The 72,089-nt window shown below is 42.0% G+C and overlaps 1 protein-coding gene, 1 long non-coding RNA gene and 1 pseudogene across 2 annotated transcripts; 1 reads left to right on the top strand and 2 right to left on the bottom strand.

The window, feature by feature from the left end:
* The first annotated feature begins 23,141 nt into the window (after window positions 1-23,141).
* LOC113024557 (putative nuclease HARBI1) lies at window positions 23,142-27,234 on the top strand (annotated as a pseudogene).
* A 7,718-nt stretch (window positions 27,235-34,952) lies between these two features.
* Window positions 34,953-36,480, bottom strand: LOC113023382 (uncharacterized). Its single transcript, XR_003272563.1, has 4 exons — window positions 36,384-36,480; window positions 35,853-36,011; window positions 35,299-35,391; window positions 34,953-35,030 (listed from the first exon to the last, which is right to left on the bottom strand). It is a non-coding gene; the product is annotated as an uncharacterized LOC113023382 (long non-coding RNA).
* Window positions 36,481-66,373: 29,893 nt separating this feature from the next.
* On the bottom strand, window positions 66,374-67,544 carry LOC113024841 (putative nuclease HARBI1; the record flags this gene model as incomplete). Its single annotated transcript, XM_026172206.1, has 4 exons — window positions 67,112-67,544; window positions 66,923-67,035; window positions 66,726-66,837; window positions 66,374-66,645 (listed from the first exon to the last, which is right to left on the bottom strand). Coding segments are annotated over exons 1-4 (930 nt in total), but the record flags the coding sequence as incomplete, so codon positions are not given.
* Window positions 67,545-72,089: the final 4,545 nt, after the last annotated feature.

The following is a 72,089-nucleotide window of genomic DNA, read 5'->3' as shown; positions in this document are numbered from 1 at the left end:
AAAACAGACTGGCTTTATTTGAGCTTTGTCCAAGCCCTTCAGTTTTCTATTATCTCTGTTTTATCTCTCTAGCGCCAAATGACAATAACAATTTTCTCAAGGCACTTTATATTGTAACGTAAAAGCCCTACAATACTGCAAAGAATACAGAGAAAACCTCAACAATCATATGATGACCTGTGAGCAAATTCCCTTTTCAGAGGAAGAAACCTCTGGCAGAACTACGCTCAGGGGGATGATCTGATATCCTCGTGTTGGTGTTGTTCCCAGACCATCATGAAAATGTTGTTCCAGGTTCAACATTGCAAGTGACCAATCACATTGTTGTGACGTTATTCCTTTGCGCGCCAAGCCATTCGTGCATTTATGAAATTCCAATGTTGCAAGGACAATATCAATTCTGCTTACTGTTTATTAAAGGGTTATGGTTAGGGTTAGGGTTAGGGTCAGAGTCCGTTGATCGGCGGACAGAGGCGGTTTCATGCAGCTTAAGTACAGTTTTTTGTTTCACGCCGGTTTTTCCCGAAGTCGCAAAAGTATGACGTCACAACATTCTGATTGGTCACTTGCAATGTTGATCCTGGAACAACATTTAGTATGATGATCTGGGAACAACACCAACACGAGGATATCAGATCAACCACGCTCAGGGAGGGGCGGCTGGGGTGAGTGGAGGAAGACAGGACAAAGACATGCTGTGAAAGAGAGCCAGAGATAATTAAATGCAGAGTGATGTATAAACACTGTGAGTGAAAAAGGTGACGGAAGAAGAAAAACAGTGCATTACGGCAAAACCATCAAGTGTTTAGATTTTTCTTTTTTTCAAATAAATAAATTAAGTGTTAAAAAAGCATACTGCAAAAATGATTTTGTTTTTAACTTATTTTAATTTTTTAACACGTGCACTTCAGTGGACATTAGGAGTTCATTGACTGCAAATGTGAAACAAACCAAATTCAAGAGCTGATTATGAAAATTAAAATCTTTGTAAGCCGGATATGGTAAATATACTGGTTCTTATGTATAGTGCCTTTCTACTCTGAGCACTCAAAGCACTTTACACAACTTGCCTCATTCACACATGGACTTTTTTCTATGTTCTATGTAAGTGCTTCTATCTACCATTCACACACATTCATACTCGGAAGGATGCATGGGAGAGGAACTTGGGGTTAGTATATTGCCCAGGAATATTTGGCATGCAGACTGGAAAAGACAGGAATCAAACCACCAACCTTTCAATTATTCGGTAACCTGCTGTACCACCTGAGCTACAGATATCAAAGCATGTTTAACATAATTACATAAACGCATCATAAAAAAGTAGATCAACTTAGAAGTCACTGACATTTCGCTAGCTGTAGGCCACTGCTCTAGGAACAACTGATTACACTGGGCTTCCTATTTCACAAAAATCCAATCATTTATGATACCTGAGGAAGCACTGTGTTTTCTTGGAGACACAAGAAACATTTGGCATTTCGCATATCTCACATATGTTTTACTGTTGCGCCCAGGCCTTCTACACATGGAGGTCCCTGGATTGTTAACCATTTCAGTCAAGTGGACTGAACCATATTTTCTTAATCTCTTGTCTGGTTGAAGCTTCCTTTTCTTTATTTCTGGAGAGAACTCTTCATCACCTGAATCAGTCAGACCTGTTTCACATGTTTGCCCCTTGTTCATCAGTTCCTCGGACAAGACGAGCTTGAACTCCAGGTACTTGGAGGGGATCTTCTCAGCTCGTTTCAAGACCTTGTAGTCTTGTCAGTACTGAAGCAGGGAATTGATAAAGGCCAAATCAATGCGATTGTAGTATGGTGCGAACAGTCCACTTCTTGGTCCGGCAAGATATTCTGAGAAGAAGCTAAGTATGTGATCACATAGGTCAACCCCTCCTATGTTGATATTATATTCTGCAACCATTGCAGGTCTTGGGACTTGGATTTGCCTCTATTCTTCTTTTGACCATCTGGCATAGATATCTTGGGGCTAAATTCCATGAGCAGTGTCATGACAAGAGGCTTGTTGTCAATCCATTTGGCAACTGCTATTTCATCAGGTCTCTATACAATCATTTCTGATGGCCCTTTTGTTCTCAGGATGACGTCAGCGTTGAGGTGGCACTCTTTTGGGATTTAAATCTTTTAAATTGTTCCAATACCAAGTACGGATGGGTACTGGTATCCGGTGCCATAATGGCACCGGTTCTGACATAAACGGTAGTAACCAGACCAAAAAGCAGTGCACATTTCGGTGCTTTTTTTTTTCCTGAGATGTCATACACTTTGGATTCTAGCCAATCATTTTACCTTTGCAAGGGTACGTACGTTCTTTTAGAGCAGAGCTACAGATGCCCAAGGCGAAGCAGTCAAAAGTCTGGCTGTACTTCACAGCAAAAGATGCAAACTCAGCAGCCTGCAACAAGTGCTTTAAGGTGATACTGGGATACTGTGCAAAGGAGGTAACACCTTGAATCTGACGACGAACCTGGTGACACATAGCGTTTTTTTAAAAGCCGAGAAATGCACCAAGTTAGCACTTCCCCCAAGAACCCGAAGAGTAGAGTCCTGGCCCCTAGCCCTGCCAGTGTAGCAGAAATGATGACGGGTGATGATGACAGCAGCAACCGTTCTTTTCTGCGTGAGTAGCTTAATGTTATTCGTGTGTAATTTACGTTGAGTAGACTAACCACATTATTACATTAATGCATGTAAGGTAAACTAGCAAACACCATCGTAGTTACATGCGGCTGTCATCTTGTTTGATGGCAGATGCTCCCTTCACCCCTGGCCAAAAAGGCTAAAATGACCAAAGAAAAAGTGGAAAACAGCTAAACAATGAGAGGTTTTTGGACAAAGTTTGTGTTTTTTCCATTGTTTAAGCACTGCGTCCAGCCAAGAGTGATACCATATATCCCCTATAGCTGCAGAAAAGGCTAACATTGTTATCTTTTTACAAAAAAACAGCTAAACATGAGAGGTTTTTGGACAAAGTTTGTGTTCTCCATTCTTTAAGCACCGGTTTGAGCACCGGTTCGAGCACCGTTTAGGCACCGGTACTGTTTCAAAAGTACTGGTTTGGTTTGGTTGGGTATCTAATAAAACCTAAACGATACCCGTCCCTAGTACCAAGCAGACCTCTTCTTGAAGAGCATCCAGAAGAATGACGGTAAAATACATATCAAAGTAAACCAGTGATTCTCTGGGAAGTGTCGCTCAGACTGCATTTCCACTTATTCCCATCTGTTGGACTTCAGTGAAGCTGTTCTTTCCACCTGGACTTCCACGAATGAACACCTTTAATCCTGTTTGATTTGGCTTCCCAGGCAGAAACTGGCAAACTGGACAACAGCCAGTAAATAAAACAATGTGTTCATCAAAACAAATCATTGTTGGCCTATGTAGGTTGGGGCAACCTTTTGAGGACTCTCTTTAGAATTGGTCAGACTTTCACAAGGGATGCTTTTTCTTTTCATTTTTTGGGATATCCAGATATCCAAACACAATTCACCAGAATTAACATATTAAATATTTTTCCAGATATCTAAGATAGCGTAAAAGTTCTAAGTGAACTATCTTTAGAAGATAATTCAATTTACTCTAATACATTTCTGCATGTTACCTATACATTTTTTATTCAAAATCAAAAATTCCAGATCCCTACATGTTGGTTTTGGTCCAGATAGGATGATGGCATGGTTCAGCTGACCCTGGGCCTTTTTCCATTACTCCTGGCCCTGCTTCTTATTATGCATTTTATGGAAGAAAGAAAGGAAAAGCCACACCCTCACACATGTGACATCATTTTAAGGGGACATCAGGACTTAGCAGTGGTATGTATAGTATGAGAGAGACAAGCAAAAAAATTAATTTGCACTATAGTGCACAAAAAGAATTACATAGGAAGCTATATTTATTGCAGTGTAACTAAGGGAAGATTCAGGGTCACCTGATCCAGCCCTAACTATATATGTTGAATTTGTATTGTTGATTGTCATTTATGCTTAGAAATATCTACTCATATATGCTTAGAGTTTTATAATCAATGTCATGTTGGTACAGGTTTGATCCTTAATAGTCTGCAAAGACTTTGTGTGCATTCCAGGGTGTTCTGGCATGCACACACAACTTAAGGTCAGGAGAGAGGTTATATCTGCTCTTACTGATTTATGGTATAGGAGGACACCTACACTGTAAACCCGAATCAGTTGACTGAACTTAAAACATTTGTGGAAACTGATTACCTCAAAAGTTTTAAGTACACAAAGTCATCTTTTCTAAGTATGGGGTACTCAAAATTTGTATTTATTGTTAACTTAAAAATTTTAAATTATATTTTTATTTTATTAATTGAGCTTTACTTAAAAACTATATACTTTAATTTTAATATTTTTGTGTTTTTTGTAGTTTACTATTTTGATCCAACACAATGCAATTATATTACAAACTAAATGCAAATTATATGATTATTAATTAAAAGATATTTATTATTAAATGTTTGAGTGTAGACTAGTAAAAAAAATTAGAGAAATTCATTTACTTTACATTTTGTTTATTTAACATTTTTTATGGAAATGTAAAAACATCACTTAGTGTTTTTATAAAACCACTAACATGGACATTGGCACCATAAAGTGAGCATTATAAATTCAATGTAGAACATGTATCTTTTTATAAAATCACAAAGGACAACATCAGTCCTAATTGCATCTTTCTCAAAATACATAAATTCAAAATAAAAAGTCAAATACTAATCACTTTTGTTTGAAAAAGAAATGAAAAACAATTTTATAAAATGGGTACAAATAAAGATGATTATCTTCCAAATAACCAGAGCAAAGTTAGGTAAACTGATGGAGTTAAATCCACCCAAAGTCTGTAGTAAACTTAAAGTGCTTTAAATAAAGTGCTTAAAACGAAGTGCTCAGTAACAGAGTGCATGTCCTAACAAACATTGCCTTATATTCCTTCCAGAACTACTCTCTCAGCAACAAATCATTTTTAAGAGCATGTAGGCAGGGTTTCAGAGGTTTGCCGTCAACAAGCCCCATGAAGATTTTTTGGACAAAGGTAAATGTGTGAACGAGCTTCCTGGGGTAGTCTAAATGCAGAGCATAGATCAAGCCAAACAATAAGGCAAATGCATCTGCAAATCTGGGAATATCACGCATCACCAAGTCGCCTTCCACCACAATGGCCATGCTTGAGGAAGTAAAATGGACTGGACTGGTCTGGGAAGCGCCGTCGGTAACCACTGTGAGAAGGGCAACTGGAGTGTCAATGAGGGTCGACTCATCCAATGTGTCCGCCTGGAATAGACACAGTATCAATAAGTAAGGTTGGTTTGAGAGAATGTGACAAGCAAGACCTGTAATCTAGCAAAAAATTCAGCAGTGTAGTGGGTTACTTTGTAACGAGTTAGGGTACTCTACTTTTTTGAAAAATGTACATTAACGCGTTAGCTTCTTGCATTACATAATTAGTATGTTTGTTATTTTTCTAAAAAAAAAAAAAAAAGAAGTCATTTTTTTATTTTATGACTTTATCTCAAAAAGAAACTAAATCTTGACTTCAGCCTTGTTTTTGGGGCCACCTGCAGCGTAGCCGAAGTGCTGTGATACGCCTGTGCCCTGCTCCTGACCCTGTGTGTGTGTGTGAGGGTTTTCTAAAGAGAGGGTATTTTGCTTGTACAATTTGGTAGCTCCTAGGGTATTAAATTGTATTTAAAAAAATCCATGGTGTTTTATCTCACTGGCAGAATTTAAGTGATGCAAAAATACACTTACATTACATGTCTTAAAGAATTCTGGGTCCTCCTCCCGCAGGTATACAGGAAGGGCACGAAGCACTGCAGTGCGTTTCACGTTGATATCAGGCACCTCCTAAAAAGGGAAAATAAAAGTTCATTGAACACAAAGTTTTCAGGTGTCATCCTTTTGGGGAGAATACATGTTTATGAAACTGCATGACATGTGACTCTACATAATTTTGGAGACATTTCTTCTAAGACACAACCTTTCTGTCTCTTATGACAAAGAGTCTGTATCTTACTCATTTGACAAAAATCCTACACAGTATTTTAAAGTAACATACCAGATCAGAGCTGTAATCTGTATAAAACACAGATGTTCAAAGCAAGGAAAAATTGAGTTTTTATCAGTGAAACTTTTAATTTGTGTTAATTTTATCATTATCAATATTCACCTGAAGATCATAATGATTCAGGATGGTTCGCAGAGCCTCTGATATCTTGCCAGTCCGTGCAGCCTTCTGTCTGTATAGAGCCATAAGTCGTGGTGTGTGTCTGTCAAGTTCAGCGTAGAACTGGTTCCGCAGGTTAATGTTTGTGACTCGGTGGAACTCCGCACAAATCTAAAATAAAACAGGACAAAAACATCCAACATCAAGCCAAATTACTGACCAAATTTACATCTTATCATTAAAGAGGAATTGCCCAACTTCTGTCTAACCTTGCTTTATAGATGTCCTATGAATTTTTTTTTCTTTAAATTGGACCCGAACCACAAGCACAAGTGTATCACAAAGCTGAAATATATTTTTGTTTGTTATCTATTATTTATTTATGTGTTATTTATTTATTATCTGAATCTGAAGAGATCTGCTGAACTTGCATTGTTTCATGTTAAACTGAAGAAGAAAAAAAAAATCAAAGCACAGATACCTGAGAGTCAAATCGCAGAGCAGGCCATTTCTCTAAGAAGTTCTTTACCATTGGGTTGTCTTGAACAATTTCATGGCGACGAAGTGCAAAGGTAGTCTGCATCAGTTTTTCAATCATTACTTTGTTGGGCTCAGTCTTCTCAACCTCATTTTTTATCTGGACTCTCATATCCTCCAAACTGACCTGATCTTCTCCTCTTGGAAAGTTTGGGAGGTAGTTCACCTCAGCTCTTCTGGCTCTTTTTATGTTTGAGTGGGGATGCTCTCCTTCAGGGTTGTTAACACTCCTCCTGCCAGCGTTGACAGACACCTCCACACATCCAGATCTGGCTAGCATGGTGCGATAATTTCCCATCTTGAATTTTAAACTGGTCTTCCAACCATAACTTCCATTCCTACTTCCAGGCTCTTTAAGACATGGATGAGTGGTAACAAGAGCTTCTGCTGCCAAACCGACATCTCCATCACTCGGATAGGCTTTGAAGGTGTGCATCACTGAAGCCATGGTCTCCAAGATGTTGTGCTTTTGGGCTCGAGTCAACTTCAGATGTTTTCCAGACATCTCAAAGGCTCTATTTCCGTCCTCAAGGAGATGTTCAACTTCGTAAGAAAAGGTAGGTACTGGGAAAGTGTCAGGCCAACACTTCAGACGCTGAGCTAAAGGCACATGAGGAAGGATATCTGTATCAGAACTTGCACAAGAACTGACATCACTTTCAGATCTCACTACTTTTAGTGTGCCCTTCTCCAGCAACTCTTGAATATCCAGTAGGCAGGTAAGTTGCCCATCAAAGTCGGGGTCTTCGTATTGTAAGGTAAACTCAAAGTCCAGCCTTGGGTTGAGCTTCTCACGGAGTATGGTGATTAGTTCTTCCACCGACTCAGGCCACTTAGTTAGAGAAACCTTCACAACAACATCTGTGGTGAGGTGAACTCTCAGCAGGAACTTTTGGGATACTGCCATCATCCTATGAATAAAACAAGGAATGGAGATGATTTTTAAAAAATGAATCGTCTCATATATAAAAACACTGTACATCATACCATTAACCTTATTATGGTCAGTGATAATTATATACTCAGCCATCATTACAGCTTTCAAAAATTTCAAAAGTACACTGTACATTTCATGACAAAATAAACACTTAGCATGGTAAAAAAAACCTTACAATTACTGCTGTTTACTTTGAGTGCAGTCTTGAATTCTATGGCCGATCATCCAACAGTCCAAAACATAGGTAAGAATTTCAGATGTTACAAAGTCACAGGCCATCATTCCATTTAGTCATGGTAAACAGTAACCCTCTTTTAGTTTTAAGTTTTTACCATATAATCAACATTGTCTCACCATATATAAATTCTGTTAAGTTGGAAAAAAAAAAAAGAAAAAAAAACCAAAAGCACAGAATACATATGAATTTACACTGCAGTTATTTTAAAAAATCAAGCCAAACTGCGGGATAAATCTTTGCAAAGACACATTGTTATGCAATAGTACATAATACATCAGTGAGATACTTGTAATATTACACAGAACTTCTACTTACAAACTACTTCTTTTACAGGCTGCTGCTTAAGATAGAGGTTGCCACTGCTAGCTAAGTCACTTTTGAATGATGCTAATGAGAAGAAGAAAAAAACCCGGCCGAACAATGAGGCTGCTGTTGTAAAAACGCCAACTTTCTTGCGTTGGCAATGGGTCGTTAAAATATCACTAAGACACTTTCTTTATGTGCAATTCTTATTAAAACTGTTTTAATCGGTTAAAACTGTAAAACTGACGATATCATCGGTTTGAAAAAGAGCGCGAACAACAGCGAACAACAATTCACTACCTGGGTCTGTGCTGTTTAACACAACGGCGCATTCAAAAACAAGTTAATGGCTGCAACATATTAATATACTTGCTTTTTTACGGAAAAAAAAAACATAACGAAGGTTCCGTTTTACTTACAAGTTTCTCCAAATGTGCTCTCCGGTCACTCGAGAAGGGCAGCCATATTGAACAGAATTTTCTGTCAACGTCGTTCAGGTTAGAGAGAAAACGTCATGATGTCATGACGCACAAATGCGGAGCTCGAAAAAAAAAACATTTACTCAAAAATCATAATTAAAAAAGCAGTATTTACTCTTAACTTCTAAGCCATGTACAATTATAACTGTTTGAATCGTTAAGAGAACAGAAAAGTTTTAAGTTGTTTCAACTTTGTGACGCATTTTAATTGTTGTATCCACAAACTTTATAAGTCAGGTGGACTGTTGGGGTTTACAGTGTACTCTATATCTGGTTAAGTATAAGAGCCTTTTGTTTAGATGGACTGTTAGACTCCTGGCACCAGCTTTGGGGAGTCTTCACAGGGTCACATCTTGTTCAATGCTTTTTGCTGTGTAGTTGAATTGTCTTGAACGTTCCAGCGAATAGGTTTAAGCTACAAATCTATCAATATACTTTATCAAAAGGGAAAGATTTAAGCCTATTCTTAAAAATGGAGAAGGTGTCAACCTGGGAGCTGGTTCCACAGAAGACTGGCCTGAAAGCTGAAGGATCTGCCTCCCATTCTACTTTTAAGTACTCTAGGAACCACAAGTAAGCCCAAATCTGAAAACGAAGTGCTCTAATGGGGTGATACAGTAAGATAAGATAGGGCCAAATTATTCAAGACCTTGTATGTGAGGAGCATATGAAAGCCCATTTACGCCACAAAAAAAAAGGAAAACTCAAAGTTTTGACTTATTTTCTCGAAATTTCCACTTACTAACTCGAAATTCCGACTTATAAACTCAAAATTTTGAAAAAAGTAACTCGAAATTTCAAGTTAGCACTGCCAATCAGTAATCTACGTGAATGATGTCATTTCCTTGTTACCTGGAAGCTAAAGCCCTCAGCTACAAATGCTACAGCTAAGCTACCAGTATTACATCCAGTCATGAATGCACAGATTGCTGAGTATTTTCAGCGTGGCTTCAAAAATGGTGAATTCCTCATGTTATTAAGCTGAATCACATGCCGTTACTATCAGCCAACGTACTTGCGAAAGAGCCAATTTTTTGCGATCCGGTTTTGAGTGCCCGTTACTCTGCGCCATATGCTTCCGGGTAACAAGAAAGTGACCTCATTTATGTAGATTACTGATTGGCAGAGCTAACTCGAAATTTCGAGTTATTAACTCTAAATTTTGAGAAAAGTAATTCAAAATTTCGAGTTGCCTTTCTCTAAATTTCGAGTTATGTTTCTCCAAATTTAGAGTTAATGAGTTGAAATTTCAAGAAAATAACTCGAAAATTCGAGTTATAGATACATGTTTTGTTTTTTGGTTTTTTAGTGGCGGAAGCGGGCTTTCATAGGGGGCAAGACTTTAAATTCAATTCTGGAGGAGAAATTCAGGAGAAATATGCCCTCTTTTTCTAGTCCCTGTCAGTTCTCTTGCTGCAGCATTTTAGATTAACTGAAGGCTTTTGGAGGAGTTTTTAGGACATCCTAATAATAATAAATTACAGTAGTCCAGCCTAGAAGTAAATGCATGAATTAGTTTTTCAGAGTTACTTTGACAGAATGTTTATAACATTAGTGATATTGTGGAAATGGAAGAAAGCAGTTGAAGAAATGTTTAGCTTATTTGAGAGTTTAGAAATGTGTTAGATAGGATGTAGAATTATTGTAGAGACACTGAGTGTGTCATAAACTTAGGAGTAGATTTTTAGGAGACCCTCCACCACTTGAACTGTGAAAGTAAGACAAAAAGTTAATGTTGAGTGGAAATTCCCCAAGGGATACCTGGGTGGGGGTCTCAACATTTGTATTGAATAACTTTGCTCTGGAAGGGAGATGGACTTTCATGACCCCCAGGAAGTCACTTATGCAGAGGTACATACTAGGGGTGCAACAATACTCGTATCGATATTGAACCGTTCGATACAGTGCTTTCGGTTTGGTACGCATATGTATTGAACAATACAAAATTATTTATTCATTTTTTAAGTTCCTTTCTTTGCAAGCTCCTTTGACTACGATGACCTGGATGACTAAGAACCTTCACAGACATTTATTTATTTTATTAACTTTTCTTCTGACGATGCTTTCTGTGTTGAGCACTCAGTGGATCTGCATTCGACTACTCCGCCTAGGCTGCACTGTCGAGTGCAGATCCACTGAGCGCAGTGCAAGCTAGCAAGACAGAAGCTAAGCTCGTTGCAACATGGCAACTGCCTCAATGCTACCCGAAATTGAACCTCCCCCACCCTCATTCAGATCTGGCGTTTGGAACTATCTTGTTTTCATGTGAAGCATGACCCTGTTGGTAAGCGCGTCATGGACAAAAGTAAAACAGTATGTCGGATGTGCCACGCAATGCTCAATTGGTGGGAACTAGTGCGTTAGCGCAGTTAGCTTGTTAACGTATTGACGTTAAGTACAGTTTTTTGTTTTACGCCGGTTTTTCCCGAAGTCGCAAAAGTATGACGTCACAACATTCTGATTGGTCACTTGCAATGTTGATGTTAACTCACCCAAAACTCTGGCTGATTGGGACCCACACCCAGTTTCACACCTTGGCTTGTGTGATTAGAGGATCATCAGGGGGTCCTTTTTTCCCCCTGTGGGGGGTTACTCCCACTAGGTTTATATCTGGGACTCTCCACCATTTGACCTTAGAACTGAAGAAGCTTCTCGGATGAGGTGAAACATCTTCAAGTAACTCAAAGAAGTCCAGACGCTTTTCTTTGCAAGCTCCTTTGACTACGATGACCTGGATGACTGAGAACCTTCACAGACATAAACATCTGACACAATTTATTTATTTTTTTTACCTTTTTCTGCTGAAATTAAATGTGGTTTTAATTCTGTTCTACGGGGGATAGAAATGGGTTACTCTCCCAGACCTGTTCACAGAGTTTTTATAAAATCAAAACTTGTTACAGGATTTTTCCCTGTTGCCGTTTGCCCGGCCTTGCCAATAGAGGGTGTGGCCATGTTGTTGGGCAATGATATTGCAGGAGGGTTAGTGCTCCCTCGTCTGGAGGTTTTAGACAACCCCCTGAATCAGAAAACCTCTGATGTTTCCATGCACCCTGGGCTGTATCCGGCCTGTGCGATTACTCGAGCACAAGCTTGTAAAGCTATTGATGTTGCCCTCTCTGATTCTGTGTTGATGTCCTCATTTTCCGAGGAGAATGATGTACCCATTAAAAGAAACAATGTTCTGTCACTCCCAGACTCAGTGAAACCTGAGGAGCCTGATCCATTTCCTAAGGTCTCTTCGCTGCCCTTGACTAGAGACCAGCTGTCAGCAGCTCAATTAGCTGATGAAACACTGCAGAGCTGTTTCAAACGTACGGTACTGAGCAAGTCAAGAAAGAGCAACAAGCCTATTCTGTAGAACATGATGTTCTATTGCGTCAGTGGTCTCTCCATGGAGTAAAGTCAAGCAGATTGTTGTGCCCTCTGTGTACCGGCAGGAAATCCTGGCTCTTGCCCATGAAAGCCAGTGGTCAGGACACTTGGGCATCACAAAAACATACCAGATACTATTAAAGCATTTCTTTTGGCCTGGTGTAAAGCGTGATGTTTCTAAATTTTGCCACAGTTGCCATGTATGTCAGATTGCAGGTAAACCTAATCAGGTCATACCCCCAGCTCCGTTGTGTCCCATTCCTGTAGTGGATCAGCCATTTGACCATGTCATAGTAGATTGTGTGGGTCCACTACCTAGAACAAAATCAGGAAAGCAATACCTTCTCACGATCATGTGTGCAGCTATCCGTTTCCCCGAGGCTGTCCCATTACATAAGGTTACAGCAAAATCAGTTGTTAAGGCGTTGACAACATTCTTTTCAGTGTTTGGCCTGCCAAAGGTCATACAGACTGACCAGGGCTCAAACTTTCAGTCTAGGTTATTCAAACAAGTGGCTAGCACTCTAGGTGTCAAACATATCGTGTCCTCTGCTTATCATCCTGAATCGCAAGGTGCATTAGAGCGGTGGCATCAGACCAATGCTACGCAAATACTGCCTAAAGCCTGAAAAGAGCTGGGATGAGGGAGTTCCATTTGTGTTATTTGCTGCCTGTGACGCTGTTCAAGAGCAACACGTTCTCACTCCCAAAGCGTAACATTTTACGCTAGGTGACAAATCGTCAACATATTACGTTTTCGGCTACCCACCACGTTCCTAAATGACGACCTCAGAAAAAGGAGGAAATATGAGAACCGTCTGGACTCCATCTACACATGTTCGCTCTTTTTCTTCAAAAAGAAACACGCTATTTAACATCATTATAGTCCTGGTTAAGATCAGGAATACGGTTATGGTTAGGGCTAGGGATAAGGTTAGGTTTAGGGCTGGAATACAGGGCTGGAACGTCTATTACCGTGGGAGCGTCATTGCACTGGATTCCAGCCATAACCCGCCGCGTACCATAAGAACGCCGAAGGTCTCCTTTCGCGTTCCTCAGGAACACCGCGGGACGTGACAAAACGTCGACATGTTACGCCTCAGGAGTGAGAACGGGCTGTCAAGAGTCACTTGGTTTTAGTCCTTCTGAGCTGGTATTTGGCCATAGGCCACGCAGACCCCTCAAAGCTCTGAAAGAGGCATTTTTGAGCCCACACGGAGTGTCCAAAGTAAATGTAAGCAGGTATGTAAAGCACTTCCGTGAGCGTTTGAACAAAGCCAACGCTCTGGCTAAACAGCACCTTGCCGTTTCACAGGGAAAGATGAAACGCCATTATGATAAGGCTTCTGTTAAAAGAACCTTTCAGGTAGGTGACCAGGTTCTTGTGCTCTTGCCTGTTCCGGACTCAGCATTGTCTGCTAGGTATAGCGGCCCCTTTAAAGTCTGTGAAAAGAGAGGGGAGACCGATTATGTAATTTGCATCTCGACCGCAGACGCAAAACATGCGTCTGCCACATAAACATGTTGAAATTATACCATCCTCGGTCAACACCAGAGCCTGCTGGGTTCTGTGCTCCTATTGTAGCCTCAAGCCACCTAGAGGAAGGAAGGGTGGACGAGGTTGATGGGTTAAAGCTAAGTTATCCCACCTGTTCTAGACCACGTCTGTCTAACTCAGAAATGCTGAAAGCGTTGCCGAGTTTGCTCGAGCATCTGTCTTTAGAGCAGCAAGAAGACATAACTGTCTTGATTAATGAATGCACCTGTTTATTCGTGGGTGTGCACTACAGTGTTAGAGCATGATATTGATGTCCAGGGAGCTAAATTTATTAAGCAGCATCCTTATCGAGCCAGCCCCCATAAACACTTGCTCATGAGACAGGAGGCTGACTATTTGCTGCAACATGGCTTAGCAAAGCCCAGTCAAAGCCCCTGGAGCTCACCCTGTATAGTGGAGTCTAAGCCAGATGGCTCGCCCCGGTTCATTACAGACTTCCGGAAGGTGAACTCTGTGACTGTGGCTGACTCACATCCTCTCCCAAGAATTGAGGATTGTGTGGACAGTAATTGGACTGCTCAGTATGTCACTAAATTAGATCTTCTTAATGGTTACTGGCAGGTCCCTTTAACTGAACGTGCCTCTAACATCTCTGCCTTTGTTACACCTGATGATTTTCTACAATACGCAGTCATGGCTTTCAGCATGTGTAACGCTCCTGCCACCTTCCAGAGGCTGGTAAATAAAGTCCTCCGTGGCCTGTCCAACTGCAGTGCCTAGCTAGATGATCTAGTAATTTATACTGAAACATGGCAAGATCATGTGGAAACTCTACGCCAGGTATTTTACCATTTAGCTCAAGCTACTCTAACTCTCAACATAGCTAGGTGAGTTTGCCAAAGCTACAGTGACGTACTTAGGCAGGGAGGTGGGACGTGGACAGGTCCGGCCCATTGATGCCAAAGTGGCAGTGATTAGAGAGTTTCCCAAACCTACCACCAGGCGTGAGTTGCGTAGGTTTCTAGGGATGGTGGGCTACTACAGAAACTTTTGTAAAAATTTCTCCTTCGTAGTCAAGCCATTCACTGACCTACTCAGTCAATGATTATTCAATAAACTGGTTAAAATCTGCAGTTCTTCTGATTAATTGCTCCTTCCATAATTCTTCTTCTGCCCCACTACAATCTGGAAATATTAAATATTTAGGCATTAATTAACTAACTAAACTGAGGTATTAACTAAACTAAACCACAATCCACTTTTAAAGAAAGTAGAAGACGATCTGGCTAGATGGAAATCTGTACCCATATCATTGATGGGAAGGGTCACATAAAAATAATGCTCTTGCCAAGAATCAATTATTTGGTCCCAATGATCCTGAGTAAACCATCATCGGACTGGTTTAGCTCTCTGGAATCGTCTATTTCTAAATTCCTTTGGAAAGATAAACCCAGCGTATTAGTTTGAAAATGCTACAAAGGGCCAAGGATAATTTAGGACTATATCTGCCTAACTTTCAACACTACTTCTTAGCCAACAGGCTACAATTCATCTCAGAATGGTTAAACATAACCTAGAGGAGCCCTGGCTGGAGGCAGAACAGGTACTATGTAATAAGAATCACACTCAGGATGTGGGCCGACTATTCCAGAAACAGAAGCCCAGGAAAGCCCCCGGACCAGACGGTGTCTCACCCTCCTGCCTCAAAATCTGTGCTGAAGAGCTGGCTCCCATCTTTACTCGCATCTTCAACAGATCCCTGGAGCTGCGTGAAGTTCCCTCCTGCTTCAAATGCTCCACCATCATCCCTGTTCCCAAGAAACCCACCATCACAGGACTGAATGACTACAGACCTGTCGCCTTGACGTCTGTGGTCATGAAATCCTTCGAACGACTGGTGTTAACCCATCTGAAAGACATTACAGGCCACCAGCTGGACCCTCTGCAATTTGCCTACCGGGCAAACAGGTCGGTGGATGATGAGTGAACATGGGGCTGCATTACATCCTGCAACACCTTGACCGCCCGGGAACTTATGCCAGGGTCCTGTTTGTGGACTTTAGTTCGGCTTTTAACACCATTGTGCCTGAACTTCTTTCCTCCAAACTCTCCCAGCTCAGCGTGTCACCAGCTACCTGTCAGTGGATCACCAGCTTCCTGACAGACAGAAAGCAACAAGTGAGGCTGGGGGAGATCACCTCTGAAACTCGGTCCCTCAGTATTGGTGCCCCTCAAGGATGTGTCCTCTCACCACTACTGTTCTCCCTCTACACTAACGACTGCACCTCCAAGAACTCGGCTGTCAAACTCCTAAAGTTTGCAGATGACACCACTGTCATTGGCCTCATTCAAGATGGTGATGAGTCTGCATACCGGCAAGAAGTTGAGCGGCTGGTACTCTGGTGCAGTCAGCACAATCTGGAGCTGAACACTCTTAAAACTGTAGAGATGACAGTGGACTTCAGGAGACATCCCTCAACTCTGCTCCCCCTCACCATATCAGACAGCCCTGTGTCAACTGTGAAGACCTTCAAGTTCCTGGGTACAACCATCTCCCAGGACCTGAAGTGGGAGACCAACATAAACGCCATCCTCAAAAAGACCCAGCAGAGAATGTACTTCCTGAGACAACTGGGGAAGTACAGTCTTCCACAGGAGCTGCTGATCCAGTTCTACACTGCGGTCATTGAGTCTGTCCTGTGCTCCTCCATCACAGTCTGGTATGGTGCAGCCACTAAACAGGACAGGAGCAGACTGTAGCGGACTGTACGGGCAGCACAAAGGATCATTGGCGCCCCCTTGCCCTCCATCCAGGATCTGTACCTCTCAAGAACCAGGAAACGGGCAGGGAAAATCATCACAGACCCCTCACACCCTGCACACAGACTTTTTGATCTGCTGCCCTCTGGCAGACGGTACAGAAGCCTGCAGACCAGGACCACCCGACACAGGAACAGTTTCTTTCCCCTCGCCATCTCCCTTCTTAACAGTTGACCTGTCACACTGCTCCCACTGCCAGACTGCAGCTGCACCTTATGTACATTTTGTAGTATTCATTCCACCTCATTCATTTCTGTATTTTATGTATATAAGTTTAGATTCGTTATTTATAGTTGATTTACACAGCTTTGTGTATGTATGTGTATGCATGTGTAATGTATATATATAGACACGTGTGTGTGTGTGTGTGTGTGTGTGTGTGTGTGTGTGTGTGTGTGTGTGTGTGTGTGTGTGTGTGTGTGTGTGTGTGTGTGTGTGTGTGAGAGATTTACATTGCTGTGCTTGAGAGCCCACCATCTACCGGAACCAAATTCCCTGTATGTGTCTGCACATATACTTGGCCAATAAACACGATTCTGATTCTGATTCTGATAATATAGAGATTTTGGACCTAGCATTCATTAGATCAAACATGAAATGAAATGTATGCTTTAACAGCATCAATATCGGCTCCACTCTGATAGCATGGTGAGCGTTTCTAAAAATGAGAGTCTTCATTAATTCCATTCAAATGTATACCCATTTGGAACAAGCCTGACATACTACAGCACAATAATATGATTAACTGCCTCAAAGAGATTCTGGAAAACTGTCAGGCGACTCAGGAGGGGAATGCAGTGCTCTACCTGCAGTGTGTATAGGGCAAGTGGGGCACAACTGACTTCGAATGAGAACATTGTCAGGCGATGGTAGGAATACTTCGAGGACCTCCTTAATCCCAATGGCACATCTTCCTTAGAGGAAGCAGAGTCTGGGGACAAAAGGGACGACTCGCCTATCTCTGGGGGTGAGGTGGATGAGGTCCAACCTGAGTTCCTGAAGGCTCTGGATATTGTAGGGCTGTGACATACCTGGGGACAGGAAGGTGTGTTCCAACTATAAGGGGATCACACCCCTCAGCCTCCGTAGGAAAGTCTATGCCAACATGCTGGAAAGGAGAGTCCATCCATTAGTCGAACCATTGTTATAGGAGGAACAATGCAGTTTTCGTCCTGGTTGTGGAACAGTAGACCAGCTTTTTATCCTCTCAACAATACTTGTTACCTGTATGGGACTTAGGCCAACCAGTCTGGAGGTACTTTGTGGACTTGGGGAAGGCATTTGGCTCTTTGGCCCTCGCGGTGTCCTGTGGGAGGTGCTTCATGAGTATGGGGTTTCTGGCCCATTGCTACGGGCCATTCAATCCTAACACAACCGTTGCAAGAGCTTGGTCCACATAGCATGCAATAATTCAGACTCATTCCCGGTGGGTGATGGACTCCACCAGGAGTGCCCTTTGTCACCAATTCTGTTCATAATTTTTATGAACTGAATGTCTAGGTGTAGCCAAGTGGCAGACTGTCACCTGGGTGGTCTCAGAATCTTATCTTTGCTTTTCGCAGACAATGTGGTTCTGTTGGCTTCATTGGGTGATGGCCTGCAGCTTGCACTGGAATCGTTCGCACTTGAGTGTGAAGCGGTGAGAATGAGAATCACCATCTCCAAATCTGAGGCTATGGTCCTCAGCCAGAAAAGGGTGGACTGCCCACTCCGGGTCAGAGACGAGTTCCTGCTCCAAGTGGAGGAGTTTAAATATCTCAGGATCTTATTCACAAGTGATGGGAGAAGGGAGTGGGAGACAGATACAAGAAACGGAAATAAGCTTTTTCCAAAGAGTGCTCTTCCTTAGAGATAGGATAGGGTGAGAAGTTCAGCCATCCAGGAGGGACTCAGAGTAGAGCCGCTGCTCCTCCACATCGAAAGGACACAGTTGAGGCTTTTTGATATCTCACTCAGGAGGCATCTTAATCAGATGCCTCCTGAGTGAGGTGCTCCGGGCATGTCCCACTAGGAGGAAGCCCTGGAGCACCTCCAGGACATGCTCTCTCACCCTCTTTTTTCCTCTCCTTCAAGATTCAAGAGTCTTTATTTGTCACATGCATAGTTATATGAGTACAACACACAGTGAAATGTATCCTGACATGCTCCTCGACTGTGCAAAATGGGAGAGAACATTATATGCAGTAAGTAGCATTATATGCAGCATTATATGCAGCAAGTAAGTGAATTGTGTACATTAAATGTATTAATACTAAATAAAATAGAAAATCTGATTCTGCCTGATTGCAGAAGTTCCAACAGATTGTTGCCGGGATATGACGGGTTCTTTAATATCTGAGCTGCTCTAGTCCAGCATCTCCTGGTGTAGATGTCCTGAAGGAGGGGAGAGCAGTCCTGCAGCAGCATTCTGCCGTACGTATCACCCTCTGAAGAGCTTTTTGATCCTTAACCTCGATCCTTAACCTCAACACCCTCCACATCTTTTTGATGTGGAGGGTGATGTCTTGAGTCTTCTCGCAGCCCTTGGTACTTCTCAGGTCTCTTGTGTTCCAATTTACTGATATTGCTATCATTCAGCATAGCTACATCTATCACTACAGCAGACTTCTTCTGCTTGTCCACCCCTACTATGTCTGATTGGTTAGCCATTACTCTGTCATAAGAGGACTGCGATCTTCCTTTTCTAACTGGCTGTTGGACTTCCTGTCAGAAAGACCCCAGTCAGTCAAAGTTGGAAACCGAACACAACTGCAAGCACTATGGGCTCTCAATGGATAAATGTTGAGTCTTCTTTACATAACACTATGCAGACCAACACCAGCAATATAAATTTTGGAATTTGGGGGATTATACTACAGTCACTGGGTTTATCCATTTATCTAATATCACCATTATGTGATGAGGATAAGGATAAATATTTTGTCCTGTTTGATTGTGTGGCTAAAACATTGGGTTGGCTGCTAGATGTGTGGACTTTATTTTATTATTGAAGTTTATCTTTATAGAGTTAAAGGATGCAATTATTTTGGTCCTCCATCCATCAAAGTGCTCGTTGGGTAGAACAAAAGTGTTAATGATGTGCATTTGTTATGAGAGTATCTCAGATCTGAGAAGAGTTGTGATTCTTTTTTTCTTTTTTTTGCTTCCCTACCTCCCTCACTCCCTTCTGTTTGATCTTGTGCCTGAGGAAGAAGTTGCACAGAAGGTGTGTGTATATCTGAGTAAGCCACATTCTTTTTCACCACATTCCTCACCAATGTTACTGATCTGGTTAAAAGAACAATGTAAAGTGATACTGTATTGTAATGTAATTTTTACGAAAAATCAGGTAAACCAAATCAGACAATTCGATCTTATCCAATATATCCCATTCCGGCTGTCGGTGTGCCATCTGATCATGCTTTATTGCATTGTGTTGGTCCAATAAAGCCCCGCAGAAAAGCTCGTCACAATTTTTTATTAATTGTGATGTGTACGTTAACTAGGTTTCCTGAGGCAATTCCTATGGGAAATCTTACTCTTCCTGTGGTGGTAAAATCTGTGATGAAAAGGTCCTCAGTCTTTGGTCTGCGAGAACATATCCAGACGTCATAGCCCAGTTATGTGCAAGTGATTAAACAGCTCGACACATTTCACTGTTATTCCAGTGTATTCCACCCCAAAAGCCAAGTTGTACTCAAAGAGGTTTTATCAAACTGTCAAAAGCATGATCTGAGGACACTACCTTAAGTTTGATGCAGACTGGGTTGAGGGTGTTCATCTTCTGTTTGCGGCATGAGAGGTGGTGACTTTAATCCAGCTGCACTCATGTTCACTCTTAAACTGGGCCTTTTGAACTATTGAGGGGAAAATGGCTTTGGAATGAAAAACCACAGAATGCACTAGATTATGTCAGTGCTTTCTCCTTCAAACATCACTGGGCCTGCAAGTTAGAAAACAAAATCTGTACACAGTGCATAGGAAGAGCAAAGGATTGTTTGTTACACATGCAGAAACAAGTAACTATATATTGCTGCATGGTATTGCAGAATGTAGTTCTAGTACAAAAAGTTCACACTGCTTAGTGGCCACTAAGTGTTATGGGTCTGATTGTTTTTGTACACACTTTACAAAGATCAACAGTGTCACAAAGCCAGACTGCTCCCCTCTTCCACAAATGGAAGGCTGCATTAACTGTGTTGGCTTATAATCTGTTGTTGGCAAGTGCCACTGATTCCTTGGGCCATATTTAACACATAGGAGTTCAGGTTTCCATGTTGGGTATTTATCAAGTTAAAAGTCTAATGAGTAGTTCTTAAAGGCAAATTTGTCCATCACTTTCTGCTCCCTGCTGTTGACTTTCGGCCGAGTTCCCTGGCTCTACGTAGGTGCTACGTACCTTCAGTGTGCCAGCACATCCATCATCTTATTGTCCTTTTTTCATTCTTATTGACCTGTTCTCTTGTCTGTTTTATTCTTAATGCTGATTGACTCCAGAAGTGTCACTATAAGCGGAACCATTGACTAGAACAGTTGCATCAACTCCATTCACTTCAGTGGACCTTTACTTTTTTTAGCAGTGTCAGAAGTGTGCTTTGTTATTAGCACATGTAAATTAAATTAATTTGTATGTGAATCATGTTAAGGGTTCAATCACCAGTGACTTAGTAGATTCAGGGCTACCCAGTAACACTTAATTGATTGAAAATTAGGTTCTATAAGTGTTATTTTCTCTGCTATTGTGAATCAGTCGTTCCTCATTTGATGGTATTGAATGTCAGTGACATTATGAAATTCAGTTTTCAGCATTTTTATACAATTGTATCCACTGGATGTATGACAAATTTAAGACTGCACTATGTTAAAGTAATGGATGGTAAATGGACTGGTTCTTATATAGCGCTTTTCTACTCTTCTGAGCACTCAAAGCGCTTTAAAGCAATGGCAATTTCTGTCATTTATGGCTATAAATGTAGATTCAGGAAGTATATTTGATATTAGGCATAAAAAGAAAGCAAATTGTGTTTTAAGGGTTTGAGATTCAGTCCATTGTTATCCTCTGTTGTATTTTCATTTTCGTTTTGCTACACCAGATTTGCTTTGCTTTTACTATCAGTTGCGAAACAACCAAACACAAAGTTAAAAATATGCCACCACTTTTTGAAAAATACATCACAAGGCTTAATGCTAAAAGTTTGTCTAAAAGTCTAAAAGACAAATATGTTTATATTTGTTAGATAAATTCATAGTAACTGATGACAATTGGTACATGTTAACTTAAAAAACTCATAACCTAAGTTGGGGAATAAAACTCACACCTTGCAGTTACCAGTCCAAGCCTACACAGGTGTGTATTTAACAGAATTTTAGTGTTTTTTTAATGGACTTTGTTCGTTTGGGAACGACAGCTTATTATTTACACACGGCTGATTTTTTTTTTTTTTAGATATTGTTTTTATACCTTCGGGTTTTTTTTGGTTTTTTGTCTTAATTTTCCCCCCCCCCCTGGCCAGGGCTGTTTGGGTGCTGTGCTTGGTTAGGTTACACACTGCTCTCCACCTGTTCAGAATGGTTTTTCCCTTTTTCATTTGGACCCACAACTCTATAAAAGAATTAGAGAAAACTGCTGTACTGTTCACTTTATTAGAGATTTACATTGCGAATGAATGAATTGATGACGCACTAAGTAAAAGTCAAAACACACATAAATGTGTTTATATGTGAATAAACAGAAATGTGTTTGTAGCAAGGAGCCCATGCACACACAGTGTTGTCAGGTTGATTGTCTATGGCAGCAAATTCTGTTGTTTTGGTGCTCTGCACACCGCGAACTCACTGTGTCACCCCTCCTCTGCAGCAGGCCAGAGACAACACCTCCGCCACAGTGTTAAAATGTCAAAATGTCCATTAAAAACATTTAATATTAATAATAAGTAGCAAGTGCAATGACACATGATGCACATGTCATGGCCCAGTGTTTTGTGTTTTTTGAACGTTGTTAAGCATTATTGTTTTGATCTTGAGGAGTAATTTATGTTTCCTATACTCTATTGGTTTACTTCAAACTTTAGTTTCCCTGTGCTCATGAGTTTTCTGTTATATTATATATCTCTAGGGTACTGTAGGGTGACTAGTTTAGTTTCCTTCAGCGTACCCCACTGGTCTTTGTCCTCGTCTTTTCTTTGTTTTAGTGTTTGGTTTCCTTCACTCTCCATCTCTGTCTGTCATTACTGGGCCCTGTTGTTGTTTGCTTACAGCATCAAGTTTGTGTTTTGAGTCTGGGGGCCTGTTCTTCGTACCTCGCTAAGTAAGTTAGCTGGATTAGATTGTTGACGATTTCGCGTGATCTTGGATCGTTCGGTTCCCCGAAGCTCATCCGGGACTTGCTGTCATAGCAACAGAGCCGTAAGCGTAAACCTGCTCGGGAGCAGGTTTACTTTATGTAAACAGGATTAGATCGCGGCCACGCAGGTATGTCCGCGTCATCATACGAAAGCAACAGCGACATTCCGCCACTGTTTCACCATAAATAAATAACATCAATGTAACTAAAGATAATGCAGCACTTGATCCTTTTATTGATTCCACACAGATACATACAGGTCAGTCCCTAAAAAAAGGGAAATGTACTAGTAATCACGCTATGTCATGTAGGTGATCACGCCAGATGCAACACACATTCCAGAGTAGGAATAGCAAATTACGTCGTGTAATCAAGATGACAGACCACGGCTATAAAAGCGAAGGTGGAAGTGGGAAGTTTGTCGCAGCCATGTCCTGTCCGTTTGTACGCGAGCCACCCATTGCGGAAGGTGCAAGAGTGATAAGGAGAGTGTTCAGAATCCAACGTATATTGCGGGATAGACAGGATCCTTTAGCACAGCGCGACAGTGTGCTCATAGAGAGATACCGATTTTCCCGTGAGGGTATCATCTACCTAACCAACTTGCTGGATCCCCATGTTAAGAGTACCACTCACCGTAGTCGGGCATTAACAACTGCACAAACTGTGTGCATTGCCTTGCGTTACTTTGCGAGTGGCACGTTTCTGTACGCTTGTGGAGACGCAGAGAACGTTGGCAAAAGTGCCGTCTGCCGGGCCATTCGCAAAGTGTACCTGGCACTCAAGCATTTCCTGGGTGTGTTTGTGGTTTTTCCAAGCCACTTAAGACCACAGGTCGTCAAACAGGGCTTTTTTGCCATTGCAGGTACAGTAAATTGGATAGTGAATGTGATGCAATCATGACCTATGTCGGTAACTGTAGCTCGATCGTCCGCAGGCTTCCCGAATGTGATTGGTACCATAGACTGCACACACATTGCGATCAAGGCCCCCCCAGGCCCCAATGAAGGGGACTTTGTCAATCGAAAGGGGGGCCACAGTATAAATGTGCAGGTGAGTAATACTAACATTCCAGATGGCAATATATAATGGGAGGAGTGTGTTCACATATAATAGAATCCCTCAGATGGTGTGTGACTCCATGTGCCAAATGTGTACAAATGTGGAAGCTAAATGGCCCGGATCAGTGCATGACTCAAGGATCTTCAGAGAGTCAGGGTAATGCACATCATTTGAGCGTGGTAAGTAAAAGAGGCTTATTTTGATACTACATACTCCTTTCGGGCCTAACATAACAGCATTTCCCCACTACACAGGGGCCTACTATGGGATTCTCCTCGGAGACAGAGGTTATGCATGCAGGCAGTACTTCATGACACCGTTCCCTGACCCCAACCCTGGGCCACAAACCCGCTACAATGCAGCTCTAGCCAGGACAAGGGCACGCATTGAAATGACCTTTGGGCAACTGAAGGAACGATTTCAGTGTCTGAAACGCCTGAGGGTTGCACCTGACAGGGCATGTGACATTATTGTTGCATGTGCTGTACTGCACAACATTGCCACCATCAGAGAAGAGAGGACCCCCGTGGTGGAGGTGCAGCCTGATGATGACCTCCAGCCAGTGCACTTGGACCAACCTAGTGGCAGAGCTGCACGGGACAGGATTGTGCAACACAATTTCGAATAATAAAAAAATGACATGACATATTTTCTATTGACGTTTATTTGAGCATCGTTGTCTGTCCCATCACACACAGGCCAGTCATCAGAGTTGCCTGGAAAAACAGAGCATATATACTATGTCACGCAAGGTCAGCAACAGTGCTCCGTATGAACGTGTATTCTTACTTACTCTGGAGTTCCTTTTGAAGCAACTCGATTTCCAGTTGTAGTTTATGCCTCATTAGAGCTTGTAGTTCGATCTCACCTAGGAGCTTTTGTTTCTTCAGCTCAGTATACTCCATTTTTTGCTGGAGACTTCTCTTGTAGAGCAGACGAATGTCACCCTGTGTCAATTGTAGTGACAACATTTAACGGGGAATACATGTCACATAGGCAGTATAATTAGTCACAACACTGCCCACCTCTGTATGAGCAGGGCTCTCTGCCGGCCTCTTGGCCTGCAAATCATACTGCAGTCAGACACACATGGCAGTACACAAGTAGATGGTATTTCAGGCCAATTCATGCATGTACTCACAGGGTCTTCCTCCAAACCACAGCCATCTGACAGGGTTGCGTCACTGTCCTGTGCAATGGTAACACAATGGTGTTACAAAGGGATGTGGTACAGCCTATTGGTCTGTACAATTGGGTGGGGACAGATATATGTATATCTCCCAACTTACTGTGCATGCTCCAGTCACCCCTTCCATGGGAACAGGTAAAAGTGATGGAGAGTCATGTAACACTACACACAGAGAAAACCCACAGTGCCAATGAATGTCACAGTACGAATAGCATTTTCATTAAGGCAACAACCACATATTTTACATTGTGCAAATGGAATCATGAGCCCATTCACCAGTTATGTAGGTGCTGCTGCTACTGCACCCCGGCTTCTGCTGGTCTACGGAAGAGCTGCCCCCAGGGATGCCCTCAACAATGGGTCTGGTGGCATTCAACCTTAGGGCCAGCTCCTCTGCTGGGGTGTGACGAGGGGGTGCAGGACCACCACCTGTCTTTTGTTGCTCTGCCCTTTTCTTGGTTGCTGTTATACACAAACACAGGGATTGTTTCAGGGTGTCTTTTCAAGAGACTGACAGCAATATAAGTGTTGGATATTACCATTCTGTAGTATGTTCTTGTATTTCACTTTTACTTGTTCCCATGTTCTGGTGGGTCCGGTTGTGGCTCTAATGTGTACAAGGATATCATGTGATATGATTTGATATGTTACAATATGATATGGTATGGTGTCATGTAATATGTTGCATTACTTACGCGTTTAATTTGTCAGCAACTTTCTGCCAGCCCTCTCTCCTTGCTTTTGCAGCCTTCGCAGTGTTCCCTTGCGTTTTAATTACACTCTGGTACTCCTGAAATCCCTCAATCAAGAGTTCTTGCTCTGCTGCGGTGAAATACTGGGCGCGCTCCTTTGACATTTTCACCGACCAATCAGAGGGTTGCCGATCACTGTTTCTGCCATCGATGCGTATCCCCTTTTACGACACCCAGTGATCGCACATTACTTCATCCAGCTGTACTAATCGTCAACAGCAGGTGTGTTCGGGGAACCGGATTAGCGAGCTCACGGTTAGCGCGATAGTTTGGTCTTGGATGTGTCATTTGATCTTGGATGTAGTAAGCGACGTACGAAGAACAGGCCCCGGGTCTCTGTTTATGTGTTTATTGTGCTTCCTGTCTTCCTGTATTCCTGTCTCGTTGTGTCTAATTGGTTCCAGCTGTGTCCTCCCACTCTCCTAATCACCTGTATGTGTATTTATTGTGTCAGTTCGCATTTGTCCCTTGCCAGAACATCGGTTCACCTTCCTTCACGTCTTTTTAGGCTCTCTCATGTTTTTTTGAAAGCCTTACACAACACTTATCATGCAATTACTATAAGCATGATGAAAGGAAACTGAAAGGAAACTTGAAATTGTCATTTTTTAAAATATTCTCTTTCATCAATATAATGTAATAAAATGTAATGCCCATTAGAATTCCATTGTTCAAAAGTTTAAAATATGTGAAAGAGTATAAAATATACAAATATTTAACTACATTTATTTCACTGTGGTATACAAACCACTGTAGTACTAATTACAAAAATACAGTTTTGTCCAACTGCTCATTAAGCACTATCAGAAGTCTACATGACAGACTTATTCTAAATGTTCTGCATAAAACATATATTCGTGGAGCATCGAGGCTGGCAATCGGTGACTTTTTCTGCTCCTGTTGTGACGGTGAACAAAGACCAGTGCATGTTGCAGCAGCTGCACCTTTTGCCTACCAGGAAGGAGAAGCCAAACCTCCAGATACCTCACACAAAGACTTACGTATTAATACAACATACCACAGAATTTTGACCTTGCAGTGTCCCTGTTGTTTAGCTCCTGTTAGTAATTTTTTTTTTTTCATGTAGTCATTTTTTTAAGCTTTGGTTTTACTTTTTTAGGTTCCTTCTGCAAGATTACAAAGCCATAGGAAGTATGGGTGTTGAGGCTGCTGCAACATGCAATGGTGCAGGATAGAAATCCTGCATGCCACAAATGCAAATTTTTAAATATTAATAATAATCATAAAAATAGTAATAGCTGTATAAATAAGAAAACAAATACCCTCTTGCATTGTGGCCAGTCTTTATCCTTCAAGATCAGAGCCTCCACCAGAGGCCTGGGACCTTAAGGGTCTTGTGCAGTCTTTTTGGTGTTCCTAGGACTGTGTTGTTCTGGACCGAAATCTCAAACGTTGTTCCTGGGATCTGCTGGAGCGACTCGCCCAGCTTGGGGAGGTCGCTGCTCCAAGTGCCCTGAATGCCGATGGGACCACTGTTGCCTTCACCACATCTTCTTGAGCAGCTTTCTCAGCCCTTGGCATTTCTCCAGCTTCTCATCTTCCTTTTTTCTGGTATTGCTATCATTCGTTATAGCTACATCTATCATTATTGCTGTCTTCCTGTACTTGTCCATCACTACCATGCCCGGTTGGTTAGCCATCACCAATTAGCTTCTCTGTATATGCAAGTCCCACAGGATCTTTTCCAGTGGTGGTCAAGTTACGGATTGTCCGTAATGCTGCATTCACATCTTCTAGTAGACCATTTCAGAATCAGAATCAGAATCAGAATCAGAATACTTTATTGATCCCTGGGGGAAATTATTTTTTGTTACAGTGCTCCATTTTAAACCAACATTAAGACAAGACAGACAATACGCTAACTAAGAATAGTACAATATATACATATATATACATACATACATACATACATAAGTCACTTATAAATAAATATTTGGAAAAGAAACATGTGTAGTTGTAGCAGCAAACAGTGTGTTAAGTGGATGCGTTGTACAGGGAGATGGCCACAGGCAGGAATGATTTCCTGTGTCGTTCAGTGGTGCTTTTTGGTAATCTCAGTCTCTCACTGAACGAGCTCCTGTGACTGACCAACATGTCATGGAGTGGGTGGGAGGTGTTATCCAACATTGTCTTTATCTTGGACAGCATCCGCCTCTCCGACACCACCTTGAGGGAGTCCAGCTCCATCCCCACAACATTGCTGGCCTTACGGATCAGTTTATTAAGTCTGTTGGCATCTGCGACCCTCAGCCTGCTCCCCCAGCATGCAACAGCATAGAGGATCGCACTGGCCACCACAGACTCATAGAAAATCCTCAGCATTTTCTGGCAGATGTTGAAGGACCTCAGTCGCCTCAAAAAATAGAGACGACTCTGGCCCTTCCTGTAAAGTGCTGTGGTGTTTTTAGCCCAGTCCAGTTTATTGTCAATGTGTACTCCAAGGTATTTATAGTCCTCCACAATGTCAACACTGACCCCCTGGATTGAAACAGGGGTCAAGTGTTTCCTGGTCTTCCTGAAGTCCACGATCAGTTCCTTGGTCTTTGCCACGTTGAGCTGCAGATGATTCTGCTCACACCACGTGACAAAGGAGTCAACCACAGCCCGGTACTCTGTCTCATCATCCCTGCTGATGCATCCAACCACCGCAGAGTCATTAGAAAACTTCTGAAGATGGCAGGTCTCTGTGCAGTGGCTGAAGTCTGTGGTGTAGAGGGTGAAGAGGAAGGGGGAGAGGACAGTCCCCTGTGGTGCCCCTGTGTTGCTAATCACCTTGTCAGACACACACTGTGGGAGACGTACATATTGTGGTCTTCCTGTCAGGTAATCAACAATCCAGGACACCAGAGAAGCATCCACCTGCATCGCTGCTAACTTATCACCCAGGAGGGTCGGCCTGATGGTGTTGAAAGCACTGGAAAAGTCAAAAAACATGACCCTCACAGTGCTCGCCGGCTGGTCCAGATGGGTGTAGACACGATTGAGCAGGTAGATGATGGCGTCCTCTGTTCCGAGACGAGGCTGATAAGCGAACTGAAGGGGATCCAGATGTGGTCTTACTATGGGTCGCAGCTGGTCCAGGATGAGCCTTTCCAGGGTCTTCATGATGTGGGAGGTCAGTGCCACGGGCCTGTAATCCTGGGGGCCACTGGGACGAGGCGTCTTTGGTACAGGGACGAGGCATGATGTCTTCCACATCACCGGGACCCTCTGCAGACTCAGACTCAGCATAAACAGTTTATGAAAGACTCCACACAGCTGGGGGGCACAGGCCTTGAGGACAAGGGGACTCACTCCGTCTGGTCCAGCAGACTTGCCTGAGTGAAGTCTCCTCATTTGCATCTCAACCTGGTATTGAGTGAAGGTGATGGGTGGGGGAGGGGTGTCAGGAATCTCACAGGAGGCAACATGTGAAGAGAGAGGCTGGCACAGTGGTGTGGCTCTGGATTCCAGGCTGACTGCAGGTGAGGTTGTGGGGGTGGGAGCAGACACTGTGGTGTCGAATCTATTGAAAAACAGATTCAACTCGTCGGCTCTATTCTCACCTCCCTCAGCTCCCCTGCTGTTGGTTGGCCTGAATCCAGTGATGGTCTTCATGCCCCTCCACACCTCTCTCATGCTGTTCTGCTGGAGTTTCCACTCCAGCTTCCTCCTGTAATTGTCCTTAGCCTCTCTGATCTTGTCCTTTAGTAACACCTGGACCTTCCTCACCTCCTCTTTGTTGCCCCCTCTGAAAGCCCTCTTCTTGTTGTTGAGGAGGGCTTTGATGTCCTTAGTCACCCACGGCTTGTTATTTGGGTAACAATGAACAGTCTGAGCTGGAACAATGGAGTCGGTGCAGAAAGTTATGTAGTCTGTGATACACTCAGTAAGCCCATTGATGTCCTCGGCGTGAGGCTCACAGAGTGTTTCCCAGTCGGTCACCTCGAAACAGCCCTGTAGTTCCGCTATTGCCTCCTCTGACCACCTCCTAACAGTCCTGGTGGTCACAGGTTCCCTCCTCACAATTGGCACATAGCGGGGGGTGAGGTGAATCAGGTTATGATCTGACCTACCAAGTGGGGGGAGGGAGGAGGAGCTGTATGCATCCTTGACGTTAGCATACAGTAAGTCTTAGAGGCTACTTGACATCATCTCGGTAATTGGCCTCAGTGGGTCCAGGGATACCTGAGAGAATACCAGAAGGCAAAATTGCAGACATCGAGAACAGCTACAAGTACCTCGGATTTCAACAAGCAAATGGAAAAGTATGAAGAGGCTGCTACGAAGGCCCAACCACTAAATACCTGCAGAAAGTAAGGCAAGTCCTGAGGAGTCAGCTGAATGGGAAGAACAAGATCCAGGCAACACCTACCCCCAGCCTGTGATCAGGTACCCTGCTGGGATACTAAGCTGGCCAAAGGAGGAGATGGAAGCCACTGAGATCAAGACAAGGAAGTTACTTGGAGGGTTTTACCCCAAATCCATTACCATGAGACCACACACTAAGCAGATGAAAGGAGACAGAGGACTAGCCGCTGCTAGCGCGGTCGACCGGCCAGTCAGCTGAGCAGTTTTGCGTTCTTTTTCTAACTTTAATGCTCTTTTCGTTGTTTTTCGCCATCCAGTCAGTATATTTGTATTCTTCTGTATATTCTGTGTATTTATTATCTCATTGCCTGTCCTTATCTTCAACATTATGCTGGTCTGTTGTATCTTAATTGCTCCTTGGGGATAAATAAAGTCTTTCTGATTCTGATAAAGGACTAGTGAGTGTCAGAACTGCTGTCCAGGATGAAACAGCAAACATCTATCACTACAACTGGAAGATGGCTACAACTTACCACATGCATAGTGAATACCTCTGGCAGCAGAAACCCCCAAAAAAGTGGAGCAAGCAGAATGATCATTATGTAAGGACAGGCCCCTGCACTGTATGTATCACTGTCAGTTAGAAGAAGTGACTGACATCCAGAAATCCTTCCAGAGGCTGGACAAACCTGGACTGAAAAACGTAACAGAGGCACTAATCATGGAACAAGGAACAAGCTCTGAGCACAAGAGTCTATCACACCAGGGAAGACCCCAGGTCCACGCTGTACACAGATGTCCCTGAGGCAATCCAGTTTGTTTTTAGTATTCAATAGCACAAGAAAATGGCAACAAAAAGCAGCACTTATAGTACATACTCTGATATCCCAATTACCTGAGCTTATTTTTTGCTAGACACAAAGCAGGAAGCTACTCTTATCAGGCTACAAACTGGATATCAAAAAGGATAATGGTTAATGGTCCTGTCTGTAAGCTGTAATATGTCTTGCGTGTTGTACTGAAAGTGACTCCTTTCAGACAATGTTTTCTTTGTGTTTTCCCTTTATATATTTTTCCCTTCATGTTTCCCTTTAAATTTTATTTTATTATGCGTATCATCACTATTGTGTAACTTTCCAGTGAACTGGTAGAAAGTCACTGTGTTAATGTATTCAAATTTTTTTAAAGAACAGAAACAAAACACCCAAAAACAATGCACATTTTGGCTGGCTCTGAGCTCTTGACAGCTTTAAACATTAACCAGCTGTTTTGTAAATGCCCACGTTTTGTTTTTGCAGATGTTTGTGTTGGTCGCCCTGAAGTTTACCTTTGTGAACCTTGTGACTTCACTCACAGTGGCCTTTCACTATGAGTGAAGAGCCGTGCAAACTACATGTTAGTGTTGCTGTGAATGAGCATGTGCATCCTGCTTTGTGGTGTGCACGTTGTGCATGCATGAACAGATGGATTGAAATAAGACACAAGTAAGACTTCCAAATAAGGTATAGGCATACTAATTTCAAAAAATTAACACTTATTTCCCTTCAGAGGCGGTACCATACAATTTCATAACTTGGCTTCATTTTTATTTCTCTAAGGAGCTCCCCACTGCACGTGCATAAAAGCAAGCACAGCATTTATGCTTTATGATTATTTAATGCAGAGAAGTGGCACTTTTTACAGCTGAGATGTGACTGAAAAAGAAATATTTACCAACTTTTCCTATTAGGTGCTCTGCTGTGCAAAGGCTCCTGTTGAGTTAAAGTGCTTTCAGAATACAGTGAATATTCTACTTTATACATTTAATATTTCATAGCTTATATTCCTAACTTTACCAATTAAGATCGCCCTGGGGGAAGAAGGACTCTCGCTCTGTCTCCCTTTCTCTCTCTCTCTCTCTGTCCTTCCCTTCTCTCCTATGGCACAGTGTCAATTAAAATGACATTTGGTGTCACTGTCACTGTCGATGAAATGACACGCTTCTCCTGAAAGCCTTAATAAGATCACCCCTCCACCACTCAACCCAAATATCTGCTGTAATTGTTCCATATTCAGTCATCACCAAATGTTTGAAACTTTGGCACTGTTTTCCCCCACTCTGTACACCCTTTTCCAAGTCTCCCTCAACTCCCCCCTTTGTCACTTTACCCCTTTGCCCTAAAATCATTTCATTTTAACTTTTCACACAGTCAACTGACAGCACAGACAGCATCTTGACATCACTGTAAACTGTAACTAATACAGTTGATTGCAAAAGTGTTGCAACACCCCTCAATTCTTTATACACTGAACAAAAATAAAACGCAACGCTTTTGTTTTTGCTCCTATTTTCTACATACACAAAGGACCCATTACTATCAAATATTGTTCACAAATCTGTCTAAATCTGTGTTAGTGAGAACCTCTCTTTTGCGGAGATAATCCATCCCAACTCACAGGTTGATTGATTGATTGAAGGAAATGGGAAATAGGTGCAATCTATTAAATTTAATTCAGCATCATTTTATTCTCCACCCAGGGAGGGAGTAGGGATGGGAATCAAGAACTAGTTCTTGCAGTAGTTTAATTCCTTGGAAATGTTTGTCTGCTTGCCTGTCGATTCCACTTATTGGTTCCACTTTTACTTTTCGGTTTGTGTGCCAGAGGAGGAAAAATAGTGGCAGTCTATACAGTGGCTTGCAAAAGTATTCAGCCCCCTTGAACTTTTTCACATTTTGTCACATTACAGCCACAAACATGAATCAGTTTTATTGGACTTCCACATGAAAGACCAACACAAAGTGGTGCACACGTGAGAAGTGGAACGAAAATCATACATGATTCCAAACATTTTTTACAAATAAATAACTGCAAAGTGGGGTGTGCGTAATTATTCAGCCCCCTGAGTCAAAACTTTGTAGAACCACCTTTTGCTGCAGTTCCAGCTGCCAGTCTTTTAGGGTCTGTCTCTACCTGCTTTGCACATCTACAGACTGAAATCTTTGCAAAACAGCTCCAGCTCAGTCAGATTAGATGGACAGCGTTTGTGAACAGCAGTTTTCAGATCTTGCCACATATTCTGGATTGGATTTAGATCTGGACTTTGACTGGGCCGTTCTAGCACATGGATATGTTTTGTTTTAAACCATTCCAGTGTTGCCCTGGCTTTATGTTCAGGGTCGTTGTCCTGCTGGAAGCTGAACCTCCGCCCCAGTCTCAAGTCTTTTGCAGACTCCAAGAGGTTTTCTTCCAAGGTTGCCCTGTATTTGGCTCCATCCACCTTCCCATCAACTCTGACCAGCTAAACGTTGACTTTAATTAAAATTATTTTGTCAACAGGTTCCACGAAATTGCATTGTGTTAGTTTAAAGAAAAAAATCTTTAGTTCATCTAATTTTAAAATACTTAAGATTAACAAGAGATATTTAAGACTACCTAAATCAAGTTATGTTGTATGAACATAGATATATTTACAGGTTAGATAGTTTAGATTAGTTACTTCAACACATTTCTTATTTGTGGCAGTAAAATGTTAAATTTAAGTTAGATTAATTCAAATATTATATTTTCAGCCACCTTGTGCTTTACATAAATCTATTTTGTCAACAGGTTCCACACAAATGAATTAAGTACATCCAACTTATTTTTTTAAATTTCTTTTATTGCCAACACATTCAGTGAGCATTTGTGTAAAACCGGTCCGAAACAAAACACGACAGCTCATTAGGGTTAGTAACTAACAGTATGTAGACAGATGCAACATCACGACTTTAAATTAAATGTCTGTATCTGCCAGAAATAGAAGAAAAAAAACATTGAAGCCCACATAACATGTTGATAAGATGACACTTGAATTATGCACATGTGATGCTAGTAAGGTCTGTGGAGTGTTTTTTTCTTTTAGTGTCTAAAATGGATAGCAAAGTTGCTATTTGCAATGATTGCTTAGGGTCAGTCCAGTAACACAATGCCAATGAAGTGCTTTCCTTTAACAATGCAAAGTGAAGTGTCCACCTCAACAGCCACAATTTAAAAAAATTAATGTAGTAATAATAATAATAATAATAATAATAATAATAATAATCCACTGATATTAGCAATCAAAGAAAATTATATCACCATCCCAAATAAAACATGCCAACATTATGGTCTAACAATAAAAAAAAAGCTTGTCAGAGTTCAGTTTTTCTGCAACAGCACAGAAGTAACCATTTAACACTTGCCACTGTCAACGTTTATTTTACCAGTGTTTGGGCAAAAAGCTTGAGTTGTAAACATTTTAACATGGAAACAAATGTTCGTCTTTAAAAGTCCGCAAAATATACATTCATCCTGCATTCCTAACTTACCCTTATTCTTAGTATGTATTGCAATTACCTTTACAATGCACACAATGTAACACAAACAGAATATGAACATATTTCCACCTCATAACAATATGCCTTGAACGCTAATATACACACCACCCCTCAACATTTCTGGTGCAGTATCATCTCTCAATTAAACACACACACACACACACACACACACACACACACACACACACACACACACGAGTAAAATCTCTCAAATTGTAGTAGTTTACAATCTTTTCAAAATTTTCTAAATTTCTCTCATGTAATTTTCCCTTTATCTGTCATTTTCAACAAATTACCATTTTATTCCCATTCAGCCTCCGAAAAACTTCTGTCCATCTGACAGAACATTCATCATCCAAATTAAGGGTTGGCTTATTCATTCAGTTTATTCTTGAGCATCTGTACCTTGGTCAAGAGTCTGCTGACATACAGATGAAGGAAGAGGTTCTGAAGTACTTCAAAGAAAGCTTTCAGTCCTGAGGTTAACTGAGATTCAGTGCATATATCCCACCCATTAAGAGTGCACATGCAGAGGCCAGGTCTTCCAGGTCATGCAGAACACACTAGATGGTTATACCCACATCGGCTGGAGGAGTGCTGGCATCAACTCTTTCGATGGTGAAGATAGCAAGGGTAATTTGTTCCAGCTCCCTCTGAACAGCTGTAGCTGTAGCTTAGACGCAAAAACATAGAAAAATGGCGTCCAGTTTAATGAAGTAAACACAATATTAGGAACATGCACCCCAGTGAGCTACTATTTTAGACTACAGATTCAACAATAAATATACATAGTTTGGGTATACAAGAAGATTTCCCAAAACATTTAAACAGGTTCCATGCAAATTACAACAACAACAACACTACAACATGCAACAACATTAGTTATTCAAAATTTGGTTTAATACAGATAAAAAAACTAAAATAAAATTACCAACCAATTATTCTTTGAAGAGGATGCTTGGGTCTTCATTCAGGTAAAAAGGTAGTGCCCTGAGGACACACTCCCTCCCCTTTTCAATAGTTTCCTTCTGTAGAGAGTGGCAGAGATACAGGAAGAGAAAACAGATATACTTTAGGATGACACAAACTCACATTATACGCAAAATGAATGACATATCCACTGCACAAATAGACATGTACACAAGACCAACTAATCATCACATGGACATGAATAGTTAACCTGTTGGGCAGGGTTTCCACCACATTATATATGTCCATAATGGAGGTAAAGACAAACTAATACATCATCTTTTTTGCATTCAAAAACTGATCTTTAACATAAAAACCATTCACTTATGGTTTAACCCGAAATTGAGGGATCACATTTTACATATGTTTAGGTCATTTAAGTTTTCCAACGTTTTGAGTACAAAACTTTGTCTTGCTTAATATAAATGTAAGTGCACTGTGCAGCTACCATACACTAGCTGTTTAAATTTGAAAATGATCTTATTAGCCATAATATTTGGCTACCAACAGAATAACGCACCTGTGTGGCAGGGGCCAAAGTTTGTCTAATTTTCTTCCCTGCAACGCCTCCTTTTTTCTTGAAGACTTTTATGAGCTGGTCATTGGTGTATTGGTCAAGTTGTGTAAAAAGCCTTGGAACAAGTGGAGCAGTAGTAATCCTCACATATTCTGCTTCCACCTGAAAACATGTCAACAAACACAACATACTGTACTGTAAATATACATACTATATGTATATATATATACACACACACACATATACATACTTTATAACTAAAACTAATGTAGAAAGACCTCATTAAAGCTATAATTTTAACACAAATATTTACACAAAATGCTAAAGGAGCCATTACAGCTTTTATTGTTATTTATCAAGTTCCAAAAAATATTGATCACAGCTGATCTGAAAAGAATTTCATGCCTCAGGCCCTTGAACTGCAACCTTTACAATGGTTCAGATCTGGAGAAGAACAGGGGCATGGGATGGGTGACTAAAGAAAACTTAACTTATAAAACAGTTTTGTTTTTAAAAGTATAACAGTTCACATACCACATACAAGCTCAGCAGTACCACATACACCACATCAGTATAGGAGGGAGCAGGTAAAGGCCCGGATCTGAAATTTATAAAGTAAAACAAGAAATTCATTTCTTAATTTCAAGAAGCAAATTATTGATTGAATTACAGCTAAATAAAATACTACTCAGAAGCAAGAGATTGACACTGCCATGTGCTAACTTTCTATAGAAGCAATTATCACCAGGTCTGTCGACCTCCATTGTCTGTCCACTCATATGTCGTGAATAATTTTATTTAAAAACTTAAGTGTGTGATTTAACAAACTGTAATTTATAACTATGTTGATATGTATAACTCCGCTAGGAAACATGCTGTATTTACAGACCATTTTTAAATAATACCGATTACTGATAGAGCATAACAATGGTGTCACAGTGGCTTTCGCCCTTGACTTTTTGTATTTTAAATTTCACTTTATGCTATCCTTGCTATCCTATTCGATATTTACGACTCTTGGATTACAGTAAAGGAATCCCAAGAAAGCAAATGAAAAAATAACCCCTTGAAAAAATAACCCCATGAACCCCTGTAGCTAATCCCTTAATAAAACAAAAAACAATAAAAATGTTTCTTACACACTCCACAAAATAAGCATGTCCAGGACCCAGTAAAACTAATGTAGAACAAGCGCACGCAAACGATATAACATGGCTTGTAAGACAAACGCAAAATATAACCATGCTCTACATGTAGATACTACACAACATAGTCAAAGAAAGAAGTGGTCTAACCTCTCAAAGAAACAGCAGCTTGGCGCCAAAACAACGTTTTCAAGTTAAATTTGAAGTCTTGCGCATGAGCAGGCCCAAGCCATGAAACCTTGTTGTTCTTCGCGGTTTTATTACAACTGTTTTTGCATTACTGCCACCTTGTGGATATACAAAGTATATCGATCCTAATTGACTTAACTTAAATGTTATGCCATCAAGTAACACATTAGTATTATGTACGTTGAATAATAGACACAATTACGTAGACTTGATTAGAAAAACACATGTTAACTTAACAAAAACATATATTTTAAGTAAAATGAAAATAAATAATTAATATACACTGAACAATCCCCCTCATTCATTTTTTTGAGCGTGTCCCTGCTGAAGAGAAGCACCCCCAGAGCATGATGCTGCCACCACCATATTTGACAGTGGGGATGGTGTGTTCAGAGTGATGTGCAGTGTTAGTTTTCCGCCACACATGGCTTTCTTCTTGCCACTCTTCCATAAAGGCCAACTTTGTGCAGTGCTCGACTAATAGTTGTCCTATGGACAGATTCCCCCACCTGAGCTGTAGATCTCTGCAGCTCGTCCAGAGTCACCATGGGCCTCTTGGCTGCATTTCTGATCAGCGCGCTCCTTGTTCGGCCTGTGAGTTTAGGTGGACGGCCTTGTCTTGGTAGGTTTACAGTTGTGCCATACTCCTTCCATTTCTGAATGATGGCTTGAACAGTGCTCATTGGGATGTTCAAGGCTTGGGAAATCTTTTTGTAGCCTAAGCCTGCTTTGAATTTCTCAATAACTTTATCCCTGACCTGTCTGGTGTGTGCTTTGGACTTCATGGTGTTGTTGCTCCCAATATTCTCTTAGACAACCTCTGAGGCCGTCACAGGACAGCTGTATTTGTACTGACATTAGATTACACACAGGTGCACTCTATTTAGTCATTAGCACTCATCAGGCAACGTCTATGGGCAACTGAGTGCACTCAGACCAAAGGGGGCTGAATAATTACACACACCCCACTTTGCAGTTATTTATTTGTAAAAAATGTTTGGAATCATGTATGATTTTCGTTCCACTTCTCACGTGTGCACCACTTTGTGTTGGTCTTTCACCTGAAATTCCAATAAAATTGATTCATGTTTGTGGCTGTAATGTGACAAAATGTGGGAAAGTTCAAGGGGGCTGAATACTTTTGCAAGCCACTGTATTGTTGGTAAGGTGCAAACTGCATCCAGAAAAGAAACAACTGCATTCAGCTCCTAACAGAACTTTGGCTTTGCAAGCATCTACACAGACAGAATCCAGAGTAGTTTTAAAGCTGAGTGAACGCAGACCCAAACACGGCAGATAGACCCTGAACTTCTACTGGTAACGAACAGATGAGCAAACAGGCTTAAGCCTCTGTTTCAACCTGTTCATGTTAATTCTACTCCAAAGCAGTTGCCACAGTGATTCTACTTTAACGTCTTTTCATGCTGGTTATTGCCTTTGCTTTGTGTTGTTGACTTGTTCATACCTAATACTAAGAGAAAAATCATATGTGTGTTCTCATTAGAACAGGGGTGGGCAACTCCAGGCCTCGAGGGCCGGTGTCCCTGCAGGTTTAGATGTGTCCTTGAACCAACACAGCTGATTTAAATGGCCAAATTAGCTCCTCAACATGTCCTGCAGTTCTCCAGAGGTCTGCTAATGAACTAATCATGTGATTCAGGTGTGTTGACCCAACGTGAGATCTAAAACCTGCAGGGACACGGCCCTCGAGGCCTGGAGTTGCCCACCCCTGACCTAAACCAACCCAGAGCTATATTAGAGAGTTTTTGCAGACGTCTGTGGCCCCTCTGTGACAACTCAATTTATAAAGACCTGGCAAAATGATTGCACTTGATTTCCAATTATTTTCAGTTGTGGATGTTAAAGGATTCAGAAAGTTTATTCATGCACTGAATCCTATGTATGCAATTCAAAGCAGGAAAAAACGCTCTCCCAAAATATCATCCCAGGCCCATATCACAGAGAACATGCATCTTCTTTTTGTTTTGCATATTAATTTTTTATTGTGTTGTGGTTTGCAGTGTTTTCTAGGGCTGGGTATTGTCGATTTCTAGAATCGATTCGATTCCGATTCACAAGGTCCTGAATCGATTCGATCTACGATTCGATTTAATTCGAGTCAATTCAATTCAATTCGATTTGAATCTGGGAAATTTTGCCTCAGACAGTCAGAAATATTATAATTCAGATCAGTACATTTACATATTTTTGTATCTATAAAAAAGAAGCTGACACTTTCCAGACTTTATCAAAGGTGTGAGCATCACAGCAGATGGCTTTGTGTCAAAGTAGCTGAAGATAAAACACAGAAAAACATGGTGATTTTCCTGGCCTTACCGCTGTAACTTACCTCTGAAGTTACAGCGGTTTTATTAGAGACACAGCTAAGCGTTTTGCATTTTGTATAATTTTAAAAAGTTTAAATTTGTTCAGAAACCTATTGAACAGCAGAAATTAGGCTTTCTTTTCGGAAGTAACTAAAAGGAAAAAAAAAAACATCGGCCGACAGCGCTGTAAATAATGGTAGACTTGTGCGTAACAAGCAAGCGAATAATGTAGAAAACAGATTTTGGGGATAGACAGGAAACTGTTCTTGAAGTACACTGAGAAAGAGAGAGAGAGAGAGCTGTGCATGAAGTGTGGTGGAAGCAAAAAAGAAAAAGTAAGAGGGAGTCCATGACGATGTTTATGTGAAGCGTAGTTTGGATCTTCTTTTGCTGCTGGTTCAGTCAGTATTGTTTGGAGAGAGATAAAACTGACAGCGTTAGAATCAGCGCAAAAAGGGCGTAAACACAAAGCGCGGACCCGCCGAAACATCGGAATCAGCGAGCTGTCGGTTTTCAGCCGTGTCCGTGCTGTCGGGTGAGAAAGGCGACATCTCACTGATTCTGATCCGCGGGTCCGCGCTGTGTGTTTACGTCTTTGTGCAGAAGCCGTGTACCTGCTCTCATTTACTGTTTTAAATGTTTGGTGGTTGCCTAAATTTTGTGACGTTTCGCCTGAGATTCTGGAATTTTGGGCAAAATACATTTAGATAAAAAAAATCGATTCAGGATTTTAATGAATCAATATCACGTTATCCAAGCCAGAATCGATTTTAATCGATGAATTGATTATTAAAACCCACCTCTAGTGTTTTCTGTTGTTTCACTTTAAATTTGTTTAAAAGGAAAAAGCTGAAAATTTAAATAGTTAAAAGTAGAATTGTAAATAGTTGGTTTTTGTATTTTATAATTTCTTTAATTTAATGTGGAGTGAATAAATAAAAGCATATTTATATAACAAACATATATAAATAAAAACACATTTTTTTACATTAGTAATTCATTTTGTGCATAATGTTATATTGTTGTTGATAAATTAATTAAAGCAACAAAACAACCTTAAGAGCTGGTTGGGAGCCGAAAGAGCCGGTTCTCTAAAAAGAGCCAGCATTCCCATCACTAATATAAGCCCTATAAAACTATGCTTTGTTCACATTTTAATCCAGAAAATCAGTAATGAATGTATAAACATCATCCGTGCAAAGATTTATGCTTCTAAAGCAACATAGTGAAAAGTTACTGCACCTTTAATAAATAAATATTCAGGTGTTGTGCAGCTTGCTCAATTTTGGCACACTTTGGTCACCATGTCTGAGTTGCATTTTTTAGGTATTGAACCCGCAGTAATTATTTAATTTCATTTACATGCCTAAAGATGCTTTTTTTAAAATATATTTTTGAAGAATTACCCACAGACTGTCATCCAGCAGGCCCATTCTCCTGTGTGCCATAGACAGTTTAAATGGACTCTGTTGCTTTAAATTCTGAGGCGCTGTAACGTCTGCTTTTATTGGCTGATTTGCATGATTGACACCTCTTTTTACCTTGACGAAAACTCCATGTGACACTAAATTTACGACACATATCTGTAGCTGGGCTTAAAATGGCGATTGTTGACGTTAGTGGCTCTGATGCATCATGTTCGTGCTGCCATTCGGTCTTTTAAGTCTAACGTCATTAGTCATTTCCGGGTCCAAACTCCGCTTTAGGTCCCAAAGTCAAACGAACACTGTGGCATCACTGAGAGTTACAAACTGTCTAAATTCTTTAATTAAATCATCAGCGTTGCTGCTCTACCTGGTGTAACAATTAAGTTTACCATCCAGGCATCTATGAAAACTGAATTTATTAAATTTAATGGAGTTAGAAGTTAGCAGGAAGTTAGCTTGCTAGTTTCCACCGAAACATGATAGAGCATGTTCTGACTGAGAGATTTCAGAAAAATTAAAACATCCAACTCTGCTATCACTTCCAACATAAATGGAGACAGAAACCTAGACAGCAGTGACGTTTGAAGGGTTACTGAAGTTGGGCTATGTAGTGGCTAGCTACACACCTATGGTTAGCATAATATAAACAGTGAAGCTGTAGGATGAACGCTAACTTTTCCACTTGATAAAAGTTAACATGACGGTTCCTGACATAGCTGGACTGGCCATCGGGCATACCGGGCATTTGCCGGTATAAACACTGAAAGGTCGTGGATTGCCCAGATGAAGGGAGATGTGTAAAAATAACTCAGTTGTTTGGTGGTGGCTATTGCGGAGCTTCCACAGATTCAGTAACATTAGCAAGTTGTGGAGGCCAGCAGATGCAACATGCTGGCAGGTGGATGACGGAAAGGCAGGAGGAGCAGAGACCCGAGGCGGTGAACTGAACTTCAGGTAAGACGTTCTGACCTGCAGTCTATCTGGGTCAGATATAAACCAAGTTTAGATGGAGTTTGTTTTCGTTATGCTGACTTTTTACAGTCAGTTACAATAACTCGTACTGCGTACTAGCTAGCATGACGGCGTTTATATATACTGTAGCTGGGCGGGTGCTATGATATTATTGATGTTGAACTTGTTTTATCTTATTTTATTTATAAGGTTAGTTATTAGAGTTTCCAACCGTCCCGTAAAAAACGGAATCGTCTCGTATTCAGAGAAAATATTGCGCGTTTCGTATTGAGGTGAAAAGGAACACAGTTTGTCCCGGACTTCAGCTACAATGAAAAAGACATAAAGCTGGAGCTGCACAGCTGCCTCTTCTTCTCTCATTCTCTCCCCTTCTCTCTCCTGTTTCTACTTCAATCATGAAACTGATCAATGATCAGCTGATTTGCTTTTCTCTCTTGTTTATCGCCCACTTTGCGCCAGAAAGAAGAAACCGGCGGATGTCACGCTAAACAACAGCAGCACATTTAAGCTTGATCAACTGTTGTTATAATTTATTTAATATTAATTTCTAGTATCAGCTGATGTTTGCTGGAGCCACAGCTGTAAAAGCTGCTGGTCATGATGTCGGTTTGGATATGTGGTGAGAGGGAAACATGAAGATGAAACCAGGAGATGTCCTTACTGGATCATCAGAGCTGAACAGGTGATGGAGAAACAGGTTTACCTTTTAGGTGACATGAATGAGTTGAAGGAAAGTTATGAACTGTTTCTGAGAGACAAATAACACCAGGATCTTTTTCTAAGTAGCTGACAGCTGGTAACTGTGCAGTTTTGTCAGGGGGCATGTAGGGCATTAACAGGGAAAGGGGGAAACAAAGAAATACTTTTCTTTTTTATGTCATATAAAAACTTTGAATAAATAATTATCTGAATCTTACAACAAACGTTTTCATCTGATGTAAAATGTATAGAAATCCATTATTGTACATAGTAATTTTTTTGAGGGTCCCAACATAATTTCTTCAGAAGTAGCTAAGTACTGTATATGATGCCAGTATTTTCCCACATTTTCTAGATACTGTACCAGTACTGTGTGTAAAATGCCATCAAAAAGTCAATTAAGTTTTATTCTTTCTCACCTGTCTTTCTGTCTCCTTTCACTTTTTAAAGGTTGCCATGTCAGAAAAAATATTTTGCCCTGCCATGCTGTTTATTGATGTGGCAAATGAATGGTTTATGAAAATATATATAAATCTGTCATCAGTAAACAGTAATGATCATTTCTCACCTCTAGTCTCCTCTGTCTTAATTTCAGGTTTTCACCATGTGCTCTAGATAGTTTAGGAGGTTAACTCAACCAAGCAGTCTACTTTTGGTACTGTTTAGAATACCAGAACAGGGAGGATGGTGTAGGTTTAAGTTTATTAGATTGTTACATATATACCAACAAGACAGTGTGCATCACTGTGACAACAGCATTTGTTTTTATTCAAAGGCTTTATGGTTTTTCCTATAATACCTGGTGGGCCGGTCTCTAAGTCAAAATGCCCGGGCCGATTTTTTGTCCCAGTCCAGCCCTGGTTCCTGATGATGGGGCTGTAGTTACATCTAAGGGTTTAAAAACCAGTCTTTAATAAAAACTGATAGATGCTGACGGTGATCACTGACTTTTTTTTTTTTTAAGGGGCTTGTTCAGACTAAATAGAACAAGATACAAAGCATTAAAACATGTTAAAAACACAACAGCCTTGATAAAAACAGAGTAGTTTGGACCCAGAAGCATGGTTCATACGTCATCACTTGAAGACTAGATTGTCAATAGCTACAGCTGCTATTGGCTATCACAGGTCCGAATTTCTGTCTTAACAGATATTGGACACTACACATTTTTGTGGCCTTTATTGCGGCTGGTTCAGTTACTTTTAGTCCGAGCGTGGGCAACGTGCAGTTTTGTAATATGTGAGATCTCTGCTAGCTAACTGGGTATACCTTTTGTGGTTGCATGAAGTCAGGAGAGTTTTTGGCTGCCAGAAGGTGATTGCCATTCGCAAGCGCGCAAACAATCATATTTACGTGTTTGTTATTAGGCAAAGATATGTATTTATGGAATTTTAATATATATATATATATATATATATATATATATATATATATATATATATATATATATATATATACACACACACACACAGTCAGGTCCATAAATATTGGGACATCGACACAATTCTAGCATTTTTGGCTCTATACACCACCACAATGGATTCAAAATTAAACGAACAAGATGTGCTTTAACTGCAGACTGTCGGCTTTTATTTGAGGGTATTTACATCCAAATCAGGTGAACGGTGTAGGAATTACAACAGTTTGCAAATGTGCTTCCCACTTCTTAAGGGACCAAAAGTAATGGGACAATTGGCTTCTCAGCTGTTCCATGGCCAGGTGTGTGTTATTCTCTCATTACCCCAATTACAATGAGCAGATAAAAGGTCCAGGGTTCATTTCAAGTGTACTATTTGCATTTTGAACCTGTTGCTGTCAACTGCCAAAATGAGCTCCAAAGAGCTGTCACTATCAGTGAAGCAAGCCATCATTAGGCTGAGATAACAAAACAAACCCATCAGAGAGATAGCAAAAACATTAGGTGTGGCCAAAACAACTGTTTGGAAGAGGAAGGCCAGATTAGAGTTTGCCAAATGACATCTAAAAAGCCTTCACAGTTCTGTAACAACATCCTATGGACAGATGAGACCAAGATCAACTTGTACCAGAGTGATGGGAAGAGAAGAGTATGGAGAAGGAAAGGAACTGCTCCTAAGCATACCACCTCATCAGTGAAGCATTGTGATGGAAGTGTCATGGCATAGGCATGTATGGCTGCCAGTGGAACTGGTTCTCTTGTATTTATTGATGATGTGACTGCTAACAAAAGCAGCACGATGAAGTGTTTCAGGCAATATTATCTGCTCATATTCAGACAAATGCTTCAAAACTCATTGGACGGCGCTTCACAGTGCAGATGGACAATAACCCAAAGCATACTGCAAAAGCAACCAAAGAGTTTTTGAAGGGAAAGAAGTGGACTGTTTTGCAATGGCCAAGTCAATCACCTGACCTGAATCCGATTGAGCATGCATTTCACTTGCTGAAGACAAAACTGTAGGGAAAAAGCCCCAAGAACAAGCAGGAACTGAAGACTGTTGCAGTAGAGACCTGGCAGAGCATCAGCAGGGATGAAACCCAGCGTCTGGTGATGTTTATGTGTTCCAGACTTCAGGCTATGATTGACTGCAAAGTATTTGCAACCAAGTATTAAAAAATGAAAGTTTGATTTATGGTTCGTTTTCTGTCCCATTACTTTTGATTCCTTAAGAAGTGGGAAGCACATTTGCAAACTGTTGTAATTCCTACACCGCTCACCTGATTTGGATGTAAATACCCTCAAATAAAAGCCGACAGTCTGCAGTTGAAGCACATCTCTTTCGTTTCATTTGGAATCCATTGTAGTGAAGTAAAGAGCCAAAAATGTTAGAATTGTGTTGATGTCCCAATATTTATGGACCTGACTGGATCACTCTCCAAAGAGGACAGGATGTTTCGTCAGCTATTCGACGAGGGTTTGGAGATACAGTAGAATCGTCTGAGAGAGCAGAGAGCTCACACCAGGGAGCAGCGATTGGAATAGCAGAGACGACACTAGGATCAGATCAAGTCCATGGAGAACTATTATAAAGATCAGTTTTCATTTCCAGCTTCCTTGCCTAATTCCTTGCCTCAGTTTATTACAATTCAAACATGTGAAGAAAGACAAAACACTGGAATAGTCAAACAAACAAACAGCAATCAAAGCTGAATTCAAAAGTTGTTTATCAAAAACATAAACGAATGAATAAATAAATGAATGATTTGGGATACGAAACACAAAACCCAGAGACCCTAACTCCTTGACTGGCATCTTTCACAAACAAATGGGTTTTTGTCACAGCCACTCTGACTGAGACAAACAAGGAAACACAGGTATTATGGTAAAATGGTTATAAAAAGATGTAAAAGGTTGCAAAATGCTCAGATCATAAAGCAGGCTATCATGCTTTACAACTAGAGTAAGTCCTGTTCAGCGTTGACATGGTCAATTTTTAAAAATGTTTTGGGTTTTTTAAAACGATCTTTTTTAAGCAGAACCTGAGAAGGACACATAAAACATAAGCATTTACCCAGTGAGCGTCACTATCATGTTTCCCACAATAAGGGCAGAGGTCAGTCAGGTCATCTTCAACAACAAGAGGCAAATAATTTACTTTTAATAATTATAAACAATGTTTTTCTGACTAAATAATACTACAGCAATAATAGACAAATATTCCAAACACATTCAAGCTAAAAGGTTGCAGTTGTCATAAATCAGCTGTCCAGCAAGCAGGGAAGGACCCAAATACAGACTCACTGAGACAAAAGTAAACTTAAACACAGAAGTGAGTGCAGGTATGGTGGAGTGGGCGTAGATAAGTGTCAGGGGTGATTTGTGAGAGAAGGATAGCAGCAAGACTGAAAGGGAAGGTTTACAAGATGGTAGTGAGAACCATTTCTTGATGGTTCTTTGGGACACCTTTAGAGGTTCTTCAATGAACCACTGAAAGAAATGGTTCTTCAAAGAACCATTGCTTGAAAGGTTCTTTGTGGCACCAAAAAAGGTTCTTCTATGGCATCAGTCTAAAGAACCACTTTTGGTTCCAGTTGGCACCTTTATTTTTCTGAGTGTAGGTGGATCAAATATATATTGATCGGGTGGAAGTCCATAATATTTTCGAAAATTGATTTTCTTTGATCTTCTAACTTGTCAGTCTTTCATTTAACTAAACTTGTCAGCTTGTGTTTTTATAGTTTTGGTAACATACAGCAGCTCTGCAATCCCAGAAGAATAACACAGATTCTTCCAAAGATCAGTACAACTACCAAAATTTTAACTTAAAATTTCAATATATTTTACTTGTCTGTGGTTTTGTCATACTTTATTTACATTGTCATTAAAAATTTGCAGAGACTAATTTACCTGGTAATGTCCTGGCAGTGTTTGATGCTCATTTTCCTTTCCCCCAGTGGTTTTAGGTGATCACCTAAATGTTGAAGTGGTCCCTAAATGCAATTGACACCCCTTTCTCAACAAGAAGTTTGGGCTTGGGTGAGCCTGAGTGCTGAAGATATCTACCTATTCGGAACCATGGTAACAGGGTTCTGGCTGGTCGGAGCTGGCTTGGCCCTGACTTATCAAAGAATCAAGAAAGCAGAACCAGCTGTTCAAACCTCCACAAGGCTGCCCGCTGGGATTGGAACGATGGGAGAGGTGTGAGTTTCTCAAAATGGGCTCATTGAGTCAGCACGGATAAGATCTTGGAGAGGCTACGGCTGCTGTGAATACTCAGAATAAGATCTCTGACTGCAGATTGGATACATCTCGGAAGGGCTAGCCCGGAATAACATCTCTGGGCGCAAATTGGATGACATCTCGGGGAGGCACACAGCCGTGAGTTCTCAGAAATTGGCTCCTTGAGCACAAGAAATGACAGCATCACAGCAAGTATGGCTCTCCAACGGGAGATTGAGAGACCAGTGTTGGACTGTAGAACTGCTTTGAAATTCATATGAGCTGTTCGCACTAAAGTAAAAAATACCATCACTTATGCGGATACCCCTTTGGCGCCAGCTGCAAGGCCGGAGCTGAACAAAACACCCTGATAACGACTGTGCTTAGTCTGTTCCTTCCCATTCCATGCAAGGCCACCTGGGTTGGCTGGAAGACTGTTTACTTAGCCTGGCAGGGTGAAGGACACGCACACACATACATATACTGATACTGACGCATCACCCTCCCTACCCCGGATCCAACGCTACATCCAACGCTTACCTCCCCTCTGATGTGGACATCGGGTCAGTTGGAGGCACAGTCGAAAGATTGCAGCGATCCCAGATCAGATGTACACACTGGAACTCTTTCCCATGGTGCTGTCTGTGTTTATTGTGCTATGGTGTGTTGATATCTGTGCATTCCTGTATTATCCTTTTGTGTTACACATTTCGATGTTTTTTTTCCTCGCTACCTAGCCTGACCTGTCACCCCATTGTGATGTTTGTGTATTGTATGTAGGGTCGGCAAGGTCTGTCATCTCGGTTGTGGGCAAAGACCTGCAACTGACAAATAAAGGCTATCTCATCATCTCATCTCATATCTATACTGGTCATCGAATGTTCAAGATGGGCTTTACGTCTTCCAACAGCTGCTCACACTGTCAAACCAATACACCGGACAATTATATCCACGCGCTTTGGTTCTGTCCACCAGTTCAGAAGTTTTGGCGTGAGATGTGTTAAAGTTATCAAAGTGTCTGAAATGTAACATTCCAACTTCCCCTTTAGTGTGCTTGTTGGGCAGCTTAGATTATGTCACTACAGAAAAGAATATCGCCCATATGGTTTTCACTGTCCTAGGCATTGCCAAGAAAACAGTCCTCATGAAATGGAAAAATAAAAATAATCTTAATTCTAACCAATATAGAAATTATCTAATAGATTTATCTTAGTACTCAGTGGCAGTCTTTTGTTATATATATATAAATGTGTGAATGTATAAATGAAGTGTGAAATTGTTATTGGGATGAATGATTAAAGGTGCACATTGTTTTGAGAGAAAAGTGTGTGGGAGACAACGAAGTTCATTGAAGGGAAGTGTGTAAAATGCTAATGAAAGTATTGTGTGGATGATGCTACGAAACTGAGTTGAAAGAATGGTGATATGTGTGGAAAACTGTTAATTGTCCTGATGTCTGAAAGAGCTCTGCTGAGCACGTTGAAGATTGTGATGTGAATGCTTGCAAATGCAAAGAGCTTAGTATATTTAAGTGTGTGTGCGTGAAATAAGGGTGCATTGTTTTTAGAGCAACACTTAGCAGAATTATAGAGGGTTTATAGACTGTAAATATTAAAAAAAAGAGTTTGATTAGCCTGCAGAAACAGGAACGAGAGAAACTTTCCTGTTTCTACAGACTAATCAGCTGTGTGTGTGTGACAGGAAGCTGTGTGTGGGACAGGAACTTTGCATGCCCATAAAAGGAAACTGGCTGATGCAGTGGCGATCCTAGCCTGTTAGGCGCCCTGGGCGAACACTCCCTCTGGCGCCCCCCCCCCCCCCCCCCCCCCCACACACACACACACAAAATATTTTAAGGGTTGTACATTAACATAAAACTGTTGTACACACACGTACACACACACACACACACACACACACACACATGTGAAGAGAGAGAGAGTATGCATAGTATGCAAATTGCCACCAAACAGCCATCATAATTCATCATACAATGAGAACAGGACAAATCAACAATTAACAATGACTAATTAATATTAAAATATGTAATATAATGTATTGTTTGGCGTTTAGTCTGTTACTGTTACTATTTTTACCATTTCTTCTTAGAGCAACTGTAACCCACATAATTTCCTTAGGGATTAATAAAGTATTCTGATCCTGATTGTTTCAGGATGACCTGCCATTATCCAATGACACATCTGCTTACCTGCATCTTTTGCTCGTTTCTCCTCCTCTTCTTTTCTCTTTTTTCTAAACTGAGCACCTGATGGCTTTGAACTTTTCTTGTCCAGCTTCCATTGGTTTTAATTTTGCACTCCATTATGAACACCCATCCCTCAACATGAGGATCACCACAACATGACCTAATAGACCTACACCTTAGTTCACAGATTCTAGGGTTTTTGTCTAGGGTTTATTTCTGGGATTTCACACAACCCAAGGTTCAAATCATGAATACATAATGGACTTAGATTTACATCATTATAAATGAAATGTGCTCTATTTGGAAGCAGCCAGCCCCCCCCCCTCTTTCGATGGGTTGTGTGTTAGACTTTAAATCATCAAACTATAAATTTTAAATTGTTATTGATCCCTTTACACCAAGTCCTAAAGTGTGTATTTATTTTCTTACTCTTCTTATATATATTGTTTGTTTACTTGCACTGCTGTAACTGGAGCCTCGTCGCCTCGTCTCTCTATATACTGGACTGTATGTAGCGGAGATGACAATAAAGTTTACTTTGACTTCAGCAGCAAGCAGGCGCACCGAGGGCTCTCGTGCTCACTTTTCATGTACAGAATTTCGAAAAAACATTGATGCAAATTATAAGTCTGTATTATAATGTCTAGTGTTTTCATGTTTGTCGGTTTGTTTTTATTTTGTTTTATTTTGCGAGTTGATTATTATTAGATGCTGCTCCAGCCAGCCAGAGAATCCCCCGCCGCCTCCCCATGCCGCAAGCAGCAGGCGAAAAAGTCAGTGCAACTGAACTATAACACTGACGACGCCAGCAGCAGCATGTAAGAAAGCACGTGATGCAACATGCACGGTGAATTACAGGCTGATAAGAACAGTGGGATAAATAACTGTGTGAAAGCACTGAACACTGAGTTTCATATTTGCCATGCTTGGAGTAATCCTTAAAAGAAAAGACTGAAAAGATCAAGAGAGAAGAAATGGAGAGAAGAAACCCCTGATTTGGGCCTGTGTTGATCTGCGAGGCCCCACAGGAAACCGTGAGAACAGTAATAGGTAAACCTGGACATTATATAGTGAATGCATATGGGAAAATTGGATCAAAGGCTGAACTTATTAAGGTTTAGAAATTTTCACCACATCACAACAATGAGGTTAAAAAGGTAGAAAACACACATATACAAATGGTTACATGTGAAATTATTTTGGGGGAGAAGCAGAATTGAGATAGTTTGAATCCACAGCTCAGTGCAAAGAGGCAGAGTTAAACCTGATTATAAAATACATATGCAATGTAGAAGCAGCTTACACTCCATTAACATGACCACATAACATGAACGCAAGGAAGAACACGCTTACATTTATCAAGGTGAATACATGAAATAAACTGGTATTTTTGGCCAGAGAGAGAGAGAGAGAGAGAAGTGGGTCATTTAAGCACTGATGATAATAATGAGTGTCTAAGTTTGTCATTTTTAGGTCCAAAGCAGACCTGGATCAATTTTCCACATGCGGCGGTCAGAAGAAAGTTATAGGTTAACATCACTGTAAACATTCAGGCCTGGTTGTTTACAGCGCCATGCATCACTAAACCTGACAAGTGAGCTCTAACTCCTGGCTGAAGGCAAGGAATGCTGTTATTTAAGGTGGGAAAGCAAAATTTGGGTTAGCAAACTTGGGAAAGAAAAAACTGACTGCTTAAGTGGGAAAATTGTGAAGGAGTCTGAAACACTGCAAAAAGAAACATATACAAAATCACACACACAAACAGAAAATGCATTAACCTTACAACTACGAGAGAGCTCATGAAGATTAGACAGCATGTTGAGCATGTGAGTCTGTTTATTAGTGTTAAAATAGTGTGAACACACTTAAACCCTGAAGTTGAGGAATGACTCAGGAAAGTTTCATGACAAGAGAGTGACATTTGTGAAAATGAAAAAGTGATTAAAAGCTTAAAGTAGTTTTAAAATAGTGAATTGGAAGTGCTCTTGTGTCGATTGAGCAAAACAAGTGATTACTCTAGGAAGAAAAGAAAAGAATTTAATAATGTGGTAAGATTTAAATATGTTTTTCTCTTGTCATGGTAACTTCTTGAGATATGACTCAGTATATAAATTAGCTGAAATGAGTGGTGAGAAAGAAGCTTCCTGTGTGGCTGGGTGTCAGAGGCTTTCAATGGAGGAAACATAGCAGAGACTGAGGAGGATTACTTGGTGAAATATATAATGGTAAAGTAACAGGATATTTAAATTAGGTGGTCAGGCCTTTTCAGAGGTGCAGAGTTGGACAAGAAATTTATAATTTAGTGATGACACATTGTTATAATGGGTTTATATGTTATGCTAAATCTAAGTATGTTAAAGTGCTTAAAGGGGAACATTATTGTGTGCAAATTGTGTGGCTTTTAACAAAATTTTCTGTGTATTTAGCAGGTGAAATTATGTCAGAAAATGAACAGAGGGAGTGAGTTTAAGTCTGATTTCAGACTATGTATGTCACGGACCCAGTTCCAGGGATTCGGGGTCCGTGAGCAGTGTGGACTACTATTGTAGTTATTATTATTATTATTATTATTATCATTATTGTGGTTGTTGTTATTATGGTTGTGTCTGCTGTCCTGTTTTTCCGTGTTGGTGTACTGTCAGGTGTTTAGGGGTGTGTGCTTGTGTATGTGAGGGTGCGGTCGTGGCAGGCACTTTTAGGCCTGGTGGGTGTGGCCCTGCCAGCTGACCGGTCCCACCCAGGAATCCACACACACCTGGCGCCGATCAAGCCTCGTCAGAGGAGCTTCAAAACAGTGTGGCTGAGAGCTCCTCAACGCTGGATCGTTGAGTGACTTCCCGTCAGTCTTAAGTGTATTGTGCAAGGTTAGTGCAAGTCTACTGTTAGGTTTTGTACTCACGGCTGCCTTTGGTATGCGTGTTTCCTCAGGAGGAATTGTGGCGACCAGGAGGCAGCACACGGAGAGTACACAGGGAACGGAGACAGAGCACGGAGCACGGGATAAAGGAGAAGACACGGAACGGGAGTTGGGATCGCACGGGGGGATTTATTGTTGTTCGGATTGTCACCACTGTAAATAAACACTGTTGCACTGTAGAGTCCTGCATTTTGGGTCCTCCTTTCCCCACATCCCCACGGTCTGCCAGCGAGACCGTGACAGAACGATCCAGCCATTATGGGCCCAGCGGACTCAAGGACCGTCTCACAGGAGGAATTGCTCGCCCAGCTCTGGAAATACTGTCGGAGCATTATCCAGGCAGCGGATCCACATCAGAGACACATGCAGGTCGTATTTTTTGATTCCTTCTTATCATCAATCACCTCATCTGTGAGCTTTTTGGACATTAAGAGACTAATTTCGATTATAACCACGCTGAGGGAAAGTTCCTGTTTTGAGCTGTTTGGTTTGGGCTGTCCGGGCGAGGAGGATATGGCAACCTCCCTGGGAGCCCTTGCTGCCTATTTCTTTTTTCATAGGCTGATAGCCTCCCCGCCGTCGCTTGCAGCTCGCTTGTTGGACCCTCCATTGCGGGGGAAACGTTTCACACGCCCTCTGCACCTCACCACATCTCCACTCACCTCTGCGGCACCTGCTGAGTCAGCAGACCAAGGACCGGCAGCTCAAACTCACACAGCTGCTCTCCTGTCCGGCCGGCTGGTGGAACCTCAGCCTGATACGCTGGCCCCGGCATCGTTAAAGAAGCGACGCTTGCGCCGCCGGCGTGCCTCACCGCAGTCAGACTCTAAAACTTTCCAACAGCCGGCTGTGGTGAGTCATATAGACAATTCATCTTCATTCACCTCATCTGTTTGTTCACGGGACTGTGTGAAAGCTAACCTCGTAGCACAGCCAGCTGCCCAGCCTGTAGCCGTAGCACAGCCAGCTGCCCAGCCTGTAGCCGTAGCACAGCCAGCTGCCCAGCCTGTAGCCGTAGCACAGCCAGCTGCCCAGCCTGTAGCCGTAGCACAGCCAGCTGCCCAGCCTGTAGCCGTAGCACAGCCAGTCCAGTCAGCCTCTCGTCTTCATCCTCAGTTGGAGGCTGATATGCCTGCTGGAACTACCCTGCCATTATGTCACCCGCCTGTTGTTTCTACATCGCTGTCCAGTCTACCACGAGTAGCTGCCGCACCATTATCACCTCCGCCCTTTGCAGCTACTTCTCCACCAGCGTCCCATCAGACTGCAGCGACTGCAGAACTCTCGACTTCACCATCCACATCACCCGCTCGACCGTCATCTTCGCCACCTGCAGCTTCCGCATCGCCATCTTCACCTCCGGATCAACGACCATCTATACCCGCGTCGCAGCCGGAGGAGCGGCTCAGCGAGCGGGAGGAGCCCGCGTCGCCAGCTGTGGAGCTCAGCGAGCCGGAGGAGCTCAGCATGCCCGAGCGGGAGCTCAGCGAGCGGGAGGAGCTCAGCGAGCGGGAGGAGCCCGCGTCGCCAGCTGTGGAGCTCAGCGAGCCGGAGGAGCTCAGCGAGCCGGAGGAGCTCAGCGAGCAGGAGCAGCTCAGCGAGCCGGAGGAGCTCAGCATGCCCGAGCAGGAGCTCAGCGAGCGGGAGGAGCCCGCGTCGCCAGCTGTGGAGCTCAGCGAGCCGGAGGAGCTCAGCATGCCCGAGCAGGAGCAGCTCAGCGAGCAGGAGCAGCTCAGCGAGCAGGAGCAGCTCAGCGAGCAGCTCAGCGAGCAGGAGCAGCTCAGCGAGCAGCTCAGCGAGCAGGAGCAGCTCAGCGAGCAGGAGCAGCTCAGCGAGCAGGAGCAGCTCAGCGAGCCGGAGGAGCTCAGCGAGCCGGAGGAGCTCAGCATGCCCGAGCGGGAGCTCAGCGAGCGGGAGGAGCCCGCGTCGCCAGCTGTGGAGCTCAGCATGCCCGAGCCGGAGGAGCTCGGCGAGCCACCAGCAGAGGAGCTCGGCGAGCCACCAGCAGAGGAGCTCGGCGAGCCGGAGGAGCTCGGCGAGCCGGTGGAGCTCGGCGAGCCACCAGCGGAGGGGCTCTCGCTGCCAGCCGCGGAGGGACCCGCTCAGCCGGAGGTCAGCGAACCGGAGGGACCTCCACGTCTAGCGCGGCCTCCACGCCATCCACGTCCAGTGGGTCCACGTCAGCGACCGGCGCGTCATAGACCATGTGCCACGCCTCGCTGTTGCTCACTGGAGCAGCGACGCCGCCACCGGATCCGTGGCAGGCCACCAGAACCGTTCCGCCGCCACCGGACCCGTGGCAGGCCGCCGGAGGAGCAGCGCCGCCGCCACCAGATCCGTGGCAGGCCACCAGAACCGTTCCGCCGCCACCGGACCCGTGGCAGGCCGCCGGAGGAGCAGCGCCGCCGCCACCGGATCCGTGGCAGGCCACCTGAAGCGTTCCGCTTCCATCATGGGGTTGGAGGTAGGCCGCCCGAACTGTTTTCCCACCACTGCCTGACCCGTAGCGAGTTTTGCCTGCTTGCGGTCCACTGGGTCGGCCGCAAGAACTGTTGTTCCCACCATGGCAGTGGTTGGACATTTGAACTGGGGTTTTGGGGCCCTCCGTCCGGGACCCCCCGCCGCCCGCCCGGGGTTGGTTGTACTGTGGTTTTTGTTTTGTTTTTGTTTTTGGGTCGTCGGGTGCCGACCCTTAGAGGGGGGGTACTGTCACGGACCCAGTTCCAGGGATTCGGGGTCCGTGAGCAGTGTGGACTACTATTGTAGTTATTATTATTATTATTATTATCATTATTGTGGTTGTTGTTATTATGGTTGTGTCTGCTGTCCTGTTTTTCCGTGTTGGTGTACTGTCAGGTGTTTAGGGGTGTGTGCTTGTGTATGTGAGGGTGCGGTCGTGGCAGGCACTTTTAGGCCTGGTGGGTGTGGCCCTGCCAGCTGACCGGTCCCACCCAGGAATCCACACACACCTGGCGCCGATCAAGCCTCGTCAGAGGAGCTTCAAAACAGTGTGGCTGAGAGCTCCTCGACGCTGGATCGTTGAGTGACTTCCCGTCAGTCTTAAGTGTATTGTGCAAGGTTAGTGCAAGTCTACTGTTAGGTTTTGTACTCACGGCTGCCTTTGGTATGCGTGTTTCCTCAGGAGGAATTGTGGCGACCAGGAGGCAGCACACGGAGAGTACACAGGGAACGGAGACAGAGCACGGAGCACGGGATAAAGGAGAAGACACGGAACGGGAGTTGGGATCGCACGGGGGGATTTATTGTTGTTCGGATTGTCACCACTGTAAATAAACACTGTTGCACTGTAGAGTCCTGCATTTTGGGTCCTCCTTTCCCCACATCCCCACGGTCTGCCAGCGAGACCGTGACAATGTAAGTATTAATTAAACCAAGAGTAGGGCAAAACTTTTGTGGCCCTGAAGTTCTAATCTCCATAACATATCGATAGATTAATAAGAATTTTTTTTTGTGTTTAAGATCTTTGGGTTTGTTGTTTGAGTGATGGGTTGATTGTGTCAGTTAGGTTTGTGTTGTTTTCTTATTTTAATAGAGGGAGTTTTAGTAAACTTGGACATGTCTAGAATTGGGCCCTTTAAAATTGTAACAGTGCACTTAGGGAAAACCTGTCAGGTGATTATGTGTCGTGTTTTGATGAGCTAATAATAATCAGCTCTCTTTTTTCTCATTTTTTGTAAGCAGGCCAGCAAGATTGAATTAACAGTGCTGAAAAAATTTTCGGGAGAGCAAATATAAGGTGACCTTTTCCAGATTACAACTTGCTGAGGAGAAGGCCGTCTGTAATATTTATGAGTCGCATAGGAGATTGCTAGACTTTTCATATAACATGCAGTTATAGAATAACAAACACTTGTTGAAGTGACCAAGGTTTTTTCCTTTAAAGCAGGAGCAAAGTAAGGAAAGCATATATATTTTGGTTAAGTCTGGTAAAGTATAATTAGAATGTACCATTACATTAAGAGGAGCAAAATGAAATCAAAATATGCTATATCAAGAACATGTTATAACACAGGAAATGTGAGTTTTAAAATGAAATTAGTGTTAACACACAGGTGTTGTTTCTAGGAAGGTTTGAATGGAGCCAGTGGTGTAAAAGATTTACAGTTTTTTTCAGTCGCTAACAAGCGTTTGTCCAAACAGTTGTCACATTTGCAAAACTCTAAACACAATTAGCACAGCATTGGTCTGTTGTGGCCATACCATTCACACATTTCATGTCGTGTTCACCCAATATGCAGTCAGTGAACACATTTCCACAATGCTTACATTTTCTTAACAGACAAGCTATACCTCCCAACAAAATTATGGACTGTTTCTGTAGTATCTACGAATGTTAACACACAACATCCCACAATAGCAAAAACAATATTCCAAACCTTAGATACAGTATAAAAACCTCTGCTTCTGCAATGATATCAGTACAAAAACAATATCAATATCAAAAATATATCTCAGCTGATAATAAACAAACAATTGAATAATTGACACACAGCTGATTTATGTTGGGTAAATTGGGCCAACCACAGCTTCTTCCATTCTGGCTTAGAGTCAGTGGGGTTTATAAGGCAAGACCTTGAGGAGTGATGTTTTTGGAAACAAAAAAAAGACAAACACTGTAATGTCTGGTCGAGGAAGAGTAGGAGCAAGGGGCCCAGGGAGAAGAGCAGGCCCAAGGAGAGGGCAAGGTAGAGGTGTAAGAATGCGTGGTGGTGGCATTCCAAGGGCAGCAAGAACAGTAGTCAGTGATGAAATTCGTGCCACTATCGTTGACCATGTAATCAACCATGGTCTTTCACTAAGAGAGGCTGGTGAAAGAGTGCAGCCCAATTTGAGGCGGTCAACGGTTGCCTCCATTATACGCATCTTTCAACAAACCAACAGGTAAGTATTGCATTTTACATGGATTGTTTCTATTCTCACTTGACATGTCAATATGGTCATACAGTAATGCATATGTTGAATTTTTTGTCTTTCTAAAGAATGCAACATCTTCCACCCTCTGGGGGAAGAGGAAAGCTCCTCAGTAATGATCAGGAGCTTGCCATTGTAGAAATGGTTACTGCAAATAATGCAATAAAACTGCGTGAAATTCAAACTAGAATTGTGGCGGACCATGAGATATTTGACAATATCGATAGAATCAGCCTCACAACCATTACGCGGACATTGTCCAAACACAGAGTGCTGATGAAGCAGCTCTACACTGTTCCCTTTGAGAGGAACAGTGAGAGGGTCAAGGAGCTATGACGACAATATGTCCAGGTACAGTGTATATTCAATCCAATGTCCAGTTCTATAAGCTTTGCACTTTGCAAGTAGGTAACCTACACAATACTAGGTTACAGTACAGTATGGTATACAGTAATAACATGACTTACATAAACTTTGTTTCAGAGAGTTATGGAATTGGAGGCCAACCATGCCCCTCATGAATCGATGAGGCAGGATTCAATCTGGCCAAAAGGCATCGACGTGGACGGAATGTAATTGGAAAAAGGGCCACAGTTGATGTGCCAGGACAGAGAGGGGCAAACATTACCATGTGTGCAGCAATTGCAAATGCAGGATTACTCCTTCACAGATGTCAGGTTGGACCCTATAATACAGAGCGCTTGCTTGCCTTTCTCAATGATCTCCACCAGTGCCTGGTTCCAGAGCAGGGTCAGGAGGGTGAAAACATGAGGACCTTTGTAATTACCTGGGACAATGTGGCTTTCCATCACTCGCAGGCAATAACAACATGGTTTGAAGTCCACCCAAGACTGGTAAGTCTCTTCCTTCCACCCTATTCACCTTTCCTCAACCCCATAGAGGAGTTCTTTTCTGCATGGAGGTGGAAGGTTTATGACCATCAGCCATATGACCAGATGTCCCTCCTTGAAGCCATGGATGCTGGCTCCAGGGACATCACAGTTGACGATTGCCAAGGGTGGATCCGACATACCATGCGGTTTTATCCCAGGTGCATCGACTTGGATAACATCAGATGTGATGTTGATGAAAACATGTGTCCTAACCCTGAAGATCGCAGGGATTAGATGCAAATTTTTTGCCTTTTTTTAGCCCCCCTCCCCCTCCCCCCCTTTTTATCTTGGCTTTTTGCTGTTGTTTTTTTGTTCAGAATGCTCTTGTGTGTTTCATGGATATTTTGTTCACTGTAAGCAATACTGTAAAACTTTCTCTGTCCTATCATACCGTGTTTCTACTGTACCTCCTGTAGTAAACAGTAAAGAAACAGAAACTTGTTTGCTTTTTACTGGAATGCTTTTGAATGTGAACATTACTGTACATGTGGACATACAGTTACCAACCAAGACATTTCTGGTGTCAAAATGGTGGATTGCATGTTTCGCATGCAAATACCTGTAAAACTGAATCATAAAGGTCTATGCAGCTTGTGTAATGTCAATAATAGCCAGTATTTTGAAACCTGGTGTACTTTGATTGACTGCATGTACCTTGTGAAGTGAAAACAAGTGTTATTCTTTGACAGACTAATTTCATTTTGAGTCAGATTTATAGTGTTTTTGTACAGTTAGTGTGTGCAGAGAAAGATGTGTTCTGTTTTGAAATGAAGAGTTAGTATATATTTAACAAAATGTATTTTTGAGAAGAAAATTATCCATTTGGCCAATTGTGTTTTGTAGGTGTGAGTCTGTGTTAAGAGTTTAGAAAAAGTATCTGAAGTATGGGTAGGCGCTTGTTAGCGATTGAAAAAAACTGTAACAGGATGATTAGACTGATTTTATTCCTAAACACAGGTTTGGAGGCCCGGAGCAAATATACCCTAGAGGAGAATTGCTGAGAGTTTTAGAGAAATAACGTGACAAAGCTTTTCCTGTCATTTTTATAAGGGGTGGTGAAGTATTTTCAGTATTTTCAGTTTTAGTAGCTGGCTTTAGCGTATTTGACACATGAGATGTGTCAAGAAGGGGTGATTTTGGGTTTAATTTGAAATAAGGGGCTTTATCAAGGGAGCTTGATAATTTAGCTATGATAAAACTTACTCATAAGTAATTGCTTTTATGCTTAAACTTAATTGATTAAAATGTTTGTTTTCTTTTTGATCTTTTAGTAGAATAAGCGGTTATGATGATTTTCTTCTAATCTATTGTGAAAGGTGTCAGGGTGTAAAAGGTCAATGAAGATGCTTGCAGAAACAGATAACATGTATTGTGACTTGTAGGTCAGAGTTAAGGTGCATTCTGCTTGGAAACTTTCGCACTTGCAGAAGCAAGAGTTTTGTGTACAGGATGTTGATAATCAGATAAGAGAGAAGAGAGCGAGCAACAGGAAGCACATGGAGGGGCGTGAAAGCGGAGCTTTAAGTGTGTTTTAAGGTGTTAAAAGGTTGATTACTGAGATGAGTAACATTGAAGAATATATATAAATAAAAGTGGCTGCCCTAGCTTCATTCAGCAAGAGCCCACAGCGAAGCACTCGCTGCATGTCACTGGAGAGGGGCATTAGGCGAACATCCTTTGGCAGATATTAGCTACTCACAAATGGCACCCTTACAAATTCCAGCTACTGCAGCATCTTAACGAGGATGACCCAGATCGGCGCACAGAATTTTCAGAATGGGCAAAACAAAAACTGGAACAGGACCCTCAGTTCACGCAGAAGATTTTGTTCAGTGATGAGGCAAACTTTTATGTGAATGGTGAAGTTAACAAACAAAATCAGCGCTATTGGTCTGACACTAACCCACATTGGATGAATCCCTCCATGACTGTTGGAACAACAAAAGTGATGGTTTGGTGTGGTATATGGGGCACAACGATAGTGGGTCCATCCTTCATCAATGGAAACCTCAAGGCCACTGGATATTTGAAATTGCTACATGATGATGTGTTTCCCTCTTTATGCACTGAAGCTGGCACGTTCCCTGAGTTCAAGATGTGGTGGTGCACCATCTTGCTGGAAGCAAGATGGTGCACCACCACATTATGGGTGCCAGGTCCGAGCATTCCTAGATGAACAGTTTCCTGGAAAGTGGATTGGTCATCCTGGGCCAGTTGAATGGCCCCCAAGGTCTCCCAATCTGACCCCCTTAGACTTTTATCTTTGGGGTCATCTGAAGGCAATTGTCTATGGTGTGAAGATACGAGATGTGCAGCACCTGAAACTATGGATACTGGATGCCTGTGTTGGCATTTCGCCTGCGGTGTTGCTATCAGTGTGTGAAGAGTAGGAGAAGGGGGTTGCATTGACAATCCAACACAATGGGCAGCACATTGAACACATTTTATAAGTGGTCAGAAACTTGTAAATAACTCATGAAAGAATAAAGTTACGTTGAAACCAAGCACACCATTGGTTTTCTTGTGACATTACCAATAAGTTTGGGGCAGCTGCTGCCTGTGTGCGCTGTTGGAGAAACGGAGCCAGCCATACTAAGGAGAGCTTAAGTTTGACCAGGTACCAAAGCAAATCATTCGTACCGTACAAATAATGTAAATATGACGGTGCATCACAAAAGATTGATATCAAACTGATCACTTGACCCATATTACGTTACTTGCTCTTCAAGTGAATCAACAAATGGCGAAATGAAAAGCCGAACAACAACAATGCTGTTTCTTTAGAGAGTCTTAGCTTACGTGTGTTTATTTCATATTTTCAGTTCTTACCCTCCCCGACTAAATCGGTTTCAGTTATGTACTGAAATATAAGAATGGACATTAGAGGCTTCTTTCAAAGAAAAAACTCAGGTAAATGTTATTTTATATATTATGCTTTGTATGTTGTTCAGTATATTTCTATGCAAAACAAGAGGGATTTCAGTACACAGCAGGATAGTCACATTTGTAACCAGATATTTACATACACTTTAGGGAGAAAACATAAAACATTTTTACTGTACAACATCAATTTAGAGTAAACTTTTGTTTTAGATACATATTGAAATATATTTTGAATTAGTTAAATGTCAGAATAAAGAGAGAGAGATCTGTCTATTTTTATCACTTTCATCAAAATTAGGAGTCCATGTACACTAAGTTTATTGTTAATTAATAAGAAACTCCAGACGATTCCATTCTGAGCTGAAGAAGCTTCTGATTGGTTAGTAGAGTCCATGTGAGTAAATTGGTGGCACAGCTGTGGATGCATATAAGGCAAAACACAGAGCCTGTTTTTTGAAATGGGAAAATCAAGAGATGTCAACCAAAACACCAGGAAAAGAACTGTGGAGCTCCATAAGTGTGGCTCAATTTTGAATACAATTTGGTGCCATTTACAATTAAGAAATACAGACAGTTTCTCTCTTTACTCTTAAAGTTAACAAATATGTTTTTTATATTTATCAATCTAAAAAAATAAACATTTAGTCTGATTTGATGTTACAATTTAAAAAAGTGTTTGTGTTTTTATCTGAAGAGTTTGTAAATATCTGTATATTTGATGATTGTCAGCACAAAGAGAGAGAGAGAGGAAGAGGGGAACAGAGAGGGAGAGAGAGGAGAATGAGGACAGAACAGAGATGAACAAGAGCAGGTGAGACACACATGTTAGTCAAATGGTCATTTGCCAAAAGTATCACCGTATCATAGGTCCTCATGTATCTCGTACCTAGTGTTTCTTTTTAGGTTTGTTATTTTTCAAATTCTACATTTATTAAGTTCTGCAGGCTTGTTCGCACAACAAGGCTAAATAATTATATAAACATTTCTCAATCTAAATAGTGGACTTTGGTAGAATTAAAAAATAAGTGTAGTGCAGGTCTGTGATGATTTTTAGTGCTAGTATCATCTAGCTCTGATTCTGGTTCTGTCTTGGTTAAGTCCTCAGTAGTCCTGATTTTGAACTGTTGTAGTCCTGTTTTAATTCTGCATCAGTTCTGGGTCTGGTTGAATTGGGGTTTAGTCCTCGTGTCTTGATACAGCCCCGACTTTGTTCTGCCTCGCTGCTTAATTAAAAAACTAGTTTAAGGTGTCCTGCACATGTGATATATATTTTTTAGTGATGTGCGGATCGATCCTGAAATATCGATTCCTCCGATACCAGTCATTTATGTTCTAGAATCGAATCTCACATTAAAATATCGATATTTTAGTAATTTATGGTAAATTTGTAGTTTATCATTAACAGGAACACAGTGGAAAGAAACTATAACATTCAGATTGCCTACATTCAAAGGAACTACTTCCTCTTCCGCCTTTCATAGTCATGTGTGAAATACGGCTGTATAAAAGTCTCGCAGCCCCTTGGCGTGCACACTCACAACAATGGCTGAGCGTAATTGGAGTCATATGCGGACGTATTTTACCTCCACAAACAGCTGAGACGTGGTTTGCAATACATGTGGCAAAAAAGTGAGGTGTTGTGGCCATACTTGCCAACCTTGAGACCTCAGAATCAGGGAGACATTCAAAATACATTTTACGTTAAATGTCACAGTTATTATTGGCCGGCCCGGAAACAGCGGGGGTGTCCAAATTCAAAGGCTGCTTCCACCTGAGGACCCGGCCTTCGCGGTCTAAAGAAAGCCGGGTAGTACCTCACGAGCTCCCTCGGTGGAGTGAAACTCTGCCGTCTGCTCCTTGCTATCTAAAATATAACCCGGGTGCTGACGTAAACTCTCGACCGTCTCACACTTTGTTTAATTCGTTTTCTGTTTGACGTTTATTCAGCTGTGTGAAAACCCCGGAGGAACCCTCCCGAGGGATTAATAAAGTTAAATTTAATTTAATCAAATCTAATAACTTTAATCTCAGCCAAACCGATTTACTCACAAACAAATAAAACACTGAAAAAGCCAAACAATAACATTTTGAAGTTATCAAAGTGACTTATATATCATGTTTAACCTGAGTAGTGAAAGCCCGCGGGGGTTTGAAAATGATGTGTCGATTGTCTCAGATATTTGAAGTTTACACAGCTACATTCTCACCTGAAAATATGTTAAAAGTTTTTTTGCAACCCAGAAAGAGAAATAAGAGTAATATTAAAACTAAGTAGCTGCCGCCATTGGTGGAAACTGGAATTGGCTGGGCCGCGCTATGAATTCTGCAACATGGTTTTTCAATTTTGTTGTCGGGGTGGAAAATCGGGAGAAATTCGGCAGAATGGTGGCTCCGGGAGATTTTCAGCAGGGTTGGCATGTATGGTTGTGGCAACATCACTAACCTTGTCAAACACCTCAGAGTAAATCATATCACAGAATATGAGGCGCGTATGTTGAGGCGAACTGAAGAGGAGGAGAGGGACAGGTGCTGCTAGGGCGAGACAGACGTCTCTCACAGAGTCCTTTAGTGCTGCAGGCAGGCAAGGTGTTCAAATAGTGCACAACTTCAGTTTTTTTATTTCTATGTGATGAACTCTGCATTATTAAGTGATAAGAACAAGTAATCTTATGTCCTGTAATCATTATGACGCTATAATTTGAGATACAATAAATAAAATAAGTTTTTGTACAAAGTATCGGTATCGGATCAGTATCGTCGATACCACCCTGAATATTACTTGGTATCAGATCGGAAAGGAAATCAGTGGTATCGCACATCACTAATATTTTTCCCTATATGAAGTCATTCTTTTTTGAACAAAACTCAAAACAGAGCCTATTAATCTTTCAGTCATTTCTACCCCCCCCCCCCCCCCCCCCCCCAAAAAAAATAAATAAATAAAAAATCCCACATGCATACTACCCTTTTGGGCTAAGCCCCGGGTGTTTCAAATGTCTGGCTCCGCCTCTGCCTGGGGTTGTGTGTTTTGTCTTCAGGGCCCTGTTTCAGGAAGCCGGTTTGGAAAACTCAGAGTGAAAAACGACACTCACGGTTGAGTAACCCCGAACTGTCCAACTCGGAATATTCCGTTTCAGAAAGGCTGATAACAATTAGTTCAGTCAACGCGGAGTTGCTTTAACCCCAAGTGAAGCGCGCGGACGAGGATACTGTGGGGATGAACAAAAAGTATTTGACCAGCATAATATAATCTGCAGTATGATCATTGCTTTAACAAAGTAACAGATAGCTTTAAGAAGGCCTTAAGATGCTTATGCACACAGTTATTATGTTTAGTAGAGGTTCTTGATTAAAACATTTATTTAGTAGAGGACATACACATAGTCTCAGTGAGCCTCTGGTCTGGTAAAAGGTCAGAAGTGCAACAGGTGAATTGAGAAAGAGCATGTGAGGTCGTGACACACACACATTAGTTAGATTTATTTATAGGAAAGAGTTTAGTCATGTCTGGCTGTAACTGCAAAAGTGTCTCGGTAAAAGAGGAACCGTTCCTTGTTGTCTCGGCAAGAAAGAGGAACAAGACAAGAACGGAAAGTACCAGCCATGAAAATAGAAGATGATCTTCTGGGTGAAAAGCCATTGTTGGTGTTGATCTGATCTATGTATAAAATGTATCTGTGACGCATGAAGGGGCGTCAGTAAATCAAACCCTGATGCTATAAAATATCTGTTCATGCTTTGATTGAGTCGAGGACTACTGGCTGTCGGCGTACAGAGTGTCTTCCCACACGTGTGTTCATTAAAATCATTGTTTGACCAAGAGCTTCTGGACCAAGAGTGGTTTGTACTCTCCTTCCTCAATTTTGAACCTTAACAATACATAAAGCCCTGATAAGCGGAGCACAGATTAAGCGAGTCACCATGGAGACGGAGGGAAAGAAGGCGCGGTCAATGTATTTTACAGCGCTTGAGGCCGAAATTCTGATGGCAGCATATGCCGATAACATGCAAATTCCACGGAAAAAAGTAACACAGCCACAGCTGCAAAAGCATGCATGGCAAAACATAGCCGACAGAGTCAATGCGTGAGTGTTAATATAAACATTGATCGAGGGATTTCCACCCATTTAACACGTTATTTTATTATATGTTATTTTATTTGTTATTTTATACATTTTATTTTGTGACGTGATGTGAGCGCAGGTGCAACCCAACAGGCCCCAAACGTTCCTGACAGCAAGTAAAAATGAAATATAAAAATATAGTCCAAACAGGTAAGGTGTAATTGTATTATGAGCCATAGTGCTTGGTCTGTTTGTCCCATGTAAATCAATTGCAGTTAGAGGCTACATTAATTTTCTTTCTGTAAGCACTTATTGAAATTATCTGAGCACATTACAAGTACATATTTGCTTACTCTGTATGCTCAAATGTGGCCCGTTATAGCCAACAGAAAAAAAGCGGAGGCCCGAAAATCAGGTGGGGGTCCTCCACCACCACCACTCACAGAGGCTGAGCAGTTGGCCCTCAGCCAAAACAGTGGGCGCCCTGTGGCCGAAGGCATCTCTGCCGGGACATCCTCTGAGGCAATAACCCCGCAAGACACAAGTGCCTACATAAGGGGTAAATTCAAAATAATACATGATGTGCATACATCCTTTCTTCACAGTCACCTTTGCAGTGCTACTCATTCATTTGATAAACTCTTTACCATAATGGATTATTTTGTAGTGAAGTTATTTTCCTACTGATTTTGCCTTCCCTCAGTCTTGGTTGTCTTTGAGAGCATAATGACAATGAAGTGTAAGGTGCTTGGTATGTTTGTTAATTGCCATTTGGTCCCTTGTAAGTTATAAGTGACCTGTATAAACCTCATATTCTATCAGTTGATGGTGATGGTGTACTGCATCTGGTGCAGCCTCCTGTTGAGCCAGACCAACATGCAGTTGTGAGTAATACTCCACAGATTATATGAGTTTACAGTAGAACAGCAATGTTGTCTATTTCTTTACTACAGGAAAATAATGAAGAAACATTGACAGCTGTTACAGAGGAGGAAGCAACAGAGACACTTTATGAGGTTTACATCTTTTAATACTTTGTGTACAGGAAATACAGGCGACCAATAAAGCCAGTTGAACAAAAAATCTGTTTATTCTTCTTTCAACATGTTGAGGTGATGGGTCAAAGGAAATGATTGTGACATATGGTGTCTCTGACTGCTCTTCCATCTTGTATGTCCGTGGGAGGGCCAGGATGTTCATGGTTTGGATCACTGCTGATGTTTGGTTCAGAAGGACAGTGTTCTCCTCTAATTGTGGCAATGTTGTGAAGAATCACACATGCCACAATAATGTCACATGCCCTTTCTGGGGTGACCCTGAGTCTTTGCAGGCACTGGAACCGGGCCTTAAGCATTCCGATAGTCATTTCAATTCTGGCTCTTGTCCTGCAATTAGCCAGATTATATCGCTGCTGTGGGCCCGGTTCAGGGTCAGGGTAAGGGGTAAGCAAATAGGGTAAACATGGATACCCCCTATCACCAAGCAAGTAGCCAGTGAACTCTCCTAAGACAGAAGGGTACACTTCAGTTCAAATGTCCCTGAAGCAATTGGTCTTTATATATTTTAAAGTATTCTCAACTCACCATGTCCAAATTTTGTGCTCAGTGTACATTCACGGAATATTTGTGAGTCATGGACAGAGCCTGGCCACTTGGCTTCCACATTTGTGATAATGTTGGCAGCATCACATATGATCTTCACAGTGCAGAGAACACAAATTAGCATCCATTACTATGATGAAATAATTTGTTAGTTTGAAATGCTACAGCGAACTATGTACCTGTACATTAATGCTGTGGAAAGACTTCCTGTTCACATAGTCTCCTTCATTTACTGAAGGAGCAATGATTGGAATGTGAGTGCCATCTGTACAGCCAATCACGCCTGGGAACCCTGAAAATAAATGTAAAATTTAAGTAGTAGTCCAAGTATCACCACATCATGAATTAAGTTTTGGTCATCCTGATACCTGCAATTTTGTGGCATCCCTCTTTGATAAATCTTGTGGGTCTATGACCGGGGAACACCACAGACGAGTACAGGAGACGTTTCAGTGCAACTGTAACATTCCTGACTGCCCGACAGACGGTAGCCTTGGAAACGTGCTCAGCGTCACTAATATTATACAGAAAGCTCCCGTTTGCAAGAAACCGAAGTGCAATACAAATAATATGCAATGAACTGAGAGCATGTCCGCGATGTATCACATGCGTAATATATGGCCTGAGGATGTTATCCAAATAAATTATAGATTGTGCTAAGAAACGGTAACGTTCGCACAGAAAATCATCAGGAAATGATAAAATGTCCAAACGCGCTCTGATCACTCTCTCCCGGCGGAGAGCTCTGCGGAGAATTTGGGCTTCACGATCTACTGGCTCTTCAAGGAAGTGGCAGGCCATGTCCGACACTTCCTACTGTCAGGTTTCCGACAAAGGGGCGGAGACAGTCAGGCTTAGTTGTAGTAAACCTGCTAGGGGGCAGGTTAGCTTCACGGAGTGTGTCGTCATAGTGACTCACTCAGGCTTCAGCTGAACTCGCTTTGTGAAACCGAAAACCCAGAGTTTTCGTTAACTCAGGGTATACTTACTCAGTTTTTCCACTAAACCGGCTTCCTGAAACAGGGCCCAGGGGCCCGTTCTTCGTACCTCGCTAAGTAGGTTAGCCGGATTAGATTGTTGACGATTTCGCGTGATCCTGGATCAGTCGGTTCCCCGAAGCTCATCCGGGACTTGCTGTCATAGCAACAGAGCCGTAAGCGTAAACCTGCTCCCGAGCAGGTTTACTTTATGTAAACAGGATTAGATCGCGGCCACGCAGGTATGTCCGCTTCATTTATACGAAAGCAACAGCGATATTTTTCCACTGTTTCACCATAAATAAATATTATCAATGTAACTAAAGATAATGCAGCACTTGATCCTTTTATTGATGTCACACAGATACATACAGGTCATTTCCTAAAAAAGGGAAATGTACTATTAACATTCTATTACATGTATGTGATTATTACAGATGTAATTCATATTTCAGAGTAGTAATTGTAAATTACTTCGTGTAATCAAGATGAGAGACCACGGCTATAAAAGCGAAGGTGGATTTGGGAAGCCTGTCGCAGCCATGTCCTGTCCGTATACGCGAGCCACCCATTGCGGAAGGTGCAAGATTGATAAGGAGAGTCCTCAGAATTCAGCGTATATTGCGGGACAGACAGGATCCTTTAGCTCAGCGCGACAGTGTGCTCATAGAGAGATATCGATATTCCCGTGAGGGTATTATTTACTTAACCAACTTGTTGACGAGGGGGTGCAGGACCACCACCTGTCTTTTTTTCCTCTGCCCTTTTCTTGGTTGCTGTTATGAACAAACTAACAGAGTATTACAGGCCAGTATTACCTTGCCAAGAGACGCAAAGCAATCTAAGAGATAAATATTACCATTCTGTAGAATACTCCTGTATTCCACTTTTACTTGTTCCCATGTTCTTGTGGGTCCTGTTGTGGCTCTAATGTGAAAGGGGATATAATATAACATATTATAATATAATATAATGCCATATGATATTGGACAATATAGTGTCATATGATAGATCTACCCTACCGCCTACTGGTGTTGGCCAGAGGGGCCGATGGCGCGATATGGCAGCCTGGCTACAACCGTAGCTGCCTCCACCAGTGTGTGAATGTGGGAGTGAATGAATAGTGGTATTGTAAAGCGCTTTGGGTGCCTTGGAAAGCGCTATATAAACCCAATCCATTATTATTATTATTATTAAATTACCTACGAGTTTGATTTGTCAGCAACTTTCTGCCAGCCCTCTCTCCTTGCTTTTGCAGCCTTTGCAGTGTTCTCTTGCGTTTTAATTAAACTCTGAAACTCCTGAAATCCCTCACTCATGAGTTCTTGCTCTGCTGCCGGAAAATACCGAGCACGCCCCTTGGACATTTTCGCCGACCAATCAGCGGGTTGCCGATCAATGTTTCTACTATCGATGCGTAGCCCCTTTTACGACACCCAGTGATGTCACATTCCTGCGTCCAGCTGTAGTAATCGTCAACAGCAGGTGTGTTCGGGGAACCGGATTAGCGAGCTCACGGTTAGCGCGATGATTTGATCTTGGATGTGTCATTTGATCTTGGATGTAGTAAGCGACGTACGAAGAACGGGCCCCAGGTCTCCATATCCGGATATGTAAAATAAAGATCATTTTTAAAGTAAAAGGACCATTTTGAGCCGTGTCTTTCTTGGCCCTAAAGAATCCAAAAGAACCGGAATTTAATACTCATCAGCGATCGTGGACTTCAAAGGAGGCGGTTTTGTTAAATAGTCTATCAGTACACATATGTACTGGTTTCCATTTAAAGTCATTTTGAATTTCCTAATCAAATCCATTCCAATTAGCTCAAATGGCTCGGTTACCTTTCAAACACATATACCTTTAACCAATTCCTTTTTAGCAATAGAAACTGTTTTTATTATGTCAAGAAAAAGCTACAGAAAGAATACACCTACAGTGTCTACCTGTACTTGTGTGTACTCCAGCTCCTTTTTAATTATGACGCTGCTGGCCTGGCATGCCACACACTGAGTCACCTGAAAGCAGGTGTGTCCAACTCCAGTCCTTGAGGGCTTCTGTCCTGCAGCTTTTAGATGCATGCCTACTCCAACACAGCTGAATCAAATGGTTGAATTACCTCTTCAGCATGCCATCAAGTTTGAAAAGGCCTGGTAACAAGTCGCTCATTTCATTCAGGTGTGTCGGAACAATAATGAATCTAAAAGCTGCAGGACAGTAGCTCCCGATGGCTGGAGTTGGACACCCCTGCCTCAAAGGATAGAAAAGTAAACGAACCAAAAGTCTTTTTAATTATTTTAATCCTGTAGACCTCATATACATTTCATATAAGAAAAAAATTAAAAGAAATTTGTAAGACATCAATAGCTAACCAGTTCACTTCATACCATAATATTTTAGACTTCAAGAATCACATATTGTAGTTCATTATGAAGTACACAGTATAGTTATTAGCCAATGCCCACATAATCTTAGAATACTACAGTAAAAAACCCCAGCATTTTTCTGTTTATTTGAAAGTGAAAACGTGAGTGTGGGAGCAGCTGTTATGTTGCTGACGCTTGTATTTGTAGCACTGCTCAATGAACAACACCCGTAAATGTGATGTCATGATATGAAATGGCTTTTTTCTGTTTCTTCTATTTCAGCTTTTTACAAAATATGTTTCTCTTTGTAGAAACATGAAAAGAAACAAAGCTTATCTTGTTGGTGTCACTAACAAAATCCCCAATTTAATTGTTCTAACCTAATTAAGTTAAAAACCACTGTAGACTTTTCACACTTATCCAGAACTATTTACAACATCATCACCTCTGGTAATGGTCATGATGGTGGTGACGCTGGTCACTTGGCAATAAGAAAAGACACCATACATGTTTTAGGACATACACTCAACAAAAATATAAACGCAACACCTTTGTTACTGCTCCCATTCCCCATGGGATGGACGTAGAGACCTAAAATTCATTCCAGATACACAATATAACCATCCCTCCCAAACAGTGGTCACAAATCAGTCCAAATGTGTGGTAGTGGGCACATCTGCCATATTGAGATAATCCATCCCACCTCACAGGTGTGCCACATCAGGATGCTGATCTGACATCATGAGTAGTGCACAGGTGTACCTCAGACTGCCCACAACAAAAGGCCACCCTGGAATGTGCAGTTTTGTCTCACAGCAAAATGCCACAGATGCCACAAGCAATGAGGGAGCGTGCAATTGGCATGCTGACAGCAGGAATGTCAACCAGATCTGTCGCCCGTGCATTGAATGTTCATTCCTCAACCATAAGCCGTCTCCACAGGCGTTTCAGAGAATATGGCAGCACATCCAACCGGCCTCACAACCGCAGACCTCGTGTAACCACACCAGCCCAGGACCTCCACATCCAGCAGGTTCACCTCCAAGATCGTCTGAGACCAGCCACCCAGACAGCTGCTGGAACAATTGGTTTGCACAACCAAACAATTTCTGCACAAACTGTCAGAAACCGTCTCAGGGACGCTCAACTGCATGCCCGTCGTCCTCATCGGGGTCTTGACCTGACTCCAGCTCGTCGCCGTAACAGACTTGTGTGGGCAAATGCTCACATCCGATGGCGTCTGGCACGTTGGAGAGGTGTGCGCTTCACGGATGAATCATGGTTCACATTGTTCAGGGCAGATGGCAGCTGAGAATGTCCCAGTTCTTGCATGGCCAGCATACTCACCGGAAATGTCACCCATTGAGCATGTTCGGGATGTGCTTGACCGGCGTATACGACAGCGTGTACCAGTTCCCACGAATATCCAACAACCTCACACAGCCATTGAAGTGGAGTGGACCAACATTCCACAGGCCACAATTGACAATCTGATAGACTCCATGCGACGATGTGTTGCACTGCATGAGGCAAATGGTGGTCACACCAGATACTGACCGGTTCTGGGTCCCCAGACCCCCAATAGCGCAAAAAACTGCACATTCCAGGGTGGCCTTTTGTTGTGGGCAGTCTGAGGTACACCTGTGCACTACTCATGATGTCAGATCAGCATCCTGATGTGGCACACCTGTGAGGTGGGATGGATTATCTCAATATGGCAGATGTGCCCACTACCACACATTTGGACTGATTTGTGACCACTGTTTGGGAGGGATGGTTATATTGTGTATCTGGAATGAATTTTAGGTCTCTACGTCCATCCCATGGGGAATGGGAGCAGTAACAAAGGTGTTGCGTTTATATTTTTGTTGAGTGTATATTATATAAGTCCCAAGAGACGTAATTAGGCTATGCCACTGCAGCGCACCACGTTGTATTGCGCTGCATTTAATGAAACTCCAATTAAAATCATGTGTCAAATACAGACAGCATAACAGTGACAGGCT

Source organism: Astatotilapia calliptera, chromosome 6 (assembly GCF_900246225.1).
Source record: "Astatotilapia calliptera chromosome 6, fAstCal1.2, whole genome shotgun sequence".
In the NCBI taxonomy this organism is placed as follows: domain Eukaryota; kingdom Metazoa; phylum Chordata; class Actinopteri; order Cichliformes; family Cichlidae; genus Astatotilapia; species Astatotilapia calliptera.
Note: the sequence above shows the minus strand (reverse complement) of the source record. Positions and strands in the feature narration are given on the sequence as shown.